Source organism: Chenopodium album, chromosome 25 (assembly GCF_948465745.1).
Source record: "Chenopodium album chromosome 25, dcCheAlbu1.1, whole genome shotgun sequence".
NCBI classification, from domain to species: domain Eukaryota; kingdom Viridiplantae; phylum Streptophyta; class Magnoliopsida; order Caryophyllales; family Amaranthaceae; genus Chenopodium; species Chenopodium album.
In genome coordinates, this window is record NC_137858.1 from 25,419,293 (window position 1) to 25,491,381 (window position 72,089).

At 37.7% G+C, this 72,089-nt stretch overlaps 1 protein-coding gene and 2 non-coding genes across 3 annotated transcripts; 1 reads left to right on the forward strand and 2 right to left on the reverse strand.

Moving 5' to 3' along the window:
* Positions 1–23,502: 23,502 nt before the first annotated feature.
* On the reverse strand, positions 23,503–24,852 carry LOC145613892 (uncharacterized). The gene has a single exon (XM_081668931.1). It carries the CDS (start codon positions 24,850–24,852, stop codon positions 23,503–23,505), a length of 1,350 nt encoding a protein of 449 aa, XP_081525057.1.
* A 16,824-nt stretch (positions 24,853–41,676) lies between these two features.
* LOC145615793 (small nucleolar RNA R71) lies at positions 41,677–41,782 on the reverse strand. The gene has a single exon (XR_014107382.1). It is a non-coding gene; the product is annotated as a small nucleolar RNA R71 (small nucleolar RNA).
* A 14,202-nt stretch (positions 41,783–55,984) lies between these two features.
* Positions 55,985–56,090, forward strand: LOC145615794 (small nucleolar RNA R71). Its single transcript, XR_014107383.1, has one exon. It is a non-coding gene; the product is annotated as a small nucleolar RNA R71 (small nucleolar RNA).
* The last annotated feature ends 15,999 nt before the right edge of the window (positions 56,091–72,089 follow it).

Below are 72,089 nucleotides of genomic sequence, written 5' to 3' on the forward strand. Positions count from 1 at the left end.
ATGGCAAACATTGCCTCAATGGATTTGTTGATATTCTCAACATCTTCCTTGGTGGCCATTTTGAACAAACTGAAAGTAGTTTGAAGATGATACGTGATGTAGAGATGGTGAAGTTTTCTTTGGACGCTCTTAGACCTAAGAGGTTGCTGCGGTAATGACTCGAACCGTAACAATCTACCCCTACTCCTTGACCAAGTACTGTGAAATGAAATAAATTCACTTAATTTTTTGACTCATTGCTCAAGATAGGAAGGAAAGGAAAAAACAAAAAAATTCATTTGAAAACAGGTGAGAAAGACTCCACTCATCTCTTATTATGACGGAAAAAGGGTGCATGAACCTAATATATGATCATAAATGACATGGTGTATGACTCAAGTTGAAAAATAAAGAATGTGTGTGGACTATACTTGACTCGTGAGTGATTAACCGAGGTTATGGACACGTGTTACGACCATACAGCTATACATGACACCAAACTGGACACATAAACCACATATGTACTCATAAAGAACCAAAAATGGACTAACGGGACATTCTCCTGGGCACCGTGTCACGGTGCTGACTGTCGTGACATGGTGCAGTCCACCGTCAGACGGTAGATAGCCCCGTGTCATGGCACTGTTCACCGTGTCACGGCAGACTTGCCGTGACGCGGTGCTCAGTTCCAGGCCTTTTTGTGACGTTTTTCTGGATTTTAATCGATTTTATGGTCCGTACTAATTACTAAGTGGAAATAAAAACCCTCGATCATAGAGTAGTCCAAAAACAAAATGAACAAACACATGTGGGTTAGCACCAAATAAACCACGTAGCATTTAGTCACGATGATGCAAAAAGTTCTCAACCTACGGTCAAGTTCTATGTTCGACTATGGTCAAGCTTTGGGTGTCAAAAGGGAACCATGGTTAAGAGTTTGGACGCGTTAGCAAGGCAGCCTCACTTAAGGGTGTATGCCAACGGGCGGCTCCGCGAGTTCGTGATGAAATCGAACTCGACTCCATGGTTTGGTTGGATTTAATAACTCGGATGAACCCTTATTGCCATGAGCGTTTTTGGGTTGATAGAGCTTAAATCCCCCGGGGCTAAGACGTATGTAGAACACATACGGTTTTTCAGAAAAATCGAAGGAAGTTAACTGTGAAAAGAGAAAATAAGCCACTGGACAGATTTAAGGACTGCCGTGACACGGCAATGACCACCGTGTCACGGTGCTGCCCACCGTCAGACGGTGAACTGCACCGTGACACGGCAGTTTCTGCCGTGACACGTCGGTCAGGAAATCTGACTGGTGCCCTGTTTTTCTTCGTACGCAATCAAGTTGTTCAATTTTTCCTACGGGACAGATCTAAATGCGACGTTAAAACGTCTATGCTTATGCAAAAATGCCAAATTAATCACAGGAATATTTTTACAAGAATCTTTCAAGTCTCATCCACTCATCTTAATTAAATACCTATCACTCAAATCGATAAATAACCAAGAATCCTCCCCAGTGGAGTCGCGAAATTGTAGGCGTCGTTTGAAGTGCGCCTACGTAAAAGCATAGTGGTGAATATGCTTGGCACTCATAGGAAGTGGGAATTGACATATACGATTAGGGACAAGGAAAGTAGGGAGCCGCCAAAAAGTTTTTAAGGAACTTGTAAACCGTTCACGAATCATTTAAGGCAACCACGATTAAGGGACAACGAAGGCAACAACGATTGACCCGTGAAGGTTACACCCCATTCATAATCCATGAGATTATTAACTCCATATGGTTCGGAACCACGAAAGGAGGATCGGGGATGATGGTACGAAGTGAGTCATGGAGTCACATTCGCCCGTATTGGACTCTACTCGATTCTTATTGTGTAAAGTATTCTTGCAATCATTAAGGCATACAAACAAAGATTCAATTTGCTCCATACTATTATTAAGCTATATTGGTTGAATATTAATGCAACACATAATTCTAAAATATTAGTTATCACTTCAATTAATAATAAGATAAAAGGAACCTAAACCGGTCGTCCAAATTATCTTATTAAGCGTGATATTCAATTACATATTCCCTTTAAACATGCAATATGGTGATCATAATAACAATAGAAACCAACATTAATATTGGTAGCAATTTAACCAAAAATAGGTTAGTCAAATCAAATAATAATAATAATAATCATGATATTAATAATTTAAAATAATAATAAGTAATTAAATTAATTAATTACTCACATTTCGCGCGTTCCTTAAAATTGCTACATCATGAATAAATTGTTAGTAACTTTAATAAAAATAAATCAAATTGAAATAGTTAAATTAAATAAAAGTAGAGTTGATTTGGTCCTAACCCTCAGTTAATTATACCTTTCACGCCTTGGTTTCAGTATAGAACTTCGGGTATTATATGGACTCCTTGGAGTGCTTAGGGGAATTATTATGGAAGAATAAGAAAGCTAGAAATTAGGTGAAAGAGGGAGAAGAGAATTATTTTAGGTGTAAGGTCAGAGAGAATGATATTTGGTGCCCCGAACTGCAGAAAGGAGGGGGGTACTTATAGGGAAAATGAGCAGAGGGAACACACGGAACCCTAAAAAGATAAAAACCCTAAAAAAGGCTACCGTGTCACGGGGGAAATTAGCGGGACGCGGGTAAAAATAAAGTGACGCGGGAAATATTTGACCTACAGAAGTAAAAACGAGTGAAGGGATTACTCGGAAAAAACACGGAGTAGTCCCGTGTCATAGCACTGGCACCGTGACACGATAATTCCTACCGTGACACGATAGTAATCCCCGTGTCACGGCACAGTTCCCTGTGACGCGGGGAAGTTTTAAGCACCGTGACACGTCAGCAACCCACCGTGACACGGCAGAAAACGCCGTGACGCGGCAAATTCCACCGTGTCACGGCATATGGCGCCGTGTCACGGTACTTATGCCAAGTCACGGGGCACTAAAAAACATGAAAATCCCCTCCAAATTACCGTGTCACGGGAATTTCTCCCGTGCCACATCAGATCTTGCGGCGTCGCGGCATTTTAGCTGCTGCACGGTAATTCCAGTTTTTTACGAGTTTTTAAAATCATCATAACTTTTGATCCGTAACTTGGAATAAAGAATATAATATATCATTGGAAAGATTATCAAATCTTATTTCCAACCCAATTAGAATCAGGTAAAAATAATTTGAAGATTTTATGATATGGCCGTTATAGTAGAAGGGTGTCGATTTTAAGATATGACTCATATCTTTTTCGTTATAGCTCGGAATTGGGCTTATGATATATGGTTGGGAAGCTTATTGAAAGGCCTATACAACCAAATAATAATTGGATCAAAATTATATAGCCATGAAATCAATTCATCTCGGTTTTGTAATGTGGATATGGAAAGTGGAAAGTAAGTTATGGTTTAGGCATATGAGCTAGGAAATGGATTGGTTTATGAAATGTATTGGATAGAAACATGGATTTAAGCACTTCAAAGATTAAATACTCAACCCGACCAATAACGGCGGTGAAAGGTGTTCATCATCGAGTTTGGTTTTGGGGAGACATTTTTAGGTGTCTAAACATATATTTGATGTGATTCAAGAATTTAAGATTTCATTAGAAAGAGCATGTAGAAAATTGAAAGGCTTCTTACTAATTTGCCCGAATTTGCTTGATTTTGGTTCTACAAGAACTTAAAACCTTATAACTTACTTTGTTTTTATGATTTATTTTGTTAGCAAGTTATAAATACATATATTTGACATGAATCAAGTCTTTTGAAGTTTATTAAAAAGAGCATGTAGAAAAAGGGAATGCTTCTTACTATTTTGCCCGAATTTGCTTGATTTCAGTTCTACAAGACCTTAAAACCTTATAACTTGATTTTTTTTTGTGATTTCTAAGCTTATGCATTTATAAATACATATATTTCACATGATTCAAACAATTATAAGTTCATTAGAAAGAGCATGTAGAATTTGGGAATGCTTCTTACTATTTTGCCCGAATTTGCTTGATTTTGGTTCTACAAAAACTAAAACCTCATAACTTGCTTTGTTTTTGTGATTTATTTTCTTATGGAGTTATAAATACATATATTTAACATGATCCAAGCATTTATAAGTTCATTAGAAAGAGCATGTAGAAAATGGGAACGTTTCTTCCCATTTTGCCCGAATTTGCTTGATTTTGGTTCTACAAGACCTTAAAACCTTATAACTTGCTTTTTCTTTGTTATTTATTTGCTTAGGAAGTTATTAATATGTATATTTGACATGATTCAATAATTTATAATTTTATTAGAAAGAGCATGTAGAAAATGGGAGTGCTTCTTACTATTTTGCCCGAATTTGCTTGATTTTAGTTCTACAAGACCTTAAAACCTTATGAATTGCTTGGTTTTTGTGATTTCTTTTGTGAGGAAGTTTTTAATACATATATTTGACATGACTCAAGCCTTTTCAAGTTCATTAGGAAGAGCAACTAGAAAATGGGAATGCTTCTTCCCATTTTGGCCGAATTTGGCTTTACAAGACCTAAAAACCTTATAACATGCTTTATTTTTGTGATTTATTTTCTTATAATGTTATAAATACATATATTTGACATGAATAAATCCTTTTCAAGTTCATTAGAAAGAGCATGTAGAAAATGGGAACGCTTCTTCTCATTTTGCCCGAATTTGCTTGATTTCTGTTCTACCAGAGCTTAAAACCTTATAACTTGCTTTGTCTTAGTGATTTCTATTCTTAGGCAGTTACAAATACATATATTTGACATGATTCAAACCTTTATAAGTTCATTAGAAAGAGCATGTAGAAAATGGGAACGGTTCTACCCATTTGGGCCGAATTTGCTTGATTTTGGTTCTACAAGACCTTAAAACCTTATAACATGCTTTGTTTTTGTGATTTCTTTTGTTAGGAAGTTATAAATACATATATTTGACATGAATCAAGCCTTTTAAAGTTCATTAGAAAGAGCATATAGAAAATGGGAACGCTTCTTCCTATTTTGCCAGAATTTGCTTGATTTCGGTTCTACTAGACCTTAAAACCTTATAACTTGCTTTGTATTAGTGATTTCTATAATTAGGCAGTTACTAATACATATATTTGACATGATACAAGCCTTTATAAGTTCATTAGAAAGAGCATGTAAAAAATGGGTGCTTCTTCCTATTTTGTTCGAATTTGCTTGATTTCGGTTCTACCAGTCATTAAACCTTATAACTTGCTTTACTTTTGTTATTTATAAGATGAAGAATTATAAATACATATATTTAACATTATTCAAGTTTTTTTTAGTTCATTAGAAAGAGCATGTGTTTGACTTTCATTTGACTCAATTAGCTTTGTTGAATGCATTTGACTTTCATTTGATTAAAAAGCTTTGTTTGAATGTGTTTGAATTTCATTTGACTCAATTATATTAGTCGAATTCATTTGACTTTCATTTGATTCAAAAAGCTTTGTATGAATGTGTTTGACTTTCACTTGACTCAATTATCTTTATTGAATGCATTTGACTTTCATTTGATTCAAAAAGCTTTGTTTAATTGTGTTTGACTTTCATTTGACTCAATTATATTAGTTGAATGCATTTGAATTTCATTTGATTCAAAAAGCTTTGTATGAATGAGTTTGACTTTCATTTGACTCAATTATCTTTATTGAATGCATTTTACTTCCATTTTATTAAAAACGCTTTGTTTGAATGTGTTTAACTTTCATTTGACTCAATTAACTTTACTGAATGCATTTGACTTTCATTTGATTCAAAAAGCTTTGTTTGAATGTGTTTGACTTTCAATTGATTCGAAAAGCTTTGTTTGAATGTGTTTAACTTTCATTTGACTCAATTATCTTAGTTAAATTCATTTAACTTTCAATTCATTCAAAATGCTTTGTTTGCATGTGTTTGACTTTCATTTGACTCAATTAGCATTGTTAAATTCATTAAACTTTCATTTGACTCAAAAATCTTTGTTTGAATGTGTTTGACTTTCATTTGACTCAATTAGCTTTGTAGAATGCATTTGACTTTTATTTGACTTAATTAGCTTTTTATGAATGTGTTTGACTTTCATTTAACTCAATTAGGTTTGTGAATTGCATTTCACTTTCATTTAATTTAAAAAGCTTTGTTGAATGTGTTTGACATTCATTTGATTCAAAAAGCTTTGTATCAATGTGATTTAGTTTCATTTGACTCAAATATCTTTGTTGAATGCATTTGACATTCATTTGATTCAAAAAGCATTGTTTAAATGTGTCTGACTTTCATTTGACTCAATTAGCTTTGTTAAATGCATTTTACTTTCATTTCATTCAAAACGCTTTGTTTAAATGTGTTTGGCTTTCATTTGACTCAATTAGCTTTGTTGAATGCATTTGACTTTCATTTGATTCAAAAAGCACTGTTTGAATGTGTTTGACTTTCATTTGACTCAATTAGCTTTATAAAATGCAATTGACTTTCATTTGAATCAATTAGCTCTGTATGAATGTGTTTGACTTTCGGTTGACTCAATTAGCTTTGTTAATTGCATTTCACTTACATTTAATTCAAAAAGCTTTGTTTGAATGTTATTGACTTTCATTTGATTCAGAAAGCTTTGTTTGAATGTGTTTGACTTTCATTTTAATCAATTAGCTTTGTTGAATGCATTTGACTTTCATTTGATTCAAAAAGTATTGTTTGAATGTGTTTGACTTTCATTTCACTTAATTAGCTTTGTTTAATGCATTTGACATTCATTTGATTCAAAAAGCTTTGTTTGAATGTGTTTGACTTTCTTTTGAGTCATAAAGCATTGTTGAATACACTTGACTTTCGTTTGATTTAAAAAGCTTTGTTTGAATGTTTTTGACTTTTAGTTGACTTAATTAGCTTTGTTGAATGCATTTTACTTTCATTTTATTCAAAAAGCTTTTTTTCAACGTGTTTGACTTTCATTTGACTCAATTATCTTTGTTGAACGCATTTGGCTTTCATTTGATTCAAAAAGCTTTGTCTGAATGTGTTTGAATTTCATTTGACTCAATTATCTTTATTGAACGCATTTGACTTTCATTTAATTCAAAAAGCTTTGTTTGAATGTGTTTGACATTCATTTGAGTCAAATATCTTTGTTGAATGCATATGACTTTCATTTGATTCAAAAAGATTGGTTTGAATGTGTTTTAATTTCATTTGACTCAATTAGCTTTGTTGAATGCATTTGACTTTCATTTGATTCAAATGTGTTTGAATGTGTTTGACTTTCATTTAATTCAATTAGCTTTGTACAATGCATTTGACTTTCGTTTGACTAAATTAGCTTTTTATGAATGTGTTTGACTTTCATTTGACTCAATTAGCTTTGTTAATTGCATTTCACTTTGATTTAATTCAAAAAGCTTTGTTTGAATGTGTTTAACTTTCATTTGACTCAATTAGCTTTGTTGAATGCATTTTACTTTCATTTGATTCAAAAAGCTTTGTTTGAATGTGTTTGACTTTCATTTGACTCAATTAGCTTTGTTGGATTCATTTGACTTTCTTTTGATTCAAAAAGCTTTGTTTGAATGTGTTTGACTTTCATTTGACTCAATTATATTAGTTGAATGCATTTGACTTTCATTTGATTCAAAAAGCTTTGTTTAAATGTGTTTGACTTTCATTTGAGTCAAAAAGCTTTGTTGAATGCATTTGACTTTAAATTGATTTTAAAAGCTTTGTTTGAATGTGTTTGACTTTCATTTGACTCAATTATCTTTGTTGAATGCATTTGACTTTTATTTGACTCAAAACGCTTTGTTTGAATGTGTTTCACTTTCATTTGACTCAATTAGCTTTGTTGAATGCATTTGACTTTCATTTGACTCAAAAAGCTTTGTTTGAATGTGTTTGGCTTTCATTTGACTCAATCACCATTGTAGAATGCATTTGACTTTGATTTGACTCAATTAGCTTTTTATGAATGTGTTTAATTTCATTTGACTCAATTAGCTTTGTGAATCGCATTTCACTTTCATTTAATTTAAAAAGCTTTGTTGAATGTGTTTGACTTTCATTTGATTCAAAAGGCTTTGTTTAATGTATTTGACTTTCATTTGATTTAAAAAGCATTGTTTGAATGTGTTTGACTTTCATTTGACTCAATTAGCTTTGTTGAATGCAATTTACTTTATTTGATTCAAAAAGGTTTGTTTGAATATGTTTGTTTTTCATTTGACTAAATTAGCTTTGTTGAATGTATTTGACTTTCATTTGATTTAAAAAGCATTGTTTGAATGTGTTTGACTTTCATTTGACTCAATTAGCTTTGTAGAATGCATTTTACTTTCATTTGACTCAATTAGCCTGTTATGAATGTGTTAGACTTTCATTTGACTCAATTAGCTTTGTTAATTGCATTTCACTTTCATTTAATTCAAAAAGCTTTGTTTGAATGTGTTTGACTTTCATTTGATTCAAAAAGCTTTGTTTGAATGTGTTTGATATTCATTTGACTCAATTAGCTTTGTTGATTGCATTTCACTTTCATTTAATTCAAAAAGCTTTCTTTGAATGTGTTTGACTTTCATTTGACTCAATTAGCTTTGTTGAATGCATTTTACTTTCATTTGATTCAAAAAGCTTTGTTTGAATGTGTTTGACTTTCATTTGAGTGATAAAGCATTCTTGAATGCACTTGAATTTCGTTTAATTTAAAAAGCTTTGTTTAAATGTGGTTGACTTTCATTTGACTCAATTAGCTTTGTTGAATGCATTTTACTTTCAATTGATTCAAAAATCTTTATTTGAATGTGTTTGTCTTTCATTCGACTCAATTAGATTTATAGAATGCATTTGACTTTCATTTATCTCAATTACCTTTGTATGAATGTGTTTGATTTTCATTTGACTCAATTAGCTTTGTTAATTGCATTTCACTTTCATTTAATTCAAAAAGGTTTCTTTGAATGTGTTTGACTTTCATTTGACTCTTTTTTTTTTGGTAAGTAAGTAATTATATTGGAAAATATGTAAACTGTACAAAATTTACAAGTATAACAGCCAAGAACAAGCCACCCAAACTACACAAGTGCGTAAGGCCCACACCAACACCAAGATTCCAAGAAAAACCCCAGCCACCTTCCAGGAAGGGTGCTAGGGAAAGGCAAGCATCTCATCTGAGAGCTAGACAGGTCCTGCTACCTTCTAGAAGGGCACAGAAAAAGTTAACCCCAGGCAACCACAAAGAAGACAGAAAACCTAACATCATAAAAAGAAGACAGAAAACAAAAGTAACAATTACAGCACATGTCTTAGCTTAAACAACCATTTACAGTCTTCAGTCTTCCATCTAGCATCAATAAGCTGCTGAGCTCTTCCACCTACTTCTCTTCTAATTGCCTTCACCAACCCCTCAGGATGTATCACAGCATGCTGCCAGAAAACATGATTTCTGGCTAACTAAATGTGGTAGATAGTTGCAGTTAAGGTGGCAAGGAAAAATTTACTCTGAATTTTATTCTTACCAAATTTCTTCCAATTCTTCCAAGCCTCACTAATATTATCCTGATGTACACTAATACCTAGCCAATTGCAAACACCAACTAAGCATCTTTTGCTGTACTTACAGTCAAAAAACAAATGATCAATAATTTCAGTCTCTTCACCACACAACAGGCACAAACTGTCAGAACAAACCCCAAACTGTAAGAGCTTATCCCTAGTTTTGAGTCTACCCAACACTGCCAGCCAAGCTACAAAAGAGTGTTTAGGCACATTAAACTTGTTCCAAACCCACTTGCTCTAAGGAACTTTATCTAAACTGCCCTGTAACCATTTATAACAGTCAGCAATTTTATACTTTTTGCTGAGCCAATTATTGCTATCAAACCCTTCCCTGAGCTCATCCTTGACCTTACACATCAATTTCCAGCCCCACCCAACACTCCTCTTTGGCCTATAATGCCACCAATCTTGCTCTTTTAGATAAACTGAGTGAACTCATTTTACCCATAAGGAATCAGTTTTTTTAGCTATCTTCCACACATAGCTACCATGAGCTGCCCTGTTCCAAAGCAGACAATTCCTAACACCCAAACCACCATCAACCTTAGGTCTACAAACCCAGTCCCAAGCCAAGGGAGGAGCTCTACTCAACACAACTTTGCCATCCCATAGAAAAGCTCTGCAAATCTGAACAATCCTGAGCATTACAGTCTTAGGAATTAACAAGCACTAAGCCCAATAAGTGTGAAAACTCATGAGCACTGCATTCACCAGAGTAGCTCTAGCAATATAAGACAGATTTCTACTACTCCAACATTGAATATTATTTAGCATTTTGTCAACTATAGCATCATAATCAGTAACCCTCAAGTATTTATCGTTCAAAGGGATTCCAAGGTATCTAAAGGGCATATCACCCACAACAAACCCAGATAACTACAAAATGGTATCCCTGACTTGATTTGGCACATTACCAAAGTAAACAGCTGTCTTATCTGTATTAACCTGCAAACCAGATCTTCTTTCAAAGGACTTCAAAGCTCTAAAAAGCAACTTGACAGAATCCACATTCCCATAAGAGAACAACATCAGGTCATCAGCAAAGATCAGATGGTTCAAAGCTAAGCTCTTGCATATCTAGTGATATTTAAAACCCTTTTTCTTCCTAATTTTCTTCAGCATCCTGGTCAGATATTCCATAACCAAAACAAATAATAAAGGCGACATAGGATCACCCTATCTTATCCCTTTCTTCCCAGCAAAAAAGCCATGTAAGCCACCATTTAACATCAATGAAAAATAAGGGGTACACACACATTCATAATCCAATCAATGAACTTTGCAGGAAAACCCAGAGCCCCAAGCATATTTTTTATAAAACTCCAGCTTATAGAATCATAAGCTTTCCTCAAGTCCACCTTAACTGTACATCTAGGAGGCAATCTCTTATTTCTATAACTTTTCAGCATATCTTGACAAACCAGAATGTTATCCAAGATGGATCTTCCAGCAACAAAAGCACCCTGGCAAGCATCAACTAGATCAGGCAATACTTCCTTAAGCCTATTGCAAATGAGTTTTGATATGATCTTGTAAACAACATTACAGCAAGCAATTGGCCTGAATTGAGTCACCTTATTAGCATTATCAACTTTAGCCACTAGGGTCAAAGTAGTAGCAACATTCATTTGACTCAATTAGCTTTGTTGAATGCATTTTAATTTCATTTGATTCAAAAAGCTTTGTTTAAATGTGTTTGACTTTCATTTGACTCAATTAGCTTTGTTGAATGCATTTGAATTTCTTTTGATTCAAAAAGCTTTGTTTGAATGTGTTTGACTTTCATTTGACTCAATTATCATTGTTAATGCATTTGACTTTTAATTGATTCAAAAAGCATTGTATGAATGTGTTTGACTTTCATTTGACTCAATTATCTTTATTGAATGCATTTGACTTTCATTTGATTTAAACAGCTTTGTTTGAATGTGTTTGACTTTCATTTGAGTCAAAAATCTTTGTTGAATGCATTTGACTTTCATTTGATTCAAAAAGCTTTTTTTGAATTTGTTAGACATTCATTTGACTCAATTATCTTTGTTGAATGCATTTGACTTTCATTTGATTCAAAAATTTTTGTTTGAATGTGTTTGACTTTCATTTAACTCAATTAGCTTTGTGGAATGCATTTGACTTTAATTAGACTCAATTAGCTTTGTATGAATGTGTTTGATTTTCATTTGACTCAATTAACTTTGTTAATTGCATTTGACTTTCATTTTATTCAAAAAGCTTTGTTTAAATGTGTTTAAATTTCATTTGACTCAATTAGCTTTGTTGAATGCATTTTACTCTCATTTGATTCAAAAAGCTTAGTTAAAATGTGTTTGACTTTCATTTGACTCATTTAGCTTTGTTAAATGCATTTTATCTTCATTTGTTTCAAAAATCTTTGTTTGAATGTGTTTGATTGTCATTTGAGTCATAAAGCATTGTTGAATGCACTTGACTTTCGTTTAATTTAAAAAGTTTTGTTTGAATGTGTTAGACTTTCATTTGACTCAATTAGCTTTGATGATTGCATTTGACTTTCAATTGATTCAAAACGCTTTATTTGAATGTGTTTGTCTTTCATTCGACTCAATTAGCTTTGTAGAATGCATTTGACTTTCATTTATCTCAATTACCTTTGTATGAATGTGTTTGATTTTCATTTGACTTAATTAGCTTTGTTAATTGCATTTCACTTTCATTTAATTCAAAAAGCTTTCTTTGAATGTGTTTGACTTTCATTTGACTCAATTAGCTTTGTTGAATGCATTTTACTTTCATTTGATTCAAAAATCTTTGTTTGAATGTGTTTGACTTTCTTTTGACTCAATTATCTTTGTTGCATGCATTTAACTTTCACTTGATTCAAAAAGTTTTGTTTGAATGTGTTTGACTTTCATTTGACTCAATTATCTTTATTGAATGCATTTGACTTCATTTGATTCAAAAAGCTTTGTTTGATGTGTTTGACTTTAATGTGAGTCAAAAAACTTTGTTGAATGCATTTGACTTGCATTTGACTCAAAAAGCTTTATTTGAGTGTGTTTGACTTTCATTTGACTCAATTATCTTCGTTGAATGAATTTGACTTTCATTTGGTTAAAAAAAGCTTTGTTTGAACGTGTTTAACATTCATTTGATTCAAAAAGCTTTGTATGAATGTGTTTGATTTTCATTTGACTCAATTATCTTTGTTGAATGCATTTCACTTTCATTTGATTCAAAAAGCATTGTTTGAATGTGTTTGTCTTTCATTTGACTCACTTAGCTTTGTTGAATGCATTTAACTTTCATTTGATTAAAAGAGTTTTGAATGAATGTGTTTGACTTTAATTTGACTCAATTATCTTTATTGAATGCATTTGACATTCATTTGATTCAAAAAGTTTTGTCTGAATATGTTTGACCTAAAAGAATGTCATTTTTCTAAGGGCTTTACTTACTTTGTCTATGCTTTTTGTATCATTTATTTTTTAGTGAAACTGCTATATAATGAGGGAGGATCGAGCATGGATGTATAAACGGTTAGAAGGAAAATTCCTTAGTCCAACCTTTACTGAAAAGGTCAATTAATTTATTACATTTGCTACCACACAAGACAATATCGTTATAGATGGTGTGATGAAATGTCCATGTGCACAGTGACGAAATATTCCTTATCAAGATCTTGATACCATTAAGGAGCATTTCTATAGGCATGGTTTTTTGCCTAACTATTTCCAATGGGTTTTTCATGGTGAACTGCACTTCCGAAGAGAATCCCAAAGTAGCAGCTCCATATCCACCGAGGATGCATTGAACCCATATAGAAACATGGTATTAGATGCCTTTGGACTAGAAGGTGGTTTAGAAAATATTGAAGAAGAGCCATATGCTAGTTACAAGAAGTTCTTTAACATGTTGAAGGCATCGGAAGAGCCATTGTATGATGGCTGCAAGTTGTCTGTATTGTCTGCTGCTGCAAGGATGGAAAACATCAAGTGCGAGTATAATATTCCACATAAAGCTATAGATTGTGTTGCTTCCTTAATGAAAGACTAAGAAATTGCATGAAGGGCTAGAACTTCTACACCAAAAGATTCATGTATGTCCAAATGGATGTATGTTATTTTGGAAGGAACACAAAGATCTCAAAGAATGTCTATATTGCAAAGGAAGTCGTTATAAGACACTTAGAGAAAGTGGCAACAATTCTCCTCATAGTGCTCTTATTTACTTTCCTATAGGCTCGAGATTACAAAGATTATATGCAACAAGATCTACTGCGGAGCAGATGAGGTGGCATAAAGATAATCCTCGAGTTCATAGCCATATGTCTTATCTAAGTGATGGAGAGGCGTGGAAACACCTAGATGAAGAGTACCCTTCTTTTGCTGCGGAGCCTAGAAATGTCCGACTAGGTCTTTGTACCGACGGATTTTCACCATTTGGAAAGACAGGAAGGCAATATTCTTGTTGGCCCGTCATTTTAACTCCTTATAATCTTCCACCTGAATTGTGCATGAAGAAACCTTTTATGTTTCTAAGTTTTCTAATTCTAGGTCCGAAGAATCCTAAAGGGAATCTCGATGTGTACTTGCAACCTCTTATTGAAGAGTTAAAGCAATTATGGGAGGTTGGGTTACCGACTAACGACATCTCGCAAAAACAAAATTTTCAATTGAAGGCTGCATTGCTTTGGACTATTAGTGATTTTCCGGCTTATGGCATGCTTTCAGGATGGACCACGTCGGGTAGATTAGCTTGCCCATATTGTATGGAAAACACTAAGGCTTTCACTCTTCAAAATGGTGGAAAACAAAGTTGGTTTGATTGACACCGTTAGTTTTTACCCCATGGTCATAATTTTCGAAAAAATAAGAGTGCTTTTTTTAAAGACAGAGTTGAGAATGATTCCCCACCCCCACGAATGAGTGGTGAGGACAATTGGAATCGAGTATCTTTATTTCTAAAAACTGTTGAGCAAATAAGGGGTGATGATAACGAGGTAGAAGGATATGGAAAGTTCCACCATTGGACAAAGCAAAGCGTCTTTTGGGAGCTTCCATATTGGAGCAAGCTCTTGATACGCCACAATCTTGATGTCATGCACATTGAAAAAAAAATGTATTTGATAATGTGTTTCACACTGTAATGGATGTTAAGGGTAAAACTAAAGACAATGTGAAAGCTAGAAGAGACTTAGGGGAGTATTGTAAACGACGAAAATTGGAGGCGCAAGATATTGTTAATAGTAAAGGGGAAAAACGGACTTTAAAACCGAATGCTCCTTTTGTGTTGCCTAAAGAGAAAAGGAAACTTATTTGTGAATGGGTGAAGAAATTAAAGTTTCCTGATGGATATGCTTCTAATTTAGGTAGATGCGTTGATTTAAAGGAGTGTAAGCTATTCGGAATGAAAAGTCATGATTGTCATGTTTTTATGCAACGATTGCTACCAGCGGTATTTAAAGACTTGTTACCCTTAAATGTGTGGAATGTTATTACTGAGTTGAGCAAATTTTTTAGAGATCTTTGCGCCACCACCTTAAAGATTACTAACATGGTGCGATTGGAAGAAAATATTCCTGAAATTATTTGCAAATTAGAGAGAATATTTCCGCCTGGTTTTTTTAATAGTATGGAGCATCTTCCTATTTATTTGCCATATGAGGCAAAAATTGGTAGGTGTGGTACCTGGTTTTTTTTTAGTGGACAAAGATTAGTCTATAAAGGTTCCACTTAGGTGTCTGATAAGACATATAAACAAGAATTAGAGTCGCCACCTTATTTTTATCCGAATAAGGACGGATTTTAAAACAATCAATTTTAAGAAATAAAATTAAATAAATAAATAAAATCAACTGCTAACTCCATAAAAAAAAAGGCACAGGGTTCGGGGTTTAGGTTAAGAGAATCGAACGTCTGGAACTCGTCTTCTCTTCCGTTCTAAGGAACGGGCTCTTACTATTGCGTTGTTAAAAAAAAAAGTTTTAAGACATATCAACCACAAAAAATAATTAATACAAGGTAGGTTTGAGCACCAAAGTTGCACTACGTACCGATCATAGTGAGATTTTGAATTCACTCACGGATCAAAACCTTCGTAGTTCGGATATATTCCATGTTTTAAATAATCAATTCCATTGGATTTTTAATTTGGGTTTTTGACATAAATGTCATTTTGTAAGTGGGATTTTAGTGATCTTTGACGGATTCACTCATAAAAGTAAAATGAACCACCTTGGTTGAGGAAAATCACCCCGATTAGTGATCATCAAAAATGTCTTTTGAATAAGACAATTCAACAAATGCGTCCCAATTGACGACTTTTTAGTGGGTCATGGTATTTTTTGGAGCAAAACTATAAGGGTTCACTATATAATCTCACTTTGGGTTTAAATTCACTAAAGGGTAATTTTTATAAGGTTTTAAGGGTTATGTGTTTAGGCTTCATGGAATTGGCCAAGTAAAACACGACACCTGTCAAGGCCTTACTTCCAAATAAAAGGGAACAATAAACTATTTAATCATACCTGATTGTCAATCAATCCATCGGGTAATTATAATGGGATGTAAGCTTATTTTCATGGAGATGGATAATTGTTACAACCTTATATGACTAAATAATTAATCTTAACCTCATGTTTGGAAATGAGGCCATAACCTCATATTAACTATTATTACTTATTAAAAACAAACAATCAAAGTTATGATTCATTCTTGTTCACAAAAGGGTTTGAAATAAGAAGATTCACAAAATTATGAAAGAAAGATAAAATTTGTTAAAACTTTTATTTATAAAGTCTTAAAAGAAAATTAAAATCATTAAGACACCATTTATTTCAAAAGTCATCTTATAATAAGATTAAAGATTTTAAAACAACAACATTTAGAATTAAAGACTCTTATTTCTGAAGTCATCTTTAAAATAAGATTAAAGTTTCTTAAAATAACATTTAGAATTAAGGCTTGTTAAAACTCTTATTTCTAAAATCATTTTTTAAAAAGAAGATTAAAGACATTTTAATTAAAACTTCATAAGTTAAGAAGTATATATATAATGTAGTGTAATATAGATTTCATGCCACCATTAATAAAAATTTTAAAAAGCAATTAAGAGAAAAATGTGCATATTTCAAAATTTTTTTGATAGTTTAAACTAAAAAAATCATTAAAAATCATAGAAAAATCGAAAAAATTATTGTGAGATATGGTTGAAAAGCTCTTGAAAAGTTCTATCATTTGAGCTAAATAACTGGAACTTATTCTGGTCGTAAGGGTCCTTTTATAGACCATCTTTGGGACATGGTAAGTAACTCACTACTCTTGAATAACCTCTACATAAACTCTTAATTCGTTAGGTCGTTAAACTCACTTTAAAAAAAATAAATTATCCTTAAAAATATGCTTTAAGCAGACATATGAATTTATTAATCTTTCATATTTAAAATGCATTAGAAAAAAATACAATGAAAAATGCAATTACCCCCCTCTTTTAATAACCTATCACCTCACTAATAGGCTTGGCTTTCTAATGTGGAGTAATGAAAGATTTAGGGCTAATTTAGCACCTAATATCATCATTACCCCTATATGTAACATCACATGGAAACAAACATGTTAGTTAGTATAATAATAATAATTAAGGAAATTAAGAAAAGATTGAAGATAATACCTTGAGCTAGATGTAGCAATTTTTGGATAACCTCTTTGGTTTATCAAGGATGAAAATATGATCACTTCTTAGTTAAAATTAAATTAAAGAGTCTAAGTACTTTTTTTTTTTGAGTTTTGATATATTAAAGAAACTAAAGCAAAATGAAGCTAATGAACTTTTTTTTTTATTTTTGATTAGAGAAAATAAACTTTGAAAAATAAAGCTAAACTTAAGAAGTAAACTTTTTTTTTTTGGGTTTTAAGATAGAATAAGAATACTTAAGCAATTAAACTAATATTTTTAACAAAGATAATAATAACAACAATACTTGAACTTGAAATATTTTTGTGTTTTTTTTATAGGAATTAAAGATAATAACAATAATTAAATAAAAAATAGCAACTTAATTATAAGATGCTTTTTAATAAGCTAATAACTTAATAATAAAGCTAAATTAGAGAAATTTTAACTAAAATTAAGATTAGAGGAGAATTTTTAGAGAGAACTTTTAGAGAAGAATTGTAAGAATGTTTTGGTGTGTTAAAACTTTGAGAATTAGCGGGGTATTTATAGGTAAATAAAGGGTTAATTTGTAAATAAAAAAGTAAATAAGTTAAAATTCAAGGATTACTTCGGTAAATATCAAGATCTTGGTAATAATGAGAATCTTGATATTAACTTCTCTTGTTTTACATGTAACAAACTTGCTAATCTGTTTTGCAACGCTTAAACCGATAAAATAAAGAAAACCGCAATAAAATCAACTCTAATATTCACATAATAAAAAGGTTCTAAAATGCCATGGTATATATATAAAAAATATGTATGACCAAGTCGTGTCATAACTCAAAAAAAAAAAAAAATACTTACATGGTATATAATAAAAGAGCGTCTAAATTTAATTAGTCACTATTATACTTACCAAGGTGTTAAAACAACAATTATTAAAAAAAAAGTTAGCTCTGAGATTCAGCTCTAAAAGATATACGAAGACGTTAGGTTACAATACTAAAAGGGTTGGACAAAATATCTCAGAGTTAGTAAAAAAAAAAAGTAAAAGAGAAATAACCCCTACCCTTATTAGATAGTACATACAAATTTACCCAAGAATATATGAACATACGACAAAACCTTATACATACGAGACGAGCATTTCAAATAATAACCCTTACTAAAAAAGTGGATCATATAAAATCATAAGATTGACAAGGTCAACGTGAAAATACATCATACAATACTAAGTCATACAACGTAAATTTAAGGTGGTCAAGAGTAAAATATATTCCCTTAACCGAATGACCTTAAAAAAAGTGAACTCTTATCTTACTTTACTCTACTAAAACGCAAACTTATATTTACCATAGTCGTAAAAAACAAGACAAAAGATACAAAACTAGATCAAAACAACAGGAAAACAAATAAAATTGGAGCCAAATATATGTCGGAAAAATAAAGTTTTCATAACAAAAATTACTATTTGGAATAGTGCCAAATAGTATTTGCATAGTTTCAAATAGTGCCTGCATAGTAAAATACAATACATGACGCGTATGGAATCCTGCTATCCCAATTAGCGTCGGGTAAATATTGATACAATTGATCCAAACTGAAATTTATTGGACACCACATTTACCGCAGGGGATAAAAAAAAGGTAACATTTACTTACCATTGACAATTGCTTATCAAAATTGAAGGAGAAATAAACTAGATTGAGTAAACAAATCTGGGAAAGAAAAAAGAAAAAAAATAAAAAGAAAATAAAAAGAAAATAATAAGCTAAACAACAAAAAGAAAAAAACAAAAAAAGTAAAAGAAAGAAAAACAAAAACTTACATCACGTGACAACTTGTCAGAGGAAATAAACAACAAAAGAAAAAAAAGTAAAAGAAAAAAAAACCAAAGAAACGTACATCATGTAACAAAATGTCAGAGAAATGAAAATTCATAATGGCAAAAGCAAAACATGATCCGTCTTTTTAGGGGATCCTACATTATTCATACAATAATTATACATACAACCATACATTTACACTCATACGTACCCCTCTTTACTCTCATCCATACAATGCTCAATTATTCTTAGATAAATATCGCCAGGTTAGGTCCGAACTTGTATTTATCGGATCAAGTATTAACTGCGGAACAAGGATATTAGAACAGGCATACATAAAAGGAGATCCCTTTAGCACTACAATATATAGTACCCATTTAGGTGTGGGAATGTTTGTCATTTCCCTATATTGGTTGGACATGAGTCTTTAGAGTAATGGACTTTATAGCTTAGGTAAATTGGTCATATGATAGGATAGTGCACAAATCACAAAAAAAATACTAGATAAAATAAAAAGCACCCTAACGGTCTAAGTGAACATATTAATATACTTACTATACTCTAAAGGGTTAAACGATACTTGTTTATAATGACATATTCCCCTAGCGAGATAAAAATATTGTACTTTATACTATACGATTATTATACATATACGTATAAAAATACGGTCTAAAATACTTACTTTTACTATAAAAAGAAATTACCCTTATCCAAAATCTTCACTCACCACTTAATTCTTATCTTCTTCCATCTTCATCCTTGCCCGAAAAAATCAAACAAAAACCACCATTAAACTTAACCACCATGTTTCAAGAAAATCAAGAAGATCAGCCTGTCTTTTCATTTGAGGAAGACATGAGGATGATAAAGGTGTATTTCATGTACATTGTGGGGCTAGTGGTCCTCCTAATGGCCATATTAATTTACTTGTTAATCCACAAGTAAAAACCCGAAAATTACTTCGGTGGAGCAGGGTAATAATGCATGTAATGTGAGCTTGTACTTCAATATTTTGTAATTTAGTAATTTTGAAGTACAAATTGTAACATGTATTTTGGAAATTATTAATAAAAAATCATTATTATTACTCGTTTCCTTCGTTTTATGTAATAAAAAAAACATTATTAAGTTTATAAAGTAATTAGCAAAATAATAATTATTATTTGCAAAAAAAAAAAAAAAAAAAAAAAAAAAAACAATGATTATAGTAAAAAAAAGTTAGTGATAATTAAAAAGGTATGATCAAAATTTGGTGTCTACAGATTGCCCCACATTGATTGATTTTAAATAAAACGGTAGTCAATGTTTGAGAAAAGATACAAAATTTTGATGTACATACGTTCCCAAAAAAGGAGGAAAATCCCAATTGATTTTCATTTAAACCTTGGCTTGAGTGCAGTTGAAAAACTGGCTGAAAAATAAAGTGAAATTCTCACTCAATTGCAACACAAATGTTGGCTTGGGTGCAGTTGAAAAACTGGCTAAAAAAAATATAGAGTGAAATTCTCACTCAATTGCAACACAAATGTTGGCTTGGGTGCAGTTGAAAAACTGGCTAAAAAATGGAGTGAAATCCTCACTCAGTTGCAACACAAATGTTGGCTTGGGTGCAGTTGAAAAACTGGCTAAAAAAATGGAGTTAAATCCTCACTCAGTTGCAACACAAATGTTGGCTTGGGTGCAGTTGAAAAACTGGCTAAAAAAAATGGAGTGAAATCCTCACTCAGTTGCAACACAAATGTTGGCTTGGGTGCAGTTGAAAAACTGGCTAAAAATGGAGTGAAATCCTCACTCAGTTGCAACACAAATGTTGGCTTGGGTGCAGTTGAAAAACTGGCTAAAAAAATGGAGTGAAACTAAGTTGCAACACAAATGTTGGCTTGGGTGCAGTTGAAAAACTGGCTAAAAAAAAAAATGGAGTGAAATCCTCACTCAGTTGCAACACAAATGTTGGCTTGGGTGCAGTTGAAAAACTGGCTTAACCTTGCAGAATATCAAAACTCCAATTTGCACGAGCTTGAAGAAAATCAATCATTCTTGAAAAACAGTTTATGAATTTCAGATGCAAAAATAGCAGGTGGTTTGTACCGAGTTTTCGGAAAAGTAGACTCCTTCGGCCTTTTCTTCCTAGCCCCATTGCTAACACCAACCCTATAAAAGGATGTGGTACTCATTCTTTTCTACACCAAATCAAACTTCCTTCTTCTTCTTTCAAGCTTCTTAAGTCTCTTTTCTTCTCTTCTCAAAGAAAAAAAAATGAATGCCATATTTCAAGAATTAAATGAAATCAGTGGAGCTAGAAAGCTCCAACTAAAAGGGGTGGTAGAAAATATTTCTCCACCTCGCCTTTCCCCTTACACAAGTGTCTTCACCAGAAGCATCACACCTCTCCTAGCTATTCAACCTCGGTATGATATGATTCATGCTGCTGTTGAATTTTGGGATGAAGAACGTCATGTCTTTCGTTTTGGAGAGACAGAAATGACTCCTCTTCTAGAAGAAGTGGAGGGTTTACTAGGTCTTTATAAGGAAGGCCGTGTGATTACACCTGCTGACCCAAGGGCAACCAATGCGGCCATGAGAGATTTGCTAGGCATACCATTAAATATGGAAAGCAATTATCGCCTACTTGACAGCCTAATCTTAGAGAATTTCCTTGAGACCTTCTCTTTATCTCATTGGGAATCTGCCAATAATGAGGATTTCAAAAGGTGCCAAGAAAGATCTTGCATCCTTTTATTGCTCGGCCTTGTTTTGCTCAAAGAATCGTTATTTTCCTGTCATGTTCGTTGCCTTTCTTTGCTGTCACAAATTGAGTCAGGGAACCGTTTAGGGCCTCTTATCCTAGGGGAACTTATGATGGGGCTTGACCATCTGAAACAAAATCCAGGTGGATTCGTTAAAGGGTGTCCAATTGTGCTTCAACTTTGGTTATGCGAGAAATTCAAGCAGTCTAGGCCACCTTTTCGAACTCCTTACCAAACCCGACATATTCGGGAGAGAGGCTTTTTCCCTATATTCCGTCAATGTTGCAACCAAGGTGGATGGACAGACCTTTTTGCCGCCGCTGATGTGGAATGGATCATTTCATTTCTCAATATAAATTCCATAACAATTAGCACTAGCAGACGCAAGGGTGTTCAACTTCCAGGATTATGCCGCGTCACCTTCTATCTTCCTTGGAGATGTTTGAGACAAGCGGGTCAACTCCAGCGACTCCTAGAGCTTCATGAGCTTCCAGCGGTACCATGTACCACCTATGAGATTGGTAATGTGGAAGCTCTTAGGGCATCATCTCGTGTATGTCAATTTATACGAACGATCTCTGCATTTACAATCCTTGAGAACGATGTTCCGACCCCATCCTACACAACATGGTTGTTGGAAGACCTCGAGGGTGATGCTTGAATCAATCCTTAGAAGAATTTCCTTATTGTAATTCAATACTTGTACTTGTGTCTCCTTTGTTTATGTATTTTCAATTCCAAAAGAAAAATCGTATCCGAAGGCGTTGGTCTTTAGGGTATGATGTATGTGGTTGTTGTTTTCATGGTTAATAGTGGATGTAATCTCGCTAAAAAGCGAGAGAGTTTGTGTTAAAAAAAACAAAATTTGTTCGTTATAATCATATTTTGTTAAGTATTGACTTGATCATGATCTTTTAATAATAATGAATATTTCTACATGACCATTAAGCATGCAAGGCAAACATGAATGAAATCTAAACTTTAACATGATACACATAACTATCTAAAGCTAGTAGGAGATTCAAGTTTTTTTTTCGAATCCCACAAATACAACACTGTACCAATCAAGCATAATACTCTTTTAACTGATCAAGCTTGGTGAAATGAACAAATTTATTTCCATCAAGATCCATCAATTTTACTGCTCCCGCTGGTGTAAGATGTTTGACCAAGAAGGGACCAGACCAGTTTGGCTTGAACTTTCCACGTGGATCATGAATCGGTGCTCGATTTTCCTTAAGTACCAAATCTCCTTCTTGGATATTCCTTTCCCTGACCTTTTTACTAAAAGCCCGAGCAATACGTCTTTGATAAATTTGAATGTTGTGAAGGGCTTGTAACCTTCGTTCACTTGCCAAAGAAAGTTCATCATATCGTTCTTTAAACCATTGTTCTTCAGATATCTCGCTTTCATTCATTACGCGAAGCGATTGAATATCCATTTCGATTGGAAGAAGCGGATCCATTCCATATACCAAAGAATATGGAGTAGTCCCAGTTGGTGTTCGAATGGAAATTCTGTATCCCCAAAGTGCATAGGGAAGTTTATCAGGCCATTCTCGAGCCCTATCTGTCATCTAAACGATTATCGTCTTGATGGTTTTGTTAGCTGCTTCAATAGCTCCATTGGTTTGAGGACGATATGGTGATGATTGGTGATGTTTGATTTTGTACTTCTCAAGGGTTTCTTTGAGATGGCCTTCAAATTGTGAACCATTGTCGGAAATAATTTCAAAAGGTATCCCATACCGACAGATAATGTTATTGATTACAAATATGATGATGCCTCCACCCATTTCGAATATGATGATGCCTCCACCCATTTCGAAAAGTAATCGACAGCAACCAATATATATTGATGCCCGTTCGAAGCTTTCGGATGTATTTGCCCAATGATATATATGCCCCAGCTGGAAAAAGGCCATGGTGAAGTAAAATTATTTAGGCTAACTGGCGGCATATGATTAAGGTTTGCAAATAGTTGACATTTTTTGCATGTTCGTACGAAATGGATGCAATCACTTTCCAAAGTTGTCCAATAATATCCTGCTCGCAGAATCTTCCGAGCAAGCATTCGTCCATTCATATGAGGCCCACATTCTCCCCCATGTACCTCTTCCATGATCCTTTGTGTCTGATCCCCATCGATGCATAATTGCAAATTTCCATCAAAACTTTTATGATACAACAAACCTTTCAATGTTGTGAAATGGGAAGCTAGTCTTCGAATAGCCAACTGATCCTTCTTGTGACTTCCTTTAGGATATTCTCCACCGATTAAATACTTCTTAACATCAGTATACCAAGCATCCACATTATCTTCTTGGGTCAATAAAGCAATTGTTGGTTCAAAATTAACCACTGGAATTTCTTTTTCTACAATTGTTACTGACTTTACCTTCACATCATCATCCCAAGTCAAATTTACTGCCAGATTTGCCAAAGTATCAGTGAAACTGTTTTGTCCGCGAGGGAGATGTTTGAACTCTATTTCTTCAAAGAATGGGATAAATTGTTGATGATGCTCCGTGTACATTTGCAACCTTTCGTCCCGAACTTTCCAAGCTCCAATAGTCTGGGAAATTATGAGAAAAGAATCACCGTACACCGTGAGATTCTTTGCACCAGCTGCTAACGCTGCTTTGATTCCATAGATGCAGGCTTCATATTCAGCCGTGTTATTTGTCGTTGGAAAGCTAAGCTTCACAGCGAAAGGAATATGTACTCCATAAGGATCGATCAATAATACTCCTGCACCATTGCCCCTCCTGTTAGAGGCTCCATCGAAATACATCTTCCATTGTGACGTACTAAGACAGAAAATATGTTCATCTGGAAAATCATCATCAAATTCATCACCCGACATAGGTCCATCAGCCAAAGTTTCAGATATAGCCCTTCCCTTGACAGACTTTTGATTCACACACTGAATGTCAAATTCTGACAATATCGCATGCCATCTTGCTATTCTTTCACTCAAAATTGGCTTCTCAAAAATGTACTTGATTGGATCTAACCTCGAGATAAGTAGTATGTGCTTGCAATTAATGTCGAAGCTTCTTGGTTGCGTAAATAAGGGCAATGCAAGCTCTTTCCAAAGGAGTGTATCTAGTTTCATACTCAAGGAACTTTTTACTGAGGTAGTAGATAGCTATTTCCTTCCTTGTACCCTCTTGATACTAAGCCAAAAGAGCTCCTATGGCCGTTTCTATGATGGTAAGATATAACATCAAGGGTTGCCCCGGTTTCGGTGGCATTAAAACTGGAGGATTGGAAAGATATTCTTTCATTGAATCAAATGAGGCTTGGCATTCGTCATTCCATTTTGTAGGAACATTTTTCTTAAGTAACTTGAATATAGGTTCACATTGAGTTGTCAATTGCGATATGAACCTACTAATATATTGAATTCTACCAAGAAATCCCCGAATCTCCTTTTCTGTCCTTGGCGGGGGAAGCTCTTGTATGGCCTTTACCTTGTCAGAATCTGATGAGTGACATTTATGGCACTCATTTGGTCCCTTTTTGGATGAATTCTATTTCATTTTATCTCTCTTTTCTTTAGTTTTCCTTAGTTTTATTCTTGTTTTCTTCATTTTATGCTTTTTGTAGTTAGTTTCTGACAAGGGAATAAACACGTCGTCAATTTTTCTATCCCTAGATCAAATAAAATTTATACACCTAAACAAACCTAATACAAGTATAAGGCAAGCATAGGGGTCGAACCACAAGGAGACATGCATAAACACCACATTCACTACTTAATACTTAAGCTACCTCGTAACAAGAAGTGTGAATAACTAAGAGATTAAACTAGAGATTAAGAATGATTAAAAATCTATATAACTAAGAACCAAGGGAAGTGGGTAGATGTAGTTGCCATTGATCATGCAATAACACGGAAGCAAAGCAATGGTAAACTAAGCATGCAAGAATATCGAATTAAAGCTCAATCTAACCGCCTTCCGGGGTTAATCAATTTCTCCTAACATAGCCTCTATGTTTCCACACTAGAACCATATATTAGAAGGTGCAATCAAAGAACTATCGATAGCAATGAACCTTAACTAAGTCAACTTCCGTTTCTTGTTAGCAAAGATTCACCTTTAATCAACTAACAATGTGCACTTGTAAGAAGATTAAAGAATATCAAACATACAAAGACTTTAATCACCATTAACAAAACCCCAACATCATCAGCATGAATCAATCAACAACTACACCATCCCCACACCCTTGGCTAGGTGACTACTCACAAACCATATTGAAGACAATATCAATCATCAAATCAATAAGCATCAACATGATCAATAAGCAAAGAAGGAAAATCAAAATAAGCAAACAAAACTAAATACAAAAGTAAAGAAAGAGAGTAAGCGATTGCTCATTAATTGAAGATGAAGATTTACAAAGATTCAATCAAGCTCCTTCTTCAATATCCAAGTTCATCAATGGAAATCCACACTTTCTCTCTCTACTAATGAAGTTTCTCTCACTAAATTAGGGCTAAAATGTTTCTAAGTAATGATAGATCATCCACTAATCTCTCTACGACCTATATATATAGGTCCTTTAAAAGATACAAAAATACGAAATAAAAAGACTGCAACTAAGCGGTGCGCGCCCGCGCACATACACTGCGCGCCCGCGTAGAAGTTGTGTGTGCGCCCTCGCAGATCTTGTGCGCCCGCAGATCTGTGGGTACGGAGAATTAAACCCACGGATGCGCGCCTTCTCCCAGCAATACTGTGCGCCCGCGCTTGAGGAGAGTGCGCCCGCACACAAGGCGCACACAAGGCGCACACAACTCTCTGTTTTGGTTCTGCTTCTGCTGCTGTTCTGTGTGGGTTCTCCCAGGGCTGCGCGCCCGCACACATCAAGGTCGCGCGCCCGCACACAAAGCGCGCACAAGGCGCACAAATCTTCTGTCTGTGTTCTGTTCTTGGAGCATTCTTGCGCGGGTTCTCACAGTGCTGTGCGCCCGCACACAGGGGAGTTTGGGGGTGAATTGCTCTTCTTCCAATGCCTTGATTCCTACAAAACAAAAACAAAGAAAATAAGGAGAAAGGCTAACAAAGAAAGGAGGAATAAAAAGGAGAGAAAAGGGGGCAAACAAGCTACAAATGGGTGGGAAAAACCCGTAAAGAGAACACTAAATTGTGGCATAAATGCCACTCATCAAATTCCCCCACACTTGCTTCTTGCTTGTCCTCAAGCAAAGGAACCCAAGGCAAAAGACAACAAACACAACATGACAAGGTTCAAGAGAATCAATCTAGTACCACGGTGAGAAATGCTCAGTTCGGACTCAGATATAATGACATTGATCAAAGAATACTTACCTTTCTCAATTCAAGAGGGAAAACACGCTTTAAGATGCTCAAGGTTGAAAGAGACAAACCTAAGCTAAGCATAGAGAACTAATGATTTCATCCTCCGCCCTAGCCCCATCCGAGACGGTCCACGTTCTCTCCGCTAGCTTCAATTCATCCCCTAGTTCGCTCCTCATGATTCCTCGAGGGAACTGGAAAAAAAATAATTCTATGTGGAAAAATGAGGCTATCCCGACATCTCAACTATGCGTACTCTCTCCATAGGGTTGAAATCCATCTCCCTCCACCGTTTGCTTGACCACGCCCCTCTAAAGTCCAAGGGTCTTAGTTAAGGTTGTAATGCCATGGCTAAAGGTTAAGGTAGGGAATTAATTCGAAAACTTTGGTGGAAACTCCTAAGTGAAGCATAAGAGTGGCCATCTCTCAATAACAACATAGGAATCTAACCTAAGTTTCAAATCTCAACCTTCAATACAAATTACATGACAATACTACTCTCTTTTTGCAAGATTTTCATTCAACTCAATTTTTCCTTCTCAATTTCTTTTCTTTCTTTCCTCATTTTTTTTTTCTCTTTTTTTTTTTTTTTTTTTTTTTTTTTTTTTTTTTGAATGGTGTTTGGTTTTCACAGATTATAACTTCCTTGCCAAACCTTTTGCACACTTTTTTATGAATAGACTTTCAAGACCTCATTCGAACCAAATTGCAAAACTTCCTTGCTTAAAACCAAGACTCTCAAACTCGGACCTCACAGGCCGATGCTTCACTAACTACAAGGGTTGGTAGAACATAGGCCGTTAGGTTTGTAATGTGGTTTAACGAAGAAAGGGGAAATAAGGCTCAACATGGCTAGCAAGAAGGTATAAATAAAATAAAAACCAAATTTGTAACAAAACACAAGGAAAACAAAGAAAAATGAGAAGAGACGCCCTCTTCCTCCTCTAGAGTTATATGATCACGGTCTTGGGAGCTAGATACCAACACAAGGATTAAGACACGCATAGTTAAGGATCCAAAATGCCGCTCAACAAAAGTGATGGAGGCTTGAACAATAAACGCTCACATGAGATATGAAAACAAGCAATTACCAACCAAGGGAATCCTATTCACTACGAAGAGCAACACCATCTTACCACTTTCCCGTGAACTAGGGGTTCAAACGTCCTCAAGAGTTCTAAACCGGGCTACCTTAGCTTAAAATGTGTCTAGTTCAACCCTATGCACTCTCAAACCGTGAAGACCCTCTTCAACTAGGAAGGTAAGCATTAAAAAATATGTCATAACAAAAGCATTTAGGTCCACATTTCCAAATGATCGAGCAAATTCTCAAGTTTCAAAAATTTTCCTCTTGTCATGATTATGAATGTCACATAAAGGAAAGAAGAAAAGCAACTCACAAAGAAAAAGGAAGAAATCAAGAAGGTTCATAAATGAGGCATGCAAATCATATAAATCCCAATCGACATACAATGATCGTTGAATACAACATCAACGATCCCAGGTTCCTTAGAACCAAATCAATCAACCTCGAACCATTCAACTCCTTCCTAAACTAACCTAAGCTATGCAACCAATCAAATATTTAAAGAGTTGAGAAGGAGAATTTGTCACCCAATTACGCTTAGCAAACGCAAATCCACAATCGTTGAAACGCCATTGCCTGGAAAAATTTGGGGAATGCGCCCATAAGCCCTACAAAATGTCAAAGTCCAAAACAACTCGGCAAATATTTGGTTAGTAGCAAGAGAATTATATACAAAGAAATAAAGAGAAAAACAAAATAAAAAAAAGAAACTACTAAAGAAAAAGGACAAAGAAAAAAAAAGTTTGGATTAAAGGGGAGTTTGGATTTCGAGAAAAACGGGAGCCAAAACAACACAAGGTTTCATTGAAAACATCATCATCATTTTTTTTTTGAAAAGAGGGGAAGGAACCTTCCAAAAAGACACCTATTGTCCCAAAATTGCGCCCCATGAGAACAAAGCCCTTAATTGAAACAACAAATGAGCACCCCCCCACACTTGAACGGAAAACCGTCCTCGGTTTGAACAAAGTGGAGAATGGGGTGGGAGGAAGGGCTAAACTCGGCCCGAGGGCCCTAGTCCTCCATGTGAGAACTAGAGCCCTCTCCATAAGGACGCCACTCGTAGTCGACGTCGATAGGAGGGCCATGGGGCTCCCAACCACCGGTGTAACCCGGTGGAAAACCGCGGTTCCGGTACAACTCTTGTTGGTAGTCCGGAAGAGGATCATAGGGAGGGGGCATCTCAAGAGGCTTGGATGTGTACATGGGGTAGTTGGGGTCCCAACGGTAATCACACCCCCCCGGTGCTTTGTAATCATACCCCTCAGAGGTGGGGTAGTTCACTCGGGGGGTCCCTTGAGATGAAGGCCCGGACCAATAGTGCCAAACCGGTTGACGGGGAGTGCCGTCAACATGCGGTTCCTCGTGAGAAGGAACCGGCCCCTGTTGGGGCGGAAAATACGGATAGTTCACCGGTGGGTCAAAGTGTCCTTGGTTTACATGCCAATCATAAATGTTGGCATTGTAAACCGAGTACCCATCGGCGGCTTCCGTCAACCGGTTTACCTGCATTGAAAGGTTTTGGAAAGCTCGCTCAAGGTTAAAAGAAGAAGAGGAAGAGGCCATACCTCCCTCGCTAGAGGAGGGGACGCGCAAACCTTGGGATCCCTCCCCATACTGAAAACCTTGTAGTTGAAACCCCTGTTGTTGTTGTTGTTGATGAAACTGTTGTTGCTGAAATTGCTGTTGCTGTTGGAATTGTTGTTGTTGTTCTTCTTGTTGTTCTTCTTCCTGTTGTTGTTGTTGTTGTTGCTGTTGATGCCGCTTGCGGATGATCATATTTCGCTCACCTCCAAGAGCGTTAGGAAGGACACCATTGTCCTTAGGAACTTTCCACACATTCCTTGCGTTCCTCTCCAAGGAAGTGCGGCTCGGGATTGGAATTATGCAATGGTGCTCCCTCTCAACGCACCAATCGTGGAAGTTGTTCACATCGTCGGTCGGTTGGATGAAGACCGACTTCCGCATGTAAGAGATGTCCACGAACATATCTCTGTCTCTTCCCACCCTTGTGCAAAAAGGGAAAAGAACCTCACCCCCTAGCTTCGAGGCGATCCTTGAAATCATCCCACCTAAGGCAATCTCTCCCGTCTTGTTCCCATTCTTGATTGCCTCACAATATAACACAAACCAATACCCCATGTTGAGCCGCCCACTCAACTCCTCCTTTGTGGCGACCCAAAGAGTGAAAAGCTCTTCATGAGAGAGCTTACTCAAATCCTGCTTGCTAAACACCGCAAACCCCAAGATGCGGTGAAGGATGTGGAGTACTGGGTGGATAATTTGGCTTGCCACCGAGTACCGAGTACCGAGTACTAAACTCATCCGAATCGGTAATTGTCCGCCACCAACGGAAAGCATCGTACTCGGGGAAGAGCTCGGTGGATGGGGCAAGAAGGTCCGCGTCGGGGTTAAAGTCTAGGAGTTCATTTAGACGCCGAAGAGAGACGACATGGCGGGCATTGAAGAGTTGGAAGGAGATTTGGAACTCGTTGTTTCCAACGGGTTCCTTCTTAAAGGAAGCGAGGAACTCGTAGGTGGGTTCCTTGAAGGTTGGGTATTGGTGGTTGATGAACTCACTCATCCCAAGGTTGTCAAGAAGGGACCGAAGGTCCTCATCTATTCCCAAGTCACGCATTGAGCGTTGATAGTAGTGTCGGGTGGGGTTAAGCTTGCGTTTGAGGAGTGTTTGATGGAAGGGTGCATGGTGTCGGTTCACAAATTTTAAAGTGGGAAGAGAGGATTGTGTTTGGTTTTGATTTTGAGAGGAGGGTTGGGGTTCATCCACTGATATTCTAGGCTCCTTTCTACTCCTTCTCCTACCAGTCATCTTCACCAACTTTTCTCACAACCCAATGAGATGCCGAGAACAACACGGAGTGATTCCAACACTCAAGAATACCAAAACCTTCCAACAACAACAACAACAAATGAAACCTTTGATTTTGCTACCTGAAAAGGGGTTAGGAGCAACAATCTTTCCCAGACACAAATATCACAAGCAAGAAACGACTATGAACAACAAAAGTCCAGGCCAAAATTCGCAATACTCAATCGCTAAATGGAGAATCACTAGGCAAATTTCAAAATCAAGCATCAAAAACTCTCAATCAATATGCATTTTCAATCCTCATACATTAACAATCTTCAATGCTCAAAATCAAACTAGTGATTACACACACAATTCTCAATATCCAAGCCAAGTAATTGCTAGCCAAAATTCATGAAAACAACAATTTCCATCAATAATACATACAAATCACCAAGAAAATCTCAACAAAATCCACAATTATAAGCTAAACTATCTCAAAATCACACAAAATTCATACAAGTTCAATTTTTTTGCTTAACAATCCTAAAACATGGTATTATCTAATGAATTAAAGCTACAAAGTAGTCAAAGTTTAGGATTATACCACAATTGAAGAGCATGAAGACCACCACGACCACTCACGCACCACCACTTCAGCCACCAAGGAGCAATTCCGAATTTGGTGAAAATGGGTGATTTTGAGAGGGGAAAGTGATGAATTTGTGAGGAAATTGAGGGAATGTAAGGGATTTGTTGAGATTTCGAGGAAGTAAGTGAGATTAGAGGAGATTTGGGAAGTTAGGGTTTGAGTTCTTGAGGAGAGAGAGTGAGAACCGTGAAGAAATGTGAGGAAATGAGGATAGAATCGGGGAAAAATGAGATTTAAGCCCCGATAAACCCAGATCTGCGCGCCCGCGCAAGTGAACTGCGCGCCCTCGCATATGGCGCACACATGTCGCGCAAAACCTTCTGCCAAAATCTGTATTTTTGTCTTCGATCTGCGCGGGTTCTCCCAGGCCTGTGCGCCCGCGCACAGGGTCTTCATCAAATCCTCTCTTGAAATGCTCCTCACACACTTCCAAGTCTCCAAACCTCAACTTAGCTCCAAATATAACACCAAACGGCCTGCAAAAATAGTCCTTAATCACACATCTAAACTCCATACAATCATGCTAGATGCACCGTTTATCAAAGACTCAAATACAATCAAAACTCACAAATCCCAATAATCCAAAGTTGTAAATTGAAAAATGAAAGCAACATGAAGAGAAGAAAGTAGAAGGGGGTTAGAAACTCGGGTTGCCTCCCGGAAGCGCTTTTGGTTAGCGTCGTTAGCTCGACGTTCTTCGAGATGATTAAGGAGGGTGGAATTGACGATGCACATCAATTAGAGTAACTGAAATTGGTTCAACACTTGGGGAACCTTCAAAATAAGGCTTGAGGCGGTGGCCATTGACTTTGAAAGGGGAGTGGCCATCTTGGAAAATTTCGTAAGCTCCATACGGGAATACCTCCTTAACGATGTATGGCCCACTCCATCTTGATCGGAGTTTGCCCGGGAAGAGCTTCAACCTCGAGTTGAAGAGGAGCACCTTTTGCCCTTTGACAAAATCTTTCTTGATGATTTGAGCGTCGTGCCACGCTTTTGATCTTGCCTTATACATACTTGCATTCTCATAGGCACTCAACCTCAACTCCTCTAGCTCATGCAACTCTAAAAGCCTTTGCTCTCTCGCACTATGGAGATCCAAGTTGATTTGCTTGATCGCCCAATGAGCACGATGCTCCATCTCCACGGGCAAATGACAATTCTTCCCATATACAAGCTTGTAAGGGGTGGTCCCAATTGGCGTCTTGAAAGCGGTCCTATAGGCCCATAGAGAATCGATGAGCTTAGAGGACCAATCCTTCCTCGTTCTGGCAACTGTCTTCTCCAAGATCACTTTGAGCTCTCTATTTGTGACCTCCACTTGACCACTTGTTTGGGGGTGATAAGCAAGCCCCCGCTTGTGAGATACCCCATATTTCTCAAGTAGTCGCACGAAGGTGTGGTGTTTGAAATGTGACCCCCCATCACTAATAATCGCCCTCGGAACACCGAATCTTGGGAAGATCACTTTCTTGAAGAGGTTAACCACCACTTTTGAGTCATTTGTTGGAGAAGCTACGGCCTCCGCCCATTTGGACACGTAGTCAACGGCAACCAAAATATGTTTGTTCCCATTTGAGGAGATAAAAGGGCCCATGAAATCTATCGCCCACACATCGAAAACTTCAAGCTCAAGGATGGGGTTTTGTGGCATTTCATCCCTTCTCGAAATATTCCCCACCCTTTGACATCTATCGCAGGTCTTGACAAATATCCAAGAGTCCTTGAATAAGGAAGGCCAAAAGAGCATTGATTGGAGAACTTTTGAGGCGGTTTTCTGAGCACTCATATGCCCACCACAAGGAGAAGAGTGGCACATATGGAGAACACTTTGAAACTCATCGTCGGGGACGCATCTCCTTAACAACCCATCAACCCCCCTCTTCAACAAAATCGGTTCATCCCAAATATATCTCTTTGCCTCGTGCTTGAGCTTTCGACGTTGTTGTGAAGTGAAATCCGGAGCTATGGCACCACAAGCCAAGTAATTCACAATATCCGCATACCATGGAGCCGACTTCACCTCAAGAACATATAGCACATCATCCCTTAGAGCATCCTCTATTGGAAAACCATCACCCTTGAACCTTGCACCGCCCAACCTTGAAAGGTGATCCGCCACCACGTTCTCGACTCCCTTCTTGTCTCTCATTTCATAATCAAAGTCTTGGAGAACTAAAACCCATCTCAACAACCTTGGTTTAGCTTCCTTCTTCCCTATCAAATATTTGAGAGCCGAATGGTCGGTGTACACAATTGTCCTAGAACCAATGAGGTAGGTTCTAAACTTCTCAAATGAGTGAATAACCGCTAAGAATTCCTTCTCGGTGGTTGTGTAGTTTCGTTGGGCGTCATTGAGAGTTTTGGACAAATAATGTATGACATGAAGCTTCCCATCCTTCCGTTGCCCAAGAACCAAACCAATAGCCTCGTCGCTTGCATCGCACATGAGCTCAAATGGAAGAGACCAATTCGGACCTTGGACAATAGGGGCGGTGCAAAGGGCCTCTTTCAACCTGCAAAAAGATTCTTGACAACCATCATCAAATACAAACTCTTTATCTTGTTGCAATAGGGATGTGAGAGGCTTTGCAATCAAAGAAAAGTCTTTTATAAAACGCCGATAGAACCCGGCATGGCCAAGAAAAGATCTCACTTCCCTCACGTTGGTGGGGGGAGGAAGTTTCTCAATGACCTCTACCTTGGCTCTATCAACCTCAATGCCGGCATGGGAAATTTTGTGCCCAAGAACAATCCCACTTTCTACCATAAAATGGCACTTTTCCCAATTCAACACGAGGTTAGCCCTCTCACATCTTTCCAAGCAACGAGATAAATTAGATAGACAATCTTCATAGGTGGCTCCTCCAACGGAGAAGTCATCCATAAAGACTTCTATCTCATCCTCAATTATATCACTGAAAATAGACATCATACAACGTTGGAATGTTGCGGGAGCATTACAAAGCCCAAAAGGTATCCTACGATACGCATAAGTACCGTAGGGGCTTGTGAAAGTCGTCTTCTCTTGATCCTTGGGGTCAATCGGGATTTGGAAAAATCCCGAATAACCATCAAGGAAACAATAGAAGGAATGCTTTGTAAGCCTCTCCAACATTTGATCAATGAACGGTAATGGAAAATGATCTTTGCATGTACTTGTGTTAAGTTGGCGATAGTCAATGCACATGCGCCAACCGGTTACAAGCCTAGTGGGAACTAGTTGATCATGATCATTTTTCACTACCGTCATTCCCCCTTTCTTAGGCACTACTTGCACGGGAGATACCCAATCACTATGAGCAATTGGGTATATAATTCCCGCATCAAGAAGCTTAGCCACTTCCTTCCGCACAACCTCTTGCATGGAAGGGTTAAGCTTCCTTTGCCTTTGCCTAACGGGTTTGGCATCTCCCTCTAGATCAATTTTGTGCATGCATAAAGAAGGACTTATACCTTTGATGTCATCAATGGTATATCCTAAAGCTTTCTTGTGTTTTTTCAAAACATTGATCAAGAGGGAGGTTTGCTCCTCCGTTAGGTTGGAATTAACAATTACGGGGAAAGACTCATTAGAACAAAGAAATACATACCTCAAGCCCAAAGGTAGAGGTTTCAAGTCTACCTTTGGTGCTCCCTTACCATTGGTGCTCTCTTCTCTTTCCTCAACTTAAAAGAGATCATGGGTGTGAAAAGCCTCCTCCTCCATGATCTCATCCATGCACTCGATCTTGCTTTCCTCTAGCAAATCCTCATAGAATTGAATGTCGTCCTTGTGAGCACCTAGCTTAGAATCATTCAACAATACACTTTCTAGGGGATCGTTAGAAGCATGCAAATGGGAACGAGAAAATTCACTAAGCATGGTATCTAGAACATCTACTCTAAAGCATTCACCACTCGAGGAAGGTTGTTGCATGACATTATTCAAATCAAACTCAATTGAATCATTGTCAATTTTCAAAGATATTTTACCCTCCTTCACATCAATGATGGCCCTAGAGGTGGCTAAAAACGGCCTACCCAAGATAATAGGAATCCTCTCATCCTCATCCATCTCTAGCACATAAAAATCCACGGGGAATGTGAACTTTCCTACCCTAAGGGGAATGTCCTCAACCTTACCCATGGGAAATTTAATGGACCGATCCGCTAGTTGGAGAGTAATGTTAGTGGGGGAAAGGGTTCCTATACTAAGCTTTTGGTAGACGGAGTAGGGCATGAGGCTCACACTCGCTCCTAAATCACACAAAGCTTTGTCAAACTCAATGCCATTAATAGAACAAGGGATGGAAAAACTACCCGGATCCTTCAACTTGGCGGGATGTTTGTTGGAAAGGATTGCACTACAATTGGCGGTCAAGCTCACCGTTTCACACTCCCTTCTTCCACTCAATAGATCCTTCAAAAACTTAGAGTAATGGGGCATTTGTTTCATGGCATCTACAAAAGGAAGGGAAACATGCAAATTCTTAATCACATCCAAAAACTTCCCAAATTGAGCATCAAGCTTAGCTCTCACAAATCTTTGGGGAAAAGGTAACCTCTCCTCTCTAGGTTGGAGATTTAGGGGCAAGGGGATGGTCACTTTCTCCTTTTGCACCTCAACATCCTTCTCCCTCTCAACATTAGAAGGCTCTTTGGTTCTCTCATCCTCTCTCTCTAACTCTACTTCATTTTGAGGTTCCTCCTCAACCAAGGGGTCACTCCCTACTACCTTTCCACTCCTTGTTGTCACGGCATACAAAGGTTTTGGGTTGACTCCTTGACTAGGGATAGAGGAAGAAGAAGAAGAAGATGAATTAGAAGCAAGTTGAGCAATTTGGGTTTCAAGCATTTTCATATGAGCATTGGCTCGCCTTTTATCCTCCTCATTTCTTTTCTTTTCCTCCTCATGCATTTTCATGATGGCATCTAGCTTAGCCATCACGGGATCATTAGGAGGGGCCTCAATTTGAAGAGGTTGTTGAGGTGGAGGAAGTTGGGCTTGATGGAAACCCAGAGGTCTATTGGTTTGGGCATAGTTAGAAACATTTTGGCCCCTATTGCCTCCGGTGCCTTGGTTGGGAACATTGCTTTGTCGATTGTTTCCCATGTTACCTTGATCACCAAAATTTTGATTTTGATGGTCATGGTATCGGGAGTTGGGTTGTTGGTTTTGATAACCATACCCCCTTTGGTTAGAGTAGCCTCTTCCATTGAAATTGGAAGGGCCTCCCTCACCATGGTATTGGTTACCATAACCACCACCACTTTGGTTCCAACCATGGTTTCCACCTTGATTCCAATTCCCCATTTGATTGGAGTTTGGCCTCAAGTTCCCTACATTTCCCATTCTAGGAGCAAAATTCATAGCATTGATATCTTCTACATTATCATCATGTTCATAGGGAGGGGGTTGAACTTCACAAGCATACACACAATGGGAGGTATCATGATCATAGGTTTCACAATTTGAGCAAAACATGCATCCTTGAGGCATTTTATTATAAGAAAAGGGGGAAGAAGTGGTCATACCATTGCCTCCCTTGGTTGAAGGGGAGGTATTACCATGAGGGTAGGACCTTTCTTTCATCATTTCGTCCATTTGGTTGGCCATCTTGGAGATTTGGGAAGAAAGGTTGTTGATTGCGTTGGCTTGCTCCAATGCATAGACACCTTTGCTAGAAGTGGCCTCCCTTTCTCCTTCATACCAATCATCATAATGCTTTGCAGCCTCCTCTATGATGCATTCCACTTCATCCTCCCCTTTGTTCATGATTGGACCGTCGGCGGCGGCATCTAGGCTTGTTCTTCCTTGAGGTGAGAGACCTCCATAGAAAGTGTGGATGAGTTGATACTTGGGTATCCCATGATGTGGGCATTGACGTTGAAGCTCTTTGTACCGGTCCGTCTCACCACTCTTTTGGCGAAAACCTTGAATTAAAGATCGAGCCTCGGCGGTCTTCCTATGGTTATAAAACCTCCTCAAGAAAGCCGTAGTTACTTGGTCCCAAGTTGTGAGAGAATTAGGGGGCACCTCCTTCTCTACCCATTCTAGACCTCTCCCAATTAAAGAAAATGGAAACATCTTGAGGCGGATATACTCTTGAGTCACTCCGTTGACTTTGACCGTGTCACAATACTTCTCAAATTCTTTCAAATGCTCATGAGGGCTCTCAAATTTTCCACCCGAGAATTGTTTCCTCTCGATTAAAGAAATCAAATTGGGCTTGATTTCGAAATTGTTGGCTTGAGTGGTAGGGGTTAGGATCCCACTTTAGGCTCTAAAGGCTTCGGGAGCCCCAAGACGACTCAAAGGTGTATTCTCTCCCATTTTAGAACCTTCTTCACTTTCGGACTGAAAGATTGAAAAGGGGTTGATTTCTGGACTTGATGGCGAATTAGGGCTATCTAAGTCTTCACTTGAGGGTGAAGATCATGGAGTATCTTCCAATTCTCTTACTCCTTCTTTCGTTGGGGTGTGAGAATTTCTACTCCTCGCTCTCGCTTCTCTTCGAAGTAAGGACAAAGATCTTTCTAGCTCCGGATCAATAGGAATCAAAGACCTTGAGCGAGTTCGTCCTCTATTCATACAACAAAGCTAAGGAGAACGTAAGCACTGACAAGTAACAAGTAGTAGCAAATACTAACAAACAAGGAATGAGATAGTCTCAAATAAAGTAATGAAAAAGCAATGGAAGCCGTCTTCCCGTCAACGGCGCCAATTTGACAAGGGAATAAACACGTCGTCAATTTGTCTATCCCTAGATCAAATATAATTTATACACCTAAACAAACCTAATACAAGTATAAGGTAAGCATAGGGGTCGAACCACAAGGAGACATGCATAAACACCACATTCACTACTTAATACTTAAGCTACCTCGTAACAAGAAGTGTGAATATCTAAGAGATTAAACTAGAGATTAAGAATGATTAAAAATCAATATAACTAAGCACCAAGGGAAGTGGGTAGATGTAGTTGCCATTTGATCATGCAATAACACGGAAGCAAAGCAATGGTAAACTTAGCATGCAAGAATATCGAATTAAAGCTCAATCTAACCGCCTTCCGGGGTTAATCAATTTCTCCTAACATAGCCTCTATGTTTCCACACTAGAACCATATATTAGAAGGTGCAATCAAAGAACTATCGATAGTAATGAACCTTAACTAAGTCAACTTCCGTTTCTTGTTAGCAAAGATTCACCTTTAATCAACTAACAATGTGCACTTGCAAGAAGATTAAAGAATATCAAACATACAAAGACTTTAATCACCATTAACAAAACCCCAACATCATAAGCATGAATCAATCAACAACTACACCATCCCCACACCCTTGGCTAGGTGACTACTCACAAACCATATTGAAGACAATATCAATCATCAAATCAATAAGCATCAACATGATCAATAAGCAAAGAAGGAAAATCAAAATAAGCAAACAAAACTAAATACAAAAGTAAAGAAAGAGAGTAAGAGATTGCTCATTAATTGAAGATGAAGATTTACAAAGATTCAATCAAGCTCCTTCTTCAATATCCAAGTTCATCAATGGAAATCCACACTTTCTCTCTCTACTAATGAAGTTTCTCTCACTAAATTAGGGCTAAAATGTTTCTAAGTAATAATAGATCATCCACTAATCTCTCTACGACCTATATATATAGGTCCTTTAAAAGATACAAAAATACGTAATAAAAAGACTGCAACTCAGCAGTGCGTGCCCGCACACATACACTGCGCGCCCGCGCAGAAGTTGTGTGTGCTCCCTCGCAGATCTTGTGCGCCCGCAGATCTGTGGGTACGGAGAATTAAACCCACGGATGCGCGCCTTCTCCCAGCAATATTGCGCGCCCGCGCTTGAGGAGAGTGCGCCCGAACACAAGGCGCACACAAGGTGCACACAACTCTCTGTTTTGGTTCTGCTTCTGCTGCTGTTCTGTGCGGGTTCTCCCAAGGCTGCGTGCCCGCACACATCAAGGTCGCGCGCCCGCACACTTAGCGCGCACAAGGCGCACAAATCTTCTGTTTGTGTTCTGTTCTTGGAGCATTCCTGCGCGGGTTCTCACAGTGCTGCGTGCCCGCACACAGGGGAGTTTGGGGGTGAATTGCTCTTCTTCCAATGCCTTGATTCCTACAAAACAAAAACAAAGAAAACAAGGAGAAAGGCAAACAAAGAAAGGAGGAATAAAAAGGAGAGAAATGGGGGAAAACAAGCTACAAATGGGTGGGAAAAACCCGTAAAGAGAACACTAAATTGTGGCATAAATGCCACTCATCAGTTTCTCTATTTTATGCATTTTCTAGTTTACTTGTTATTTTTCTCTTTTACTTGCTTTTTATCATTTGTTTGTAGGTGGTGATTGATTGTCCAAGAATTCCCGAGCTTCCTCTCTATGATCTTTCATTGTTTTAATGCCTAAAGATTGTGCAAGAAGCTTCAAGTCAAAGGTGGATCCAAGGGGCATGCTTCAAGGCCTTGTATATGCCTTTCTCATGGCTTATACTCTTCAAGAAATTCAAGAAAGTTTCTGCCTACTTTGTCTTGCATCATCATCATCTAGGATGTGTGCACCACTTGAGCTAGGACGAAGAGAAGAAGGGGGAAGTACCCAGCTAGGTGTGGGCGCACCCAGGGGGTGTGCGGCCGCACATTGGTCGGGTGCGGCCGCACACCTGGTGCGTGCGGGCGCACCAATCTGGGTGTGTTCCCGTGCGCGCCACTCTCTCTCCTCCATGCGCCCGCATCGACGTGGGTCTATTTTTGGGCGTCAATACCGACCTCCTCTTTGTATATTTAGTTATTTCTTTCTATTTTTGGATAAGTTTTAGATTGGATTTCATATAGTTAGTTTTTTATTAGAATTTTAGAGAGAGAAACTCAAGGATATAAGAGAGAGAAACTCATGGTTTTTGGTGATTGTTCAAGAATTCTTCATTGTAATTGTTCTTTAGATCAAAGTTTTGTAAGGATCTTCTTCTTGATTTCAATACAAGTTTGATTCTAGTTGATTTCAATTTGTTTTTCATGTTATTGTTGATTTATTGAAGTTTGTTTGATGATTGATTGAAGTTTTATTGATTTTTGATTGATTGTTGATTTGATCTTTGATCAAATATGTTGATGATGAAATTGATGATTAGTGTAGTTTTGATCTTGATTTCCATGGCTAGTGAGTAGTTTTCTAGCTTGGGAAATGGTGAAGCATGTTTGAGTGATGGATTAGAGTAATTTGGGGATAATTGATGGAGTTGATGATATGATTAAATTTGGTTGATAATTCATGTGCATGTGTGTGATTGATTGAAGTTTGGCCATCTTCCATTATTACACTAGATTGCATTGTGAGCTTGATATGATACGGACCATTGATTACTAACTTGCAATTTCACGATTGAGGTGCTTTGTGATGTTCCCTAGGTAGTGTTTAGCGTAGTTGACGCTAGTTAGACCTCTAGGTGAACTATCTTGGTATGCTCTTTTGGATACATGATTAATCTTCCTTCATATCACTTGACTTAGTCGGTTTGACCTCCCAAATTACCATTTTCCATTACAATTACATGTGGATCGTTCAATTGTTCCCTTTGATCTGGAGATTGAAAGAACTCTCTCAAGGAGGAGAGTAGCAAACAAGACATTGGATTATAGTTCCTCAAGCGAAGAAGAGATTGAACAAGAGCAAGTCATGGGAGAACAACCAAGAGTTGCCTTGAAAGAATTGGGAGTGCCCGGTGCATATAGGTTTGAGAGCGGCATAGCTCCACCTACAACACCGGCAAACGATTTTGAAATTAGGCCGGCAATGATCACCCTAATTGAGAGGAGACAATATAGTGGGGCAAAGAACGAGAGCCCATTGAACCATCTTAAGGAGTTTGAAAAATATTGTAACACAATCAAGGTTAATGGAGTGTCTCAAGTGTTTATCCGTCTTAAGTTGTTCTCTTTCTCCCTCATAGGAAGGTCTTTGGAATGGCTAGAAAAAGAGGTGAAGCCCAATTCATTGAGAACGTGGGATGATGTCACTAAAGCTTTCTTGTCCCGTTTCTATCTTCAAAAGAAAACGGCGGAGGCAAGGGCTTTAATTCAAGGGTTCAAGCAAAAGCCAAATGAGAGTCTTTATGAAGCATGGGAAAGATTTAAGGAGTACCAAAGAGAATGTCCTCACCACGGAATTCCAACATATCAATTGATCCAAATCTTCTATGGTGGTTTGAGTCCTCAAGGCAAAGCATGTCTTGATGGAGGGGCCGGTGGTCCAATCATGAACAAAACAGAAGAATTTTTGGACATAATAGAGGATGTGGTGACTTACTATAGAGATTAGAAAGATGGGGAAAGAGATTCTTCAAGCAAGCAATCTTCGTTGTATTCGGTGGACCATCTCAATGCCATCAACAATCTTTCCTCTCAAATGACAAACTTGGGAAAGGAGATGACGGCAATCAAGGCCAAGTTGGAGAGTGTTTCTTCCTCTTCTCAAGCTTCAAATCTTCCCTCCCAAATTAAGGGGAGAGGTACTTCTTCTAACTCTCAAACTCCTTCTACTTCACATAATATGCCTATGGGATGTTTGTTTTGTGATGTATGTTGATCATATGACCATGATTCTAGCAATTGCAACAATGAATTTGTTGATGAATTTGACAACAATGAGTGTGAGCATGTTAATTTTGTGTCAAACTACAATGTCCAAAGGTTTGATAATCAAAGAGGCCAATGGAATAGGAATTACCAAAACCAAGGCAATTTTGACAACTATAATCATGGTGGTGGTTATAGGAACCAAGGGAATCAAGGTTCTCGTGGTAACCATAACCAAGGTTATAGTGACCAAAATCAAAGCCAAAATTATGGTAATCAAAACCAAGGCTATGGTAATCAAAACCAAGGTTATGGAAATCATAACCAAGGTAATGGTAACCATAATCAAAGTGTTGGTAACCATAATCAAGGTTATGTTCAAAATCAAAATAGGGGTAATTGGAACAATCAAGGAAGGGGAAATTTTCAAAACAATGCTCAAAGAGGTCCCCCACCCGGATTTGTTCCAAAGACTCAAGGTGAAAATTCCTATTCACAACCTTCTTCTCCTACGACTACTTTGGAGGAATTGATTGATAATCAAACCAAGATCATTAGCACCTATATGGCGGTTAGTGATAATAAATTCAATGAGATGATGACTCACAATAAGATGCTTGAGACTCAAATAACCCAATTAGCAAGCACTATTAAGGATTATGCTAGTCCTTCATCTTTGCCTTCCCAAGGTGTTGAACCAAAGAAACCCGTGTACTCTATTGCCACTAGTGGAGGAAATGACTTTAGTGAGGGAGTTTCTTGTTCAAAGGAGGGAAAAGATGAGAGTGGTGCTATGGAGAATGAAGTGGAGAGGGTTGAGTCTAAGGAAATTTATTGTGAGGTTGAGGAAAAAGAAGAAAGTGTTGTTGAAAAGATGAGTGCGGTAGAGAGATTTCCCGATCTACCATACCCCCAAAAATTCTTGAGATTCAAAATGGATGAGCAATTCGGGAAGTTCCTTGAAGTTCTTAAGAAAGTCCATGATTCTACACCCTCTACCGAGCCAATTCCCGATATGCCTAAGTACTCCAAGTTTCTTAAGGAGATACTTGAGGAGAAGGAAAATTTTGATGAGGGTAGTTCGGTGGAAGGAGGGAAGTGTTTTAGTGCTCTTGTCCATGGTGAGTTTCCGGAGAAAATGGAAGATCCGGGGAATTTTTCAATCCCTTGCCAAATCAAGAAGATGGTTTTTGAGAATGCTTTGTGTGATCTAGGGGCTAGTGTGAGTATTATGCCCTTTTCGGTTTTCAAGAGGCTTGATCTAGGTGAGCTTCAACCATCTAATATAACACTTCAATTGGCCGATCGCTCTATTAAGCTTCCTAAGGGGAGAATTGATGATGTCCCTCTAAAGATTGGAGAGTTTGTCTTTCCCGTGGATTTTGTTGTTTTGGAGATTGAGGAGGATGAGCATATTCCAATCATTCTAGGGAGACCTTTCTTAGCCACTTCAGGAGCCTTAATAGATGTAAAGGGAGGCCGAATCACTTTGAGATGTGGAAAATTAGAAGAGAGTTTTAAGTTGAAGCCAATGCATGAGTCCTTGTCTTGTGTGCAAGATATAGCATGTGCTAGTCTTTCTCGTTCCATTAATGATGTGTGCATGGTTGATACTTCTACTAACGATATTTTTGAGATTGTTGATGATGTTTGTGCAAGTTTTGATGATGTTAGTGAAGAAGAATTTGTAATTCCAAAGCCAAGGAATGAGAAAGAAATTGAGATTCCAAATTGGTTCAAGCTTAATTCTCAAGATGAAGAGAAAGCTTCCATGGTTAAGGATGTTGAAGTCAAGCTAAAGAAAAAGGCCCGTGACTCGAAGAAATCAAGAAAAAGAAAGAAATTGAGAAAAGAGAAGGAAGAATTTGAAAAGAATTTTGTGAAGGTTTCATTAAGCAACGATGAGAAGTTGCTCAAAATTTGAGAAGATTTTGCTCCATCAACTACCTTGAAGAAGGTTGTGTTCTTTGACCCTCCATGATTTGGAAGAAGGGTCGAGCTTAGGACCTTAAGCAAGCGCTTCCCAGGAGGCAACCCGGAGTTTCTAACTTTTCCTTTTGATTTTTGAGTTTTCTTGTTTTTGTTTCTTTTATTACCTTTTCTTTTCCTTCACTTTTCTACTTGTTTGGATTTTTAGGATGAATTTTACGGGATTGGATTTCTTCGAGAATGCATGGTGAATGGAAGGTGTTTGCGGCACTTATCATGAATGTTTTCGATTCCGATCGAAATTTGAGGTAAAAGGGGTAAGAATTTTAGAGAGGTAAGATAGGAAATTCATGTTTTCATGGTTGGAGAAAGTTGATACTTAGTGAATTCTTGTGGTGAGCACATGAATCTTTATCTTTGGGATCTTTAAAAGTGTTTTTAGCTACTGCCTATGGTTTTCCTCATCACCATCATGATTCATGTGCGCACCCAAATAGGCAGTAAGTATCAAAGAAAAGAAAAAAAAGAAGAAGAAGAAAGAAAGGGAGAAGCCAGGCAGTGTGCGGCCGCACACGCACATAGTGCGGGCGCACACCAGCCTTGTGCGGCCGCACATCCCTGCTCCGTGTTCCTTTTAATTCCTCTTCCTTCTTCTTTCTTTCATTCCCCTCATTCCTCATCTCCTACCTCACGCACTCCCTCTCAAACCCTCCTCACTCGTGCGCATCTCAATTCCCTCCTCATTCTCCATCAAAATCCTTCAATTTTTAGTTTAGTTCTTTAGTTAGTTTAGTCACTTTCTTGCTTTCTTAGTTTCTTTTCTTTTATTCTTTGATTAGTTTAGCTTTTATTTCCCTTAGTTGTATATACTTTTTGCTTAGTTTAGTTTCCTTTTATTTGTTGTTTTCTTTTCTTTGTTTTGAAGTTACTAACCATTTTCTTTGTTTATAGTTTCTTTTATTTTCCTTTTCTCACTTGGTTTCTTGAAGAATCTTTTGGATATGGAATGCAACGAGGTGGTTTCTACTTGCTTCGTTAATTTTTGCTAAGCTTGGAGCCGGTGAGATCTTTCTTATTTTTCTCTTTATTTTTCTTGGTTGCATAAAATAGGATTAGTTTAGGGGAAGTTGAATGGTTCGAGGATGGATGCTTGTTAACACGTAATGTGTTTGGGATCGATGACGATGATGTCGATCGATCACTTGTTTGTCGATTAGGATTCTTATGTGTTTAACTTGCTTTCTAGTCCATTTCATATTATTTCTCCTATTTTCCTTTTCTATGTCTCCATTTCTTTTCTTTTATTTTTCTTACACTTTCCTTTTCTTTTATTTTCTTTTATTTTTCTTTTTATTTATGGTTTGATTTTGAGGCCTTATTTTTCATTTTTTTTTCTTTTGAATTGAACTTTGTACATTGAACTTGTCTTTTGCATGATTTTCTTCCTAGGTGGTAAAGGTATGCACGGTTTGAGACTATGTTTGGTTGACTCTAGGATAGGTGTATGCTAGGGTAGTTGGTTTGAACTAGGAGGATCATGAAGCCAGATTCTACTTGTTTGTGGCATGTTGGTAGTTGCTCCCTATAGTCAATTTGACACCATTAGTAAGTTTTTGCCACATCCTTGTGAGGTTACTTGTTTTTCAAGCCTTCAACATTTCTTGTATGAGCGGCGTGGATCCTTGACTATGCAAACCTAATCTAATAAAGCTTGATGTATGATTCTCAAACCCGAGACCGAACTATCTAGGAAGGACAAAGGCACATTTTTCGGGGTGGTATTTTTCATTTTTGTTATATTTTGTTATTTTCTTTATTTTTGGTTTTACATTTGCCTTCTTGCAACCATTTGAGCCTTATCCCTTCTTTTCAAGCCACATCTTTAGTTATTTGACCTTTTGTTTCATTTTCTTCTAATCTTGGTTTTTGTGAAGCAAATCGATCATTTGTGGTTGAGTTTGTGGTGAATGAAGTTGGAATTTTGGTTTTTATGAATGCAAGTTTGTGATATCATTTTTCTTCTTGAATAAGGGCAAATATTTGAGAAAAAGCCGTCCTACTCCATAAAAGGCATGGACTAATAAGTTGCATATAGAAAAAGCCGTCCGAATTACGTAAAAGGCAAGGACATTGCAAATTCGTAAAAATAAAAACAATAAAAAAATTGAAAAGTGAAAAAAATTCAAACATATTTTGATGTATTCTTTTCTCCTTCTAAGCATTGAGGACAATGCTCCATTTTAGCTTAGGAGAGAAGCGCATACGCTTTTTGTGTATATCTTTGTGATCTATAGCTTTGAATAAGCTTGGGGGTGTGAGTATTTTTGTTTGGATTGGTGTTTACTTGATTGTGATTCTAAGAAAGGGCCCGTTCTTTGCTTCACTATTAGGAAAACCGCCAAATTTCAAATTTTTAGCCTACCTTCACCCTTATTGCCTTACGTTACAACCTTGGGGAAAGACCTTTCGACCTAGATAGTTGAGTCACTATTCAGGGGAGGGCATCATGGGTCATTGCCTAAGGAAAGGGGATGCATAGTCAAGATTGTCGAGTAGCCTAAAAATAATTCTTTTTCCGGTTCCTTCGAGGAATCATTGGGACACTCACTAAGGGGAGATTTGAGACTAGTGGGGAGAACGCGGTAAGATTGTTTGGGATGAACGTGGATTGTGATGACTAGTTCCTACGCCTAGCATACCCTATGTTTCAATCAACCTCAGATATCTTGAAAAGTGCATACCTTAACTACTTGAGAAAGATTGTCATTCATTTGCATTATAGTCTCTATGTGAGTTCATTTCGCAAAGGTTTATTTTCATTTTCTTTTCTTTTGTTTTCATGGTTTGCCTCATTGATGTTTGGTGGAGAGTTATGGACCAAACTCTTAGGACACCCTTACGAGACCTCACTCGTCCTCATAGGCGACTTTGGGGTTTAAAGGGTTTGTTGTAGCTAAAAACAACCGTGATTCCTACGACAGTGAGTCTTAGTGTATATTCGTATCTTGAGTCTTTCTTTTTCATTTTCAATAAATCTTTCATCCTTGATCTTTCTTGCTTTGTTTTGCTCGAGGACGAGCAAAAGTTTAGCTTGGGGGAATTTGATGAGTGACATTTATGGCACTCATTTGATCCCTTTTTGGATGAATTTTATTTCATTTTATTACTCTTTTCTTTAGTTTTCATAAGCTTTATTCTAGTTTTCTTCATTTTATGCTTTTTGTAGTTAGTTTCTCTATTTTATGCATTTTCTAGTTTACTTGCTATTTTTCCCTTTTACTTGCTTTTTATCCTTTGATTGTAGGTTGTGATTGATTGTCCAAGGATTCCCGAGCTTCCTCTCCATGGTCTTCCATTGATTTTCATGCCTAAAGCTTGTGCAAGAAGTCTCAAGTCAAAGGGAGGTCCAAGGAGCATGCTTCAAGGTCTTGTATATGCCTTTCTCATGGCTTATACCCTTCAAGAAATTCAAGAAAGTTCCTGCCTACCTTGTCCTCCATCACCATCATCTTGGATGTGTGCACCGCATGAGCTAGGACGAAGAAGAAGAGAAGGAAGCGGCAGCTTTGTGCGGGCGCACTCGAGGAGTGTGCGGCCGCACATCTGTCGAATGCGGTCGCACACTAGGTGCGTACGAGCGCACCTTTCTAGGTGTGTTCCCGTGCGCGCCACTCTCTCTCCTCCGAGCGCCCGCACTAGCGTGGGTCTATTTTTGGACGTCAATCCCAACTTCCTCTTTGTATTGATAGTTATTTCTTTCCTTTTATGGAGAGAGAATTAGATCTTAATGAGTTAGAATGAGATTAGATTAGATTTTAGAGAGAGAAAAACACTAGTTCTTAGCATTTTTAGAGAGAGAAAATGTGGGTTGATGATTGATGATTGAAAATTGCTACATTTGATTTGATTTCTATCAAGTTTGTAAGGATTCTTTACTCTTTAATGCAATTTAATGTTTGATTTCATTAGTATTGTTGTTTGATTTGGTTAATTGATAGTTTGATTGATTTTGATTGAATTTGTTGGTTTCAATTTGATTTCAATTGATGAATTTGGGAATGATGATTAGTTTAGCTTTGATTTTGATGTTCTTCATGGATTGTGAGTAGTTTATTTGCTAGGGTAGTGGTGAAACATGTATTAATGATGAATTGAGATTAACTTGGGGGAAATTGATTGAGTTGATAATGTGATTAAATTGGTTGATTGATTTTGTGCATGTGTGCGCTTGATTAGGCTTGATCACCCTTGTTATTCACACTAGATTGCATTGTGAGTTCACATTGATACGGACCATTGATTGTGGCTTACATTTACTCGATTGAGATATCTTGTGATGTTTCCTAGCTAGTGTTTGATGTAGTTGACGCTAATTAGACCTCTAGGAGAATATCTTGATGTACTCTCTTGGTTGCAATTTCGGTTTTCCCTCACATTTCTTGACTTGATTGGTTGAATCCCCAAGTTGATTGAACTTCATTGTTGATGCATGTGGATCCATTCCCCTAGTGCCTTTGCATTTGATTAGTACAAGCTTTTTGCATTGCCTAGCTTAGCTTTAGTTTCTACCATAAACCCCTACTAGACTTCGGAATAGCTTGACTTAGGCATTGTGCATTCGACCTCCATTCCTTTGGGTGCTTTTTGATGGGATGAAGAACGGTAGGTCGTTGGGCTACCACCCCACCCAATCAAACAAAATTTGTAACTCAACAAACCCCTATTAAGTGTAGTGGTAAGTCAAGGTCGAACCCAAAGGAATGGAGGTCGAATGCACAATGCCTAAGTCAAGCTATTTCGAAGTCACGTAAAGGGGTTTATGAAGGAAACTAAAGCTAGAGCTAAATGATGCAAGAACTTGTATGAAATCAATCTAAAAGACACTAGGGCAATGGATCCACATGTAATTGTAATGGAAAATGGTAATTTGGGAGGTCAAACCGACTAAGTCAAGTGATATGAAGGAAGATTAATCATGTATCCAAAAGAGCATACCAAGATAGTTCACCTAGAGGTCTAACTAGCGTCAACTACGCTAAACACTACCTAGGGAACGTCACAAAGCACCTCAATCGTGAAATTGCAAGTTACTAATCAATGGTCCGTATCATAGCAAGCTCACAATGCAATCTAGTGCAATAATGAAAGATGGCCAAACTTCAATCAATCACACACATGCACATGAATTATCAACCGAATTTAATCATATCATCAACTCCATCAATTATCCCCAAATTACTCTAATCCATCACTCAAACATGCTTCACCATTTCCCTAGCTAGAAAACTACTCACTAGCCATGGAAATCAAGATCAAAACTACACTAATCATCAATTTCATCATCAACATATTTGAAATCAAAGATCAAATCAACAATCAATCAAAAATCAATAAAACTTCAATCAATCATCAAACAAACTTCAATCAATCAACAATAACATAAAAAACAAATTGAAATCAACTAGAATCAAACTTGTATTGAAATCAAGAAGAAGATCCTTACAAAACTTTGATCTAAAGATCAATTACAATGAAGAATTCTTGAACAATCACCAAAAACCATGAGTTTCTCTCTCTTCAATCCTTGAGTTTCTCTCTCTAAAATTCTAATTAAAAACTAACTATATGAAATCCAATCTAAAACTTATCCAAAAATAGAAAGAAATAACTATATATACAAAGAGGAGGTCAGTATTGACGCCCAAAAATAGACCCACGTCGGTGCGGGCGCATGGAGGAGAGAAAGTGGCGCGCATGGGAACACACCCAGATTGGTGCGCCCTCACGCACCAGGTGTGCGGCCGCACCCGACCAATGTGCGGCCGCACACCCCCTGTGTGCGCCCGCACCTAGCTGGGTACTTCCCCCTTCTTCTCTTCGTCCTAGCTCAAGTGGTGCACACATCCTAGATGATGATGATGGAGGACAAAGTAGGCAGAAACTTTCTTGAATTTCTTGAAGAGTATAAGCCATGAGAAAGGCATATACAAGGCCTTGAAGCATGCCCCTTGGATCCACCTTTGACTTGAAGCTTCTTGCACAATCTTTAGGCATGAAAACAATGAAAGATCATAGAGAGGAAGCTCGGGAATTCTTTGACAATCAATCACCACCTACAAACAAATGATAAAAAGCAAGTAAAAGAGAAAAATAACAAGTAAACTAGAAAATGCATAAAATAGAGAAACTAACTACAAAAAGCATAAAATGAAGAAAACAAGAATAAAACTAAGGAAAACTAAAGAAAAGAGAGATAAAATGAAATAGAATTCATCCAAAAAGGGACCAAATAAGTGCCATAAATGTCAGTCATCAAATTCCCCCAAGCTAAACTTTTGCTCGTCCTCGAGCAAAACAAAGCAAGAAAGATAAAGGATGAAAATTTTATTGAAAATGAAAAAGAAAAAGACTCAAGATAAGAATATACACTAAGACTCACTGTTGTAGGAATCACGGTTGCTTTTAGCTACAACAAGCCCTTTAAACCCCAAAGTCGCCTATGAGGACGAGTGAGGTCTCGTAAGGGTATCCTAAGAGTTTGACCCATAACTCTCCACCAAACATCAATGAGGCAAACCATAAAAAGAAAGGAAAACAAAATGAAAACAAACCTTTGCGAAATGAACTAACATAAAGACTATAATGCAAATGAATGACAAACTTTCTTAAGTAGTTAAGGTATGCACTTTTCAAGATATCTAAGGTTGATTGAAACATAGGGTATGCTAGGCATAGGAACTAGTCATCACAATCCACGTTCATCCCAAACAATCTTACCGCGTTCTCCCCACTAGTCTCAAATCTCCCCTTAGTGAGTGTCCCAATGATTCCTCAAAGGAACCGGAAAAAGAATTATTTTTAGGCTACTCGACAATCTTGACTATGCATCCCCTTTCCTTAGGCAATGACCCATGATGCCCTCCCCCGAGTAGTGACTCAACTATCTAGGTAGAAAGGTCTTTCCCCAAGGTTGTAACGTAAGGCATAAAGGGTGAAGGTAGGTTAAAATTTAAAATTTGGTGATTTTCCTAAAAAGTGAAGCAAAAGGGTGATCAATCCTTAACACCACAATCAAAAAATTACCAAACAAAAACAACACCCCCAAGCTTACTTGAAGCTATACTCACAAAAATATATACAAAAAGCGTACACGCTTCTCCCCCAAGCTAAAATGAAGCATTGTCCTCAATGCTTAGAAGGAAAAAGGAATACATCAAAATATTTTTGAATTTTCCACTTTTTTCAATTTTTTTGTTTTTTTTTTCTTTTTACGAATTTGCAATGTCCTTGCCTTTTACTCAATTCGGACGGCTTTTTCTATATGCAACTTATTAGTCCATGCCTTTTATGAAGTAGGACGGCTTTTTCACAAATATTTGCCATTATTCACAAAGAAAATGAAATCACAAACTTGCATTCATAAAAATCCAAAATTCCAAATTATCCACCACAAAATCCATATCAAATAATCATATTGCTTCACAAAAACCAGGAAAATGTAGAAAATGAAACAAAAGGTCAAATAACTAAAGATGTGGCTTGAAAAGAAGGGATAAGGCTCAAATGGTTGCAAGAAGGCAAATGTAAACCCAAAAATAAATAAAATAAAGAAAATAACAAAATATAACAAAAAGAAAAATACCACCCCGAAAAATGTTCCTTTGTCCTTCCTAGATAGTTCGGTCTCGGGTTTGAGAATCATACATCAAGCTTTATTAGATTAGGTTTGCATAGTCAAGGATCCACGCCGCTCATACAAGAAATGTTGAAGGCTAGAAAAACAAGTGACCTCACAAGGTTGTGGCAAAAACTCACTAATGGTGTCAAATTAACTATAGGGAGCAACTACCAACATGCCACAAACAAGTAGAATCCGGCTTCATGATCCTCCTAGTTTAAACCAACTACCCTAGCATACATCTATCCTAGAGTCAACCGAACATAGTCTCAAACCGTGCATACCTTTACAACCTAGGAAGAAAATCATGCAAAAGACAAGTCCAATGTACAAAGTTCATTTCATAAGAAAAATGAAAAATAAAGCCTCAAAATCACATCAAAAATGAAAAGAAAAGAAAAGTAAAGGAAAGTAAAAGAAAAAGTAAAATAAAAGAAAGTAAAAGAAAAGAAATGGAGACATAGAAAAGGAAATATAGGAGAAATAGCATGCAATGGACTAGAAAGCAAGTTAAATACATAAAATTACCAATCGACAAACAACTGATCGATCGACATCAACATCATCGATCCCAAACACATTACATGTTAACAAGCATTCATCCTCGAACCATTCAACTTCTCCTAAACTAATCCTATTCTATGCAACCAAGGAAAATAAAGAGAAAAATAAGAAAGGTCTCACCGGGCTTCCAAGCTTAGCAAAAATAAACGAAGCAAGTAGAAACCACCTTGTTACATTCCATATCCAAAAGCTCTTCAAGGAACCAAGTGAGAAAAAGAAATAAAAGAAACTATGAACAAAGAAAATGGTTAGTAACTTCAAAACAAAGAAAAGAAAACAACAAATAATATGAAACTAATCTAAGCAAAAAGTATATACAACCAAAGGAAATAAAAGCTAAACTAATCAAAGAATAGAAAGAATAAAAGAAATGAAACTAAGAAAACAAGAAAGTCTAAACTAACTAAAGAACAACACTAAACTACAAGATTTGGATTCAAGGGATTTGGATCAAAGGGTTTTGGATTGAAGGGATTTGGATATTAGGGATCAACAACAACAACATCTCAAGCAAAGCATCATCACAAATAACAAGCATCCAAGCAAATAGGGCAAACAAGCTAGCTACAAGGAAGGTAGCCTAGAGATCAAGAAAATGAGGAAATCAAACAAGAGGAATAAAAATAAGCATGCAAACAACTAAGGTATGTACACAACAACAAAATTGGTCACCGAGCAAATTATTAGTTCCCCCAAGCTAGATAAAAATACATCTCAACATCCCAAGCAAAATAAAACATGCATCAAAAATATAAGGGATGGAGGAAAAAAGCATGAAAAGCTAAAGGGAACGAATAACTACTACCATCACCACCACCACTCCCACTCGACCCGGCCCCATCGGGGTCCTTGCTGCGCTCGGGGTCATCGAAGGGATGAGGGTAAGGCTCCCATCCTCCGGTGTACCCCTCGGGCCACCCATAATGCCCCTTGAAAAGATCTTGTTGCCAAGAAGCAAGAGGGGTGAAGTTATCGGGCAAAGTGAGTTCAAAAGGGTGGTTGGGATGGACATGGGGGTAGTTAGGATCACCCCTATAGTCACTACCACCCGGAGCCTTGTAATCATAGTTACCGTGCTCATCCGGATAGTAGCGACGCTCGGTGTCGGGGTTGGAAGGCCCCGACCAATAAGGATGCCCATACGAAGGTAGAGGACCTTGTTGGGGCGGGAAATACGGATAGTTAACCGGGGGAGTAATGTTCCCACGATTAACTTCCGCATCATAAATTTGTTGTTGTTGAGCAAACATACCTTGTTGCATTTCTTGAATACCTCTTAGTTATTCATAGATAGCCCCAAAGTCTTGATCGTACATGCCATCCACGTGGATTTTCAATCCACTCATTTGCTCACTAAGAGCCCTCAAATCGGCATTGGCAAAAGCATGTTGCCCTTGTTCTTGTTCTTGAGGAGCTTGTTGTTGTGGAAATTGTTGATGTTGTTGTTGTTGTTGTTGTTGTTGTTGTTGTTGTTCTTCATCATCTTCTTCCTCATCCTCATTGGAGTCGAAGTTAGGACGCCGAAAGGACTTGGGGACATGCCAAAGAAGTCAACCCGGGGTTAGGCAAATAGCACCAATGCTCATTGCCCCTAAGCCACTCATATCTTCCTTCACTATAGCCCTTGGAGATGAATTGGATTTGACCCAATTGTTGCATGTCAAGGTAGAGGGAGGTGCTATCCCCAATCTCCTTACAAAAGGGGAGATATGCATCAAGGCGAAGGCGAGTCAAGAGCCTAGTCACCATGCCCCCGCATGGGATCTCTCCCGAACTCCGGCCACGAAGATCCACGCAATATTGGGCAAAGATATACCCCAAGTTCAACCGGCCCACATACTCCGGGCGGGTAGACAACCACAAGACCTTGAGCTCCAACTTGCTCAATTTCCCAACTCTTGTTTAGGGAACACCACATAGCCCAAAAGATGGTGCACAACCCTAAGGCAAGGTTGGTACACCGATGAAATCTTAGCCCTGTTGGTGATAAACTCGTTACCACCCGAGATGTCTTCCCACCATGAGTTGTGATCATACTCCAGGAAGATATAAGGTTCAACGTTCAAAATATCCCCGTGGGGATCAAAGTCCAATGCCGCGTTGAACTCTTCCAAGGAATGGTCGAAGACATGGTTGAACAATTGGAATCGCACCCGATATACCCCTCCTACGGGTACAAGCTCCAAGGTAGCCAAGAATTCCAATGTAGGATCCTTGTAGGTGCGATAGGCATCGATGATGAAAGAACCCAACCGAAGGTTTAAGAGCAACGAACGCACATCATCATCTATCCCCAATTTCACCATATCGGGTTGGAAATAGTGGCTTGTTTGAGGGTTCTCTCTTCCTTCAACTGTTGGTAGAAGGTCTTTTGTTTGTCGGTGAAATTTTTCTTTTTGGGTAGAGAGGTTGGAGGTCGTGTTTGAGAGGAAGAGGGGTTGGAAGTACTTGGCCTAGAAGATGTACTCGGCCTAGAGGAGGTGCTTGGGCGAGGCTCATCGATGCTAACATCGGTTTTTCTTTTCTTGGTGAGTTTCTTGAAGTATTTAGACATGTTTGAGAGTTTGAGAAAGGTCACCAACAATGAACAAGAAGCAAAACCAATTAACCTAGAACACCACACCCAAGTTCACCACTTACTACCAAAATCACCAAACTCCAATTTCACACTTCCTTTCAATCAAAACCAATTCCAAACCAATCAACAACACCAATAATCCAAGAAAAACTCCTTTCAACAATTCAAGAACAACCACAAGACCAATACCACAATCACAACATACTACCCATATTCCAAAAATCCAACTCACAAGATATCAACAAAAAATGATGAGAATCACTACAAAATCAACAAACAATACCATGTTATGCAAAATCAATCAATAAACATCACCAAATCACAACCAATATCAAGATCAAGCATCAAAAATCACAAAACCAATACTACACTATTCATGCTCATACAAATTTTCAATCTATGCAAAATTATGATATAATTGGCAAAATTAAAGCAAGGATTAGTGATTATACCATAAAAGAAGGAAGATTAACCAACTTAGAGCGAGCAATTTCGACCCACAACAAAAACCCCAATTTTCGGCCACCAAGAGTAGGAGAGAGAGTGAGTGAAATTTGGGTCAATTTGTGAGGAATTTTGAGTGTAGGAAGGTTTGTGAGTGATTTTGAGTGAAAATGGAGTGATTTTAGTGAGGATTTGAAGGATTTGAGATGGTGAATGAGGGGGGTAGAGGTGCGCACAAGAGGAGGGTTTGAAGGGGAAGCCGTGAGGTTGGATAAGGGGAAGTGATGAAATGAAGGAAAGAAGGAGGAGGAAGAAGATAAAGGCTCGTCCAGCCATGTGCGGCCGCACAAAGATTGTCATTTGAGAGGAAAGATTGTTGATGGCATTGAGATGGTCCACCGAATACAACGAAGATTGCTTGCTTGAAGAATCTCTTTCCCCATCTTGCAAATCTCTATAGTAAGTCACCACATCCTCTATTATGTCCACAACTTCTTCTTCTGTTTTGTTCATGATTGGACCACCGGCCCCTCCATCAAGACATGCTTTGCCTTGAGGACTCAAACCACCATAGAAGATTTGGATCAATTGATATGTTGGAATTCCGTGGTGAGGACATTCTCTTTGGTACTCCTTAAATCTTTCCCATGCTTCATAAAGACTCTCATTTGGCTTTTGCTTGAACCCTTGAATTAAAGCCCTTGCCTCCGCCGTTTTCTTTTGAAGATAGAAACGGGACAAGAAAGCTTTAGTGACATCATCCCACGTTCTCAATGAATTGGGCTTCACCTCTTTTTCTAGCCATTCCAAAGACCTTCCTATGAGGGAGAAAGGGAACAACTTAAGACGGATAAACTCTTGAGGCACTCCATTAACCTTGATTGTGTTACAATATTTTTCAAACTCCTTAAGATGGTTCAATGGGCTCTCGTTCTTTGCCCCACTATATTGTCTCCTCTCAGTTAGGGTGATCATTGCCGGCCTAATTTCAAAATCGTTTGCCGGTGTTGTAGGTGGAGCTATGCCGCTCTCGAACCTATATACACCGGGCACTCCCAATTCTTTCAAGGCAACTCTTGGTTGTTCTCCCATGACTTGCTCTTGTTCAATCTCTTCTTCGCTTGAGGAACTATAATCCAATGTCTTGTTTGCTACTCTCCTCCTTGAGAGAGTTCTTTCAATCTCCGGATCAAAGGGAACAATTGAACGATCTCGGGACCTATGCATACAAAACTCAAAGAAAATATAAGTAGCACGGCTACAAGTGTAGCCTAAAGTGTAAAATCTTTTTGTATTTTGCAAATAAAGTGAAATAGACTCAACAACAACATGCACTCAAAGCACCATTCCCCGGCAACGGCGCCATTTTGATGGGATGAAGAACGGTAGGTCGTTGGGCTACCACCTCACCCAATCAAACAAAATTTGTAACTCAACAAACCCCTATTAAGTGTAGTGGTAAGTCAAGGTCGAACCCAAAGGAATGGAGGTCGAATGCACAATGCCTAAGTCAAGCTATTCCGAAGTCTAGTAGGGGTTTATGGTAGAAACTAAAGCTAAGCTAGGCAATGCAAAAAGCTTGTACTAATCAAATGCAAAGGCACTAGGGGAATGGATCCACATGCATCAACAGTGAAGTTCAATCAATTTGGGGATTCAACCAATCAAGTCAAGCAATGTGAGGGAAAACCGAAATTGCAACCAAGAGAGTACATCAAGCTATTCTCCTAGAGGTCTAATTAGCGTCAACTACATCAAACACTAGCTAGGAAACATCACAAGATATCTCAATTGAGTAAATGTAAGCCACAAATAAATGGTCTGTATCAATGTGAACTCACAATGCAATCTAGTGTGAATAACAAGGGTGATCAAGCCTAATCAAGCACACACATGCACAAAATCAATCAACCAATTTAATCACATTATCAACTCAATCAATTTCCCCCAAATTAATCTCAATTCATCATTAATACATGTTTCACTACTACCCTAGCAAATAAACCACTCACAATCCATGAAGAACATCAAAATCAAAGCTAAACTAATCATCATTCCCAAATTCATCAATTGAAATCAAATTGAAACCAACAAATTCAATCAAAATCAGTCAAACTATCAATTAACCAAATCAAACAACAATACTAATGAAATCAAACATTAAATTGCATTAAAGAGTAAAGAATCCTTACAAACTTGATAGAAATCAAATCAAATGTAGCAATCTTCAATCATCAATCATCAACCCACATTTTCTCTCTCTAAAAATGCTAAGAACTAGTGTTTTTCTCTCTCTAAAATCTAATCTAATCTAATTCTAACTCATCAAGATCTAATTCTCTCTCCATAAAAGGAAAGAAATAACTATCAATACAAAGAGGAAGTTGGGATTGACGTACAAAAATAGACCCACGCCAGTGCGGGCGCTCGGAGGAGAGAGAGTGGCGCGCACGGGAACACACCCAGAAAGGTGCGCTCGCACGCACCTGGTGTGCGGCCGCACTCGACAGATGTGCGGCCGCACACTCCTCGAGTGCGCCTGCACAAAGCTGCTGCTTCCTTCTCTTCTTCTTCGTCCTAGCTCATGCGGTGCACACATCCTAGATGATGGTGATGGAGGACAAGGTAGGCAGGAACTTTCTTGAATTTCTTGAAGGGTATAAGCCATGAGAAAGGCATATACAAGACCTTGAAGCATGCTCCTTGGACCTCCCTTTGACTTGAGACTTCTTGCACAAGCTTTAGGCATGAAAATCAATGGAAGACCATGGAGAGGAAGCTCGGGAATCCTTGGACAATCAATCACAACCTACAATCAAAGGATAAAAAGCAAGAAAAAGGGAAAAATAGCAAGTAAACTAGAAAATGCATAAAATAGAGAAACTAACTACAAAAGGCATAAAATGAAGAAAACTAGAATAAAGCTTAGGAAAACTAAAGAAAAGAGTAATAAAATGAAATAAAATTCATCCAAAAAGGGATCAAATGAGTGCCATAAATGTCACTCATCAGAATCGACCTTAATTCCGTCTTGACTTACGACGAAACCTAAAAGTTTTCCCGAAGTTACTCCAAATACACATTTCTGAGGATTCAATCTCAGATTGTATTTCCTGATTCTATCGAAGAATGATTTTAAAGCATCAAGGTGCGTCTCACGATCATGACTTTTGACAATCATATCATCAACATAAACCTCCACGATATCATGGATGAGGTCATGCAAAATCGTCGTCGCGGCCCGTTGATAGGTTGCCCCAGCATTCTTTAATCCGAAAGGCATTGCTCTATAACAAAAGGTTCCCCATGGGGTAAGAAAAGAAGTTTTGGACATGTCTTCTTCTGACATAAGTATCTGATTATATCCCGAGAATCCATCCATGAATGAGAACATGGCGTGTCCAGCAGTGTTATCAACCAGAACATCAATGTGGGGCAATGGAAAATAGTCTTTTGGCGATGCTGAATTTAAATCCTTAAAATCAATACATACTCTGACCCTTCCATCTTTTTTGGGCACTACTACCACATTCGCCAGCCATTCCGGATGCTTGATTGGTTTGATGAAGTTGGCATCAAGCTGCTTTTGAATTTCTTCCTTAACTTTGAGACTAACTTCTGGTTTCATTCTACGAAGCTTTTGTTGCTTTGCCTTGCTATCAGGGTAGAGTGGTATACGATGTTCAGCAATATCACGATCGACACCAGGCATATCAGCATAAGACCATGCGAACACATCCACATATTCTTTAAGTAAAATAATGAATGCATTTTGTTCATCAAGGGAAAGGGAAGATCCTATCTTGACTTATTTTACATCATTATCCGTACCTATGTTTACAGTTATAGACTCTTCCATGGGTGTCACGCATGATTTAGGTTCATTGAAAAGTTCATTATTAGAAAATGCATCATGATCAAGATCAATTTCTTGTACGCAAATATGTTTACAAGTAACTTTATTGATATCTTCATGATATGAGATATCAGGCAGTGTATGAATAGACGATTGGCTAGATGATGAACTATCGGTTTCATAACCGTCTGAGGTAGAGGATTGAAAGGGATATAGTTCAGGGAAAGGAAGGAATTGTTCTTGAGTTTCGGGTCGTATATCATTTTCAACTTCTGTTCTTATTGGAGTGATAAGTGTAATGGTATCGAATCTAGCTTCATAATCAGAATTTGACGAAAACAAGCCTCTTAAAACTCCTTGCTTTAGATAGTCAGCCCAATCAACATCTTTCTTAAATACTTGTTTCTTATCAAACCATTTCTCAATAAATTCTTTATTCCTTGCTTCTACAAAGAAAATTTCTAACCCGGGGTGAGTTTTCTCTTTATCCAAGTCACGCCAAGGTTCAGGAAACTCATAAAACGGCTCAGTGTCGTTTTGCAACACAAATTGCCCATTCAAGGTTAGAGACTTCCTTTTCATGACTTTGGAACCTATTTTCTCGTCGAAACCCAAACCATGACGATTTCTCTTATCAATAATTGGGATTGTATGCCTCATGCCTTCACCGTTTTGTCCTAAACCAGCTCCTGGAACATAACCCATTTTCAACATCAATTGAAGTCCTTTGGTAAGTGTTTGTGGTATTGGGTCTTGGATTTCTTGAATGGAATTTGGGGGTAGGGTAGATTTTCGAGTTTGGTTGGTCATTGGTTGGCAAGGGATACCTAAACAATGCATACTCAAGGTTAGGATTTCCTCCTTTTTTTTAAAAAAAAAAAAGTAAATGACGATTGCAAAAATACATGCGGAAAAAAAAAAAAAAAAAAAAAAAATATTGGTAAAGATTTAAAAGACGTATGTCAAGTTAGATAAATTAGTGGGGTGTTCATTCCCAAAAAAAAAAAACTTTTAATTATTTTAGGTCGCGCCATAAGGCTGCCTACGTATCTCCAGATAGATTTTTTTTGCATTTATTTTTTTTCTTTTTTTTTCGGAGAATCAGACCCGTCGTAGTTCAAAATGGAAAAGAAGATTTTTTTTTGAAACAGCTGCACTCGATCAGAGTTGCCTACGTACCCCAATAACATAGTGCGTGCAAGTACAATATTTGTGTATGATCATGAAATAGTGCTTTGGGGGATCAAGCTGTACGTAGTTCTTTGTACTAAAAGAAAATAAAAAAAAAATGCTTAGATCACAAAGTTCATACTACCCCTCTCATTTATCCTTCTTGATGGAGGGTAAGATAGAGATCACCATGTCGTTGTAGTGATTGCGGATGCTTCCTTTTCCATGAAGAGATACTCCCTAGGCTTCAGGGTTTCCAATTGTCCTAAAGCAACCTTCCTCGCAGTCTTGTTGAGATATCTGCTCCGAATAGTGACGAGCAATCATAAGAGTGGGATAGTCTTCGCGTGTCAAAATGGACAGAGCATTTATGGACACTTTCTGATTCGGACAAGAAATTCCAGTGGTGCGCTTTATACACCAACGGAGGGCGTTACATTCGTTAGTATCGTGACCATGTAACTGATGATAATGACAATATTTGTTGAGATTTGGCCCAACAGGATCAGCTCCTGCTCGACGAGGTAGTGGCTTGATACGGCCTTGTTCGAGCAGCTGAAGGAACAAATCAGCTTGGGAGGTTTGTGGTTGTGTCGGGTTTGTCTCTGGTGTGTTAGACTTAGAATGGGCTGGAGAGATGATTCCGCGATCGATGAGATCCTGGATAGCACACTTAAGATCATAACAAGTATCTGTTCTATGACCGTATTGATGACAAAAACTACAATATTGTCTCATACTGGTTTCATGTGGTGGTAATGAATACACATAGCTCTTTGCCCAAAGAATACCTTTTTTACTCAAACGATCATACACCACACTTAATGGTTCATCAATTCGAGTGAATATCCTCCTGTTAGCCCTTTCACCTTGAGGATGCACCTTAGGCCTTCTTTCTTGTAGTCGATATGCATCAATTTCGTAACCATGTCTCTCCATGTGCGAGAGGTCGGCATACTTGACAGAGACCATATGACGATAATAAAAATCATTTAACTTCCTCAATAATATCAACATGAACTCCCGATCAGTAATTGGAAAACGAAGTTGAGCCCGAATGTAAGAACATCTTGAAAAGAGATGCGAGAATGATTCCCGGTCACTTTGCTCCATATTCACTAGCTTCAGCTTTTCAGTGTCAGTCTGTCGAAACTCAAATGCCCAATCACTGAATGCTTGAGCAATCTCTCCCCAAGAACTTTTAGTTGTTACCCCTGAGGTATAATACCAAGATAACGCATGTCTATCCAAACTCCTTTTGAACAACATGGGAAAATGCTCTTCTGGAACAATTAAGGGGTATAAGGTGTTCACAAAGTTGTATAAATGGAGGATGGGATCTCCCAACCCGTTGAACTTCTCAAACTGGGGAAGATTTTGGTAACGATCTTCATGCCTGTAGTTAGGGAAAAGAACCAACTCCTCCGGGTACACTAACCTTCTATAGCACAGGATATCGAAATCCAAATCAAAATCCTCGGCCCTAGATCTTTTCTGAGATCCTTCATCTTGACCCCGTCTAAAAGAATTACTTGTCCAAGATTCTCCTCTAAAACAAGGATCGTTGTCTTTTGGAGTTTTGGGTTCTTCTTCTGCCTCATCTTCATTAGACCAGTTTGTTCCACCTCTAGCTTTTTGGGAATTAACTTCAGAGTCATTGTCATTTTCTTGACATTCCTCTTCTGGATCTTCCTCAGTTTCTTCTTCCGGCTCTTCGTCGGTTTCTTCGTCTTCCTCCAAGTCCACCTCCGGATCTTCCTCCGTTTCTTCTTCTTCTTCTTTCCATGAGCCAATTGGATCAAATCCAATATTGTGAATAGTGAATCCGTCTAATCGACTACCCTCTTCTTCATCTAAATGGAGCACCGATTTTCCAAGAATAGAAACATTCATAACTTCTGGATTGCCCACTAGTGTCACTGCACCATGATCCGTGAGCAACTTCACCTTTTGGTGTAATGTAGAGGCTACTGCCCTGTTCTCGTGAAGCCAAGGTCTGCCGAGCAAAAGGTTAAAGCATGCTTCAATATCAATTACCACAACTTCAACATTTCTAGCCACCGGCCCATATTCCAAAAGCAACTCAATTGACCCCAAAACATCTCTTTTGGCGTTGTCATAAGCCCTAACAACCTGGCTTGAAGGTGTCAAATCCTCTTTTTGAAAATCGAGCTTTGTCATAACTCGATAAGGACACACATTGATGGCGGAACCATTGTCAATGAGTACCCGAGGTATCGTCCAACCATGGCATTTAACAGTTATGTGCAAAGAGTTATTGTGGTCGACACTTTCTGGGAGATCATTGTCGGTAAACATTAAAGTGCGGTCGGCTCCATGGATAAGTCCTACCATTTGATCCGGTGTTATGGATGGATCAATTGAAACTTCATTGAGATGTCTCAAAACGGCGGCCCGATGAGGTTGTGAATAAGTTAACAACTTCCATATAGAAACATTTGCATTAACCTCCTTCATGCGCCTAATAGCGTCATCTTCTTCCTTATTCTCCTCTGCTAATTCCTTGTCTTTTTCTTTCCTCTTCAAGGCTTCTACGGGGTTCTCATCCTCAAGATATGAAGGTTTAAAGTGACGACCTGCGCGAGTCAAATGAGCCACCCGTAGATCTTCATCATCACTAAGATCATCAAGATAAATTGGACATTGAAGATTACTAGGGGTATTAAGGTGTGCCCCAGCATTTTTCTCAGCAATTGATAACAATGACAAAGCATCCTCTTCATCATCTATTAGGAAAAATGCCCCATTATAACCCATATTGGCGCAGACATCAGAGAACGGATCCTTTTTTAAGATAACATCAGAACCCTTGTATGGCACAAGCTTCACCTTTTGTTGAGTGGAGTGATCATACACAACACACACATAATTCTCGGATAATGGCATCTCATATATTCGAGGGGCATTTCAAACAATTAATAATGTTGGATCAATTTGGTTACTAGAAGTGGAGATGGTGTTTATAGAAATAGGAGGCTTATGATTGGGAAGAGGATTATTAGTGATGCTTGGTTGTGTGTTTTTAAATTTATTAGAGGATGCCCCAACTGAAAGTCTTCCTCCATCCACTAGATCTTGAATACGGTGCTTGAATGCTGTGTAATTTTCAATGTCATGCCCAGGCCCTTGGTGGAATTCACAGTGTTGGTTTGGGTTGTAACTGGGAGGAGGGTTTCTTGGTGGTGGCCTTGGGTTCAAAGGTTGAACAAGGTTGGCCTTTTTTAGTTTGGAGAAAGCTTGAGTGTAGGTCATGTTCAAAGGAGAAAAATTCCTTTGGGGCCTAAGTTGGAATGTTGGAGCGGCGCCAATATTGTGTATCAAGTTGGTTGGTTTTGAAGGTATTGAATCATTGTTATTGGTTTTCCTATTGCCCCGAAACTTATGATTGTAAGAAGTATTACTACTGCTTCCTTCATCCTTCTTAATGTCTCCCTTTTTTATGGCATCCTCCACCAAGGTTCCTGTTGATATGAGAGCCTTAAATGATGGAAAATACTGGAAAGCCATTCGTCCTTGATAGACAAGAAGAAGATTCTTCACTATCATCTGTAATTGTTCTTCTTCATTTGGCCTATTTACCATCTTTGCAGCCTTGTTTCTCCACCTAGTGATGAAGGCAGAAAACGTTTCATTGTGATTTTGGGCAGTTGTCTCCAAATCCCTCCTTGTTACATCGATCTCTTCATTATATCTATATTGGCTAGAAAATTCTCGCACAATATCAGCCCATGAAGTTTTCTTTGAATTTTCCAGATTAAGAAACCAATGAGCAGCAACCCCATCTAAATATTGCTGAAACAGTTGTGCCATTAAAGGTTCATCAACACCCCAAGGACTCATAGCCCCTACGTACAATTTTAAGAAATTAGTGGGACTTCCTGTACCATCGAATCTCGTGAGATTCGGCATCTTAAACCCAGGTGGCAGTCGTGCTTTCGGAAATAAGGTGAGACCATGAATATCTAACCAAGGTTCTGCTTTGGTCATACCCTTCAGTACTTCCTTGAGCCTAAGAATATCTTCCTCGATTTTGGTAGGAGCTTCTCTATCACCATTTCCATCATCTAAATGCAATGGTGAAACTATCTCTGAATCATGATGAGGAGGAGGAGCACTTGCACTCTGTCTTAACAAACTCTGTATTGTTTGTTCCATAGTATCTTGACGATCAAGGATAGCTTTCATCATCCCTCGAAGATCATTAGATGGATCAGGGTTTAGCGAACTTTCATGACCAGGAATCTCAGACATTTCGCTCGGTGGTGGAGAATAAATTTCTCTTGACGTTGAATATCCCGGTGAGAAGGACACTGAATAAGACTGTAAACTGTGAGAAGAGGTTTGCCGGACAAGCCTAGATCCTGTGCGGGTCCAGGTAGACTTCCTGGGGTAAAAAGGGAACATTACAAAAACTTCTTTGACAAGCTAAAAAGATAAAAATAAATAAAAGATTTTTTTTTTTAGAAATGAAACACCCTTTTTTAAAAAGAAAGATTTTTTTTTTAATAAAAAAAAAATTAAAAAAATTATATAAAAAAAAAGGCCCTATTACGAAGATTCCTTGCGTGTTGAGCACACCGTTGGTTACTGGCTTATAAAAGCCTGAAACCTAAACAAGGATCGTTCACTCAAACTTCTTCTCTCCCTAAAATCTCAAGTGTTTTCCTTTGAGATCTTCCCTTCTTTGCTCAAAGTCGAGTTATGGATCCTAATGCCTCACGCGTTAGAGATTTAATTCACTTCTTCTCAGACACTTCACGCTCTTCTCTCCAAGAATTACGGGAGAGAGAACGTAACGAAATTCTTAATGCAACACGACCAGAAGATCATCCATCACAATTTTCTAGGGAGAACCTCTCTCTCCCCTACGATCAAAATCCTCTGGCCATTCCTCCTTCAGTTCCTCTAGTGAAACTTGCACTAGTGACTGGTCCACCCCAAGTATTTGAGATAAATAGCTTCCCAGAGTCACTCCTTTTATTTGTGGCAGACACAATGGTATTAGCCATGTCTCTGTCCTTACGTTTCCCTATAGACTTGGTTTACCCCATCGTAACAACTATAAGCCAACAAAACCTCCCTTTCGCTAGCCAACTCGTAGAGAGTCGAAACCTATCATCACATTACCCTTTTAATCTACCCATGTACTCGTCTCTCAGGCTATTGTTTTGGGATGCTCTTGGGTATGGTACGAGTCAAATATTAAGTAATATCTCCATACTATATAAATCCTATCTCCCTACTTGTTTGGTTCTACTTATCTCAAGTTCGTCAATCGGAAAAGAGGTCTCTGAGAATATAGACATAACAAGGTCTTGTATTCTTACAGGGTATAATTCTCTCCCATCAACTCTATTCCTATGGAGTGACTCATGTTTCTTTTCACTCACTCGATTGTCTGAAAGTTCCATAGCCATATCGGCTTATAATACCCCTCGCAGTATTTATTCTTGAACTTCCTCACGCCAGGGGAGAGGTCCACCTAACAGCTCAATCAATCATCCTTGGTTAGGTATATCAGATTTCATCACCTACAATCATTTAACAATGATGATGGGTGGTCCTTCCAACTACCAAGAATCTACAGAGAATTTCCTTCAGAAACTACCTTCGCGTCATAAGCGCTACATATCTCGTCTCCCTGAGACTTTATGGTCAATTGGTCATAGGAGTCTCTTCATAATAATAGATAGATTAACCAAGGCATTGTCAACTGTTTCTTGGTCACAAGAAAATCCTCATACTCTATCCCTAGCAGCTTTATCAGATGGCTCAGAGGGGTGTAGAGGTGGGTATACATTGCGAGAACCAGGGCATGTTTGGAAGTTTGGTTTTGGCTCAAGGCTTAGAGGACCTAGCTTTTCCTTTTTCTCACTTTGTTTACTGCAAAATGGGTTGCAAAATGCTCGCTCTCTAGAGGTGAAACAACTAGAAGTACTGATGGATGTTAACCGCTTTATCTCGTCTCTAGCTAGACTAGGCGTCTACCCGGCACATGCTGAGCAAAAGTTATGTGACATACTACTCCTAATGCGCTCTCGTGGTTGGGAGGTTAGCATTCGACATTCACCTCAAGACATGCTTCGAGGAGCCTGCCTTATAGTTGACCATTGCCAAGGGTTTACTTGTGGTCAAACAGAGGTGTTTGAAACTCCACCGTCATCTGAGATTCAGTTAGGGCCTTTTTAACCCTTGTATTATATATTTTAATTCATTATTGTGGTTGTATCACTATATATATGAATTAATGTTCTTTTTTTTGTCTATTTTCCACCTCATGAAGGAAAGTAAAATAAAATAAAATAAAATAAATGAATCCTGCAACAATAACAAACTATTAGTGGCCGTGCCCAAAGGCTGCCTACGTATTCCTGAGTGCGAAAATGTGCCAAGTGTAATGTGATTCAGGAAATCAGGCCCATCGTAGTTCGACATAAAAAAGAAGAACTAAATTTAATTTTTGCGACTGCACTCTAAGCGAGCTGCCTACGTACCCTGTTACAAGATTTTTTTTGTTTTTGTTTTTTTTTTCATTTTTTTTAGGGATCAAGTCGCTCGTAGTTCCTTACAAAAAAAAAAACTTTTACAACAAACTTAATGAAAATGTAGCCGAAATCACTACCATGCATCTATTTCCCCGGTCAAAAGTCGCTTCTCCCAAGCAGCTTTCCGTTTGGCGACATAGAAAGGGTTATCTTCTTTGTCCAAGATCCATTATGCCCACGCTTTACACACTACCATGCATGACTCCGTTGTAAAAAGGTCGATGTTGTCGAGGAAGATGTAAGGTTCCATGATTTCTCGAAGGGATGCCACTTTATTTGTAGATGTTTCAACCCCTTCACAAGGAACTGCTATGTCTTTGTCGTAAAGCCATTTAAATCTCCTTCGGATATCATCAGCCTTTGCCTTATTGGGCATCCAATTTGGCTTGTCTCGTTCATCCTCTGGAATAGGAAAATATATCGTTCTCTTTGCAAATGGTGGGCGCCTAATCTCAACAACTTCCTCATTTTCTATGCAATGATCTGTTGTGCTTATGGTGTTTATCCAACCGCCACGGTTCGATGAGCTTTCTCCTTCATATGCTCTCCTACTATAGTCACCACATATAGTTATAATGCCCCATGATGCTCTCATTTTTAGCTTTTGGTGCAATCTAGATGAGACTGCTTTACATTCATGCAACCAAGGCCTTCCTAGTAACAAGTTGCTTGTGAGTCGGAAATCCACCACCATAAACTCTACGTTGAACAAAACATTCTCATGTACCAAAGGTAGAACTATAGATCCCGTCACTTCCCTCGGTATTTGATCAAAACCCGTGACAAAAATAGAACGATAGGTAATATGTAAATCATTGTATCCCAACTCGTACAGGTATTCCCGAGAACAAAGATTGACGTCGGCTCCGGTGGGAACTAATATGTGATTGATATAACAGGAACCATGCCGGAGGGTGATACGTAATGGCTCATTATGATAGGGATTTGGGGGTAACTCACTATCAGTAAAAGTGAGCCCAATGTCGACATCATGATGTTCAATGTTTTTGCCTTTTTGTGAGGAAGTATGAAAGGCATCTAAGGTTTTGAATACATTTTGGGAATACATTGATTCATGAATGGGCACATCATATAGAAGTTCAGGGCCAGTTTGGCGAAAACGGGTAATAGTGTTTTCTTAGCGAGAGGCCTTGGCTTGCTCAATGGTGGACACATTTGGGCGTGAGTCTTTATTGTTTGGGGATTTAGGCTGTAGGATTAACATTCTGGAGCCATCTTGAATAGTTAAAGAATCATTAGGCTGTGTTGGTGTTTCTTGGGATAGAACTAACATAAGGGGATGAAATTGGTACATCCAGGGTTGGCCAAGTTTGATATCATAAAGAACTGGCACGTCACAAACTAGAAAACTCGTGGTAAAACTTACACCTTTGTATTTTACAATAGCATCAATTTTTCCATATACATTCTCATATACATCTTTATTACAAAGATCATCTACTGTTGTAGGCTTAAGTTCTTCCTCCTCGAATTCCCAATCAACAAATGTATGATACGGGCACATGTTAATGGAAGACCCTTCGTCGATGCGAACGTGGTGATACTTGACATTGCGGCATACCATTGCATGATCTAGTGTATCTTTTATAAAACCCCTTCTGATCAGATCGTCTTTCACACGGTGAGGGTCAAGTTTAAAGATTTCCCTCAAATATCTAAAAAGGGTTGAGGCATTAATGATTGTCTTTTTGAGGTAATCACTAAAGGCCTCCCGATACATTGAGGAGTTTGATAGCAAGTCCCATAATGATTTCTCACAGTTCTCCTTTTTTGGTCTTGAAGTTGAACTCTCCCCAAAAGTTATCATATTGCACACTTTGGTTACCATGCTTGGTAAGACTGCATCCCCATGAATAGTAATTACACCGCCGGGGGTTGAAAACCTGACCTTCTGATGAAGCGCGGAGGCAATTGCTCCTATATGTTGTAACCATGATTTTCCCAAGATGAAAATGAGGCTTTCCGGGTCATCAATCACCTGAAACTCAGCATTACAAACCCAATCATGATATCCTAATGGAAGGGTGATTTCTCCAATTGCCTGCGTAAAAGTGTGATTGCTTGTTCTAACCACCTTTTTTGAGGGTCTTAAAGGAGTATCTTCGCACCCCAATCGCTCGAGAATAGTTTTGCTGCAAATGTTGAATGCGGACTCATTGTTTACCAAAATTCCTGAGACTTCATAACAATCCGATATCAAGGTAATGGACAAGGGCCGGTCATTGTTGTAGTCATCTGGCAAATCCTCATTGGTGAATCTTATAGTAGGTGGAGTCCATGATCTTGGAATTGGAATTTTCCCATCATCAATCAGTTCTTGCATAGCATGCCTTAGATCATTACAAACATTTGTGTTGTGCCCATAGTCATGACAGTAGTTGCAATATTTTCCCATGTCTGCCCCAGGAGACGGCATAGTGTAGTTATTGTGTTTTGACTTGAGGAGACCTTGTAGCTTCAACCGATGATATATAGCACTTAGTGATTCACACTTCCTAGAGTAAATCTGGCGGGTGGAACCCCAACGTCGTCCTCCAATACACATTTGTGCTCCTGTATCCATATCTCGATCTCTAAACAACAAGTAAACTGCAATTTCAAAAACATGGTTAAGAAAACCTTCAAGGTGTTGAGGGGTATAAGACTACTTTCCTTTAAAAAGAACATTAACTCATATATTAATTCATCAATAGTGATTAAACCATTCTTAAGTTGAAAAGGTTTTAAAGGGAGATTTTGGCATTGCTTAAAATGCATCACATGTGGTGTTAGTAGTCTTAGAAAGTTAAACTCTCTTGAAATCAAATGAGGGAAGGTCTAAGGATAACTCTTAGTTTATAATCGGGTCCATAAGTAAGCTTTCTAAAAAAAAATTCACTTAAAACGAGTTTTTGTTGAAAAAAAAAGAAAAACTTTCATGACAACATGAATGAATCATTAACACAAATGACCGTAGAGACTTCATGTATGTATTCATGCACATGTTTCTTAATCTAAAGGTCAATCCATTTTGAGGAAATTATTAACCAAGTGGCCTCGTATCACTTCCAACTGTGAACACCGAGGTTGGACGTTCCTAACAGAGCCGATTGCAGTAGTGCACGGATGTAGGTTTACGCCCTTAATTCATTAATTTTGTTGTCTAAATCGGACCTTACCAATAGGCGGAGGTGTCGGCCTAAAAAAGAAAAAAAAAATGAATGCTTATGCTCATGACAATTGATGAACGATGAATGACCACATGCATACACAAATTAACAACGCAAATTCGGGTTTAAACCACTACACATTTACATAAAAAAAAAATTCCCCAGTGGAGTCGCCAGACTGTGGTACCTGGTTTTTTTTTTTAGTGGACAAAGATTAGTCTATAAAGGTTCCACTTAGGTGTCTGATAAGACTTATAAACAAGAATTAGAGTCGCCACCTTATTTTTATCCGAATAAGGACGGATTTTAAAACAGTCAATTTTAAGAAATAAAATTAAATAAATAAATAAAATCAACTGCTAACTCCATAAAAAAAAGGCCCAGGGTTCGGGGTTTAGGTTAAGAGAATCGAACGTCTGGAACTCGTCTTCTCTTCCGTTCTAAGGAACGGGCTCTTACTATTGCGTTGTTAAAAAAAAAAAGTTTTAAGACATATCAACCACAAAAAATAATTAATACAAGGTAGGTTTGAGCACCAAAGTTGCACTACGTACCGATCATAGTGAGATTTTGAATTCACTCACGGATCAAAACCTTCGTAGTTCGGACAGATGCCATGTTTTAAATAATCAATTCCATTGGGTTTTTAATTTGGGTTGTTGACATAAATGTCATTTTGTAAGTGGGATTTTAGTGATCTTTGACGGATTCACTCATAAAAGTAAAATGAACCACCTTGGTTGAGGAAAATCACCCCGATTAGTGATCATCAAAAATGTCTTTTGAATAAGACAATTCAACAAATGCGTCCCAATTGACGACTTTTTAGTGGGTCATGGTATTTTTTGGAGCAAAACTGTAAGGGTTCACTATATAATCTTACTTTGGGTTTAAATTCACTCAAGGGTAATTTTTGTAGGGTTTTAAGGGTTATGTGTTTAGGCTTAATGGAATTGGCCAAGTAAAACACAACACCTGTCAAGGCCTTACTTCCAAATAAAAGGGAACAATAAACTATTTAATCATATCTGATTGTCAATCAATCCATCGGGTAATTATAATGGGATGTAAGCTTATTTTCATGGAGATAGATAATTGTTACAACCTTATATGACTAAATAATTAATCTTAAGCTCATGTTTGGAAATAAGGCCATAACCTCATATTAACTATTATTACTTATTAAAAACAAACAATCAAAGTTATGATTCATTCTTGTTCACAAAAGGGTTTGAAATAAGAAGATTCACAAAATTATGAAAGAAAGATAAAATTTGTTAAAACTTTTATTTATAAAGTCTTAAAAGAAAATTAAAATCATTAAGACACCATTTATTTCAAAAGTCATCTTATAATAAGATTAAAGATTTTAAAACAACAACATTTAGAATTAAAGACTCTTATTTCTGAAGTCATCTTTAAAATAAGATTAAAGTTTCTTAAAATAACATTTAGAATTAAGGCTTGTTAAAACTCTTATTTCTAAAATCATTGTTTTAAAAGAAGATTAAAGACATTTTAATTAAAACTTCATAAGTTAAGAAGTATATATATAATGTAGTGTAATATAGATTTTCATGCCACCATTAATAAAAATTTTAAAAAGCAATTAAGAGAAAAACGTGCATATTTCAATTTTTTTGATAGTTTAAACTAAAAAAATCATTAAAAATCATAGAAAAATCGAAAAAATTATTGTGAGATATAGTTGGAAAGCTCTTGAAAAGTTTTATCATTTGAGCTAAAGATCTGGAACTGATTCTGGTCGTAAGGGTCCTTTTATAGACCATCTTTGGGACGTGGTAAGTAACTCACTACTCTTGAATAACCTCTACATAAACTCTTAATTCATTAGGTCTTTAAACTCACTTTAAAAAAAATAAATTATCCTTAAAAATATGCTTTAAGCAGACATATGAATGTATTAATCTTTCATATTTAAAA

What these genes read in the sequence shown, in the direction of transcription:
- LOC145613892 (XM_081668931.1), bottom strand. Translation starts at nt 24,852, where the DNA reads ATGAAACTAGATACACTCCTTTGGAAAGAGCTTGCATTGCCCTTATTT.